General features: G+C 40.1%; 1 protein-coding gene and 2 pseudogenes across 1 annotated transcript; 1 reads left to right on the top strand and 2 right to left on the bottom strand.

The window, feature by feature from the left end:
- The first annotated feature begins 16,715 nt into the window (after window positions 1–16,715).
- Window positions 16,716–60,954, top strand: LOC124509890 (ankyrin repeat domain-containing protein 26-like). Its single transcript, XM_047076481.1, is given in 14 exon segments — window positions 16,716–16,867; window positions 18,831–18,864; window positions 19,435–19,570; window positions 29,955–30,020; window positions 30,023–30,167; window positions 32,240–32,411; window positions 35,277–35,423; window positions 38,994–39,064; window positions 39,332–39,341; window positions 39,402–39,488; window positions 54,446–54,736; window positions 55,264–55,481; window positions 56,722–56,950; window positions 60,816–60,954. Coding segments are annotated over 14 exon segments (1,821 nt in total). The 3' UTR covers window positions 60,879–60,954.
- On the bottom strand, window positions 20,680–21,061 carry LOC124510330 (40S ribosomal protein S15a-like; annotated as a pseudogene).
- On the bottom strand, window positions 23,470–26,410 carry LOC124510329 (dnaJ homolog subfamily C member 10-like; annotated as a pseudogene).
- Window positions 60,955–72,089: the final 11,135 nt, after the last annotated feature.

Here is a 72,089-nt window from a genome sequence, read left to right as displayed (position 1 = left end):
GCTTTCCACTCACAGAGTCGCCCCTTAGGATCTCCTGCAGGGCTGGTTTAGTGGTCATGAACTCCATTAGGTTTGTTTGTCTGGGAAAGCCTTTCTCTCTCTTTCTATTCATATGACAGCCTTGCTGGGGAAAGGATTCTTTGCTGCATATGTTCCCATTCAGCACATTGACAGTTTCCTACCCCTCCCTTCTGCCCTGCCAAGTTTCATTGACAGGTCTGCTGCTACCCTTATGTGTCTTCCCTTGTCAAATAAGACCCGTTTGTCCCTAGCTGCTTTCAGAATTCTCTCTTGATCTTTGTATTTTTCCGGTTTCACTTTGACATGTTGTGTTGACCTGGTTCTGTTGATTTGGAAGGGAATTCTCTGTGCTGCCAGGACTTGGATGCCTGTTTCCTCCCCCAGATGAGGGAAGCTCTCAGCTATAAGTTGTTCAAATAAACCTTCTGCCCCTTTCTCTCACTCTTCTTCTTCAGGGACTCCTATGATGTAGCTATTATTTCGTCTTACTGAATCAATTAGATCTCTGGTACCTGCCTCGTGGTCTAGTAATTTCCTTTCTTTCCTTTCTCTGCTTCATCTTTGTCCGTATCTTCTGTTTCACCGATTCTGTCTGCTTCTTCTCCCATCCTTGCTGTCACTGCATCTAGTTTATTTTGTATCTCCTTTACAACATTTCTTTTACAGCATTTAACGTGACGATTCCAAAAACTTGATCAGATATATTGTTTCTGTCTTTTGAGCACTTCTCTGGCTGTCCTTTCGTCCTGGAATTGTTTTTGAGGAGAATTCTTCCGTTTTGTCATTTTGGCTAGTTTCCTGTCCTTTATGTGTTGTAATAGCTTGTTCTGTGTCCCACACCTGTGAGTACTACTATATTAAAAAGGGGTCACACACTGTCCAGAGCCTGGCAGTCGATCGAGTGTTTTTGGAGTGTGTTGTGTGCACTCTTTTGGTGCATCTTTGCTTGCTTCTCACACTACTTGGAGTGGTAGTTTGGGCCTTCCACCCGGTGTGCTTTGATTTGTTTGTTGATGTAATCTTGGGGAAAAAGGAGAAGAGGGTGGTGAAGAATCCTTAGCCCAAACAAAGAGAGAAGTGACAGGAGTGGAAAAAAAGACCAGGCAGTGACTCAAAGGAGCTATAGGGCTTAATGTAGAAAGAGAGGGAGGCAAATGAAGGAGATCTGGAAAAGTATAGAGAAAATGCCCGATCAAACAAACAAAGAACCAGAACAGAGGAACAAAGAGCAAATACACACACACACACACACACACACATATACATGTATATACATGTATATATGTGTATATATGTATATATATATATTTATTTACATATATATATATATATATATATATATATATATATATATATTTCCTCTTCTCCCTGATTCCAAAGGGAGAAGAGGAAAGAGGAGAGTAGAAAGAGAAAAAAGGGAAAAGACAAGAAAGGGAAAGAAAAGGAAAGAAAAGATGGGCGCCTGGGTGGCTCAGTTGGTGAAGCATCTGACTCTTGAATTTGGGTCAGGTCATGTTCTCGCTGTTGGTGGGTTCGATACCCCCACCAGGCTCTGCAGTGAGAGCATGGATCCTCCTCGGATTCTCTCTCTCTCTCCCTCTCTCTGTACCTCTCCTGCTTGATCACTCACTCTCTCTCAAAATACAGAAATAAACATTAAAAAAGAAAAGGAAAGATAAAAAGAACTATAATTCAAATGAAAACAAAAAAACTGAGAAAACCAGAGGAGAGTTGTCTGTTGGTGCCTGGGACTGGTGGCTGTGCTGGTCTAGGGGAGGGGCTGTCTGGTCCCATCAGTGTCAGTCTCACTCCCATAGAGAAGCAGTTACCAGGCACAGAGAGGCAGGGTTTGGTGTAATGGGCTGCCTCCACTGAGGCTCACTGTCCGTTCCCTGAAGCCCCACGATGTAGGTCATGGGGAGAGAAATGGCGACATCCCAATCTCTCCTGCCCACACGAGGGGTCTCAAAACTCACTGTTTAGGCCATCCTCACAGAATAGCCTGGGGGGCCGGCTTGCCCTGCTGCACAGTCTCTTGTGCTCCCTGAGCACTGAGCTGGGATTCAAAACCTTGTAGGATCCCACTTTGCTCGGACCTGGTAGTGGAGTTGCACCACTGTGTGCAGTGGACAGAGGGCCTCTGGCTCGTGCCTGCAGGGTCTTTTTCCCTTGGGCAGGGCAATACCTCCTCTTTCCACCATACTCAAGGTGTTCTCTCCCAGTGTAGCCCTGAGATTGCTACCAAGCCTAGGGGCGGCTCCCTCCCCACCAGGCATGGGAGGTGGCAGCTCTGGTCTAGAGAAAGTCTGGAAACCTTGAAAATTCTGTTTTTTTGGCTTCTAAGGCTGTTTTACAAAGTAGAAACTGGCTCTCTGGACCTCTCCTTGGTCTGTGGTGTGGACAGGTTTTCTCTTATCCAAATACACTTCCCACAGCCTCTCTCTCTATCTTCCTTTCATTTCTCCACCAAAGGGCTTCCCCCACTCTATGCCTGTGCTGCCCATTTTATTTCTTCCAATTCACATACACACACTTCTGTCCCGCCAAGCTGTCTGTTTGCACTTGTGGATATTTTTCTGTCCTTCTGCAGCCTGTATTCCTGGTATTCCAAGTGTTGTGATCTCAATACTGCTGTGTTTGAGGGACAAGGGAAATTCTGATCCCCCTCCTCGGCCATCTTAAGTCCTCCCGCCTCCTTTTACTTTCCTTTTCACAACTTCAGAGTTCTGTATAGGTTTGTATTATTATATCAGTTTAATATGTTTTATAGATATTTATGATGGGCTTTTTTCTTACTTGTATTGATCTGAATTTTCTGTCTTTTTGGTTTTTTTAAGTTTATTCATTTATTAATTGGAGAGAGAGACAGAGAGAGCACAAGTGGGGAGGGGCAGAGAGACAGAGGGAGAGAGAGAAAATCCCAAGCAGACCCTGCACTGTCAGTGCAGAACCAGATGGGGGGCTTGAACCCATGAACTGTGAGATCATGCCCGGAGCCAAAATCAAGAGTCAGGTGCTAACTGACTGAGGCATCCAGGCGGCCCTAACATTTTCTTCCTACGTCCACTGGGTACTTTAAATTTAATATGCCCTAGTTTAAAGACATTGTTTCTGACGCTTTCCCTTTCCTCTTTCCTGACTCTTTGTAATCTGCTCTGTCATTTGTGTTCCCTAGTCTAATAAATAGCATTCCTGAAACAGGAAAAGTCCTGGACTCCGAACTTCCCTGAAATGACCGCATGCTGTCACTCACCACATTCGATAGTTTGTACCTGCTTACCATTTTTCATATGTTATTCCTGTAATTCACTCTCTCACCTATAATTTTGCAGTACTCTTCTGGTTTTGCTGTCTTTACCTTCGTCCTACGTTGCTGCCAGAGTGACCTTTCTAAAATATACTTGTGACCATGTCACTCCTCTGCTTATTTAATGGATCCCCATTACCTGAAGGAGAAAATTCATGTTCTAGCATAACACTGCTCTTTTTTTTTTTTTGGTTTTGTCCTGATGTTCCAGTAATATCTGTCTGTCTATCCCATTCCCAATAACTCTGTTCCAGGTTTGCCATATTGCATAGGTGTTGTCACTTACTATGTTATTTCATACTTGATCCTTTTGCTCCTTCTAGAATGCCCTTCACACCCTCCCCATGCACTTTGTCTTTTAAGATACAGCCCTATCTTCCCAACGTTTGCTGAGCTTCCCAAATGTAAGTGTTTCCTCCTTTGTGCGTTCACTGTATGTTATTCACTTCCCTTGTAGAACTAGAGGATGGTATTTTTCTGTCCTTACCTGTTTTCATGCATCTCTACCGCTACTAGCATATAGAACAGACTCTGTCTTTTATTTCTATTTCCAGCTCTTCCCCGGATCGTGGCTGTGACTTGACAGATACAGTATGTGCTTGTCTTTTTGAGTGGGTGAGTGCATGACCAAATGAATTAATGTGATGTTTTTCTGAAGTTGGGTTTTTGTTTTGTGCTGTTTTTCTAGGAAGGAACAGCAAAGTCAGCAATGGAAGCAAAGGAAGATGGTGTTGGTATTATTGAAAATGTGCCACCAGGGGCGCCTGGGTGGCGCAGTCGGTTAAGCGTCCGACTTCAGCCAGGTCACGATCTCGCGGCCCGTGAGTTCGAGCCCCGCGTCGGGCTCTGGGCTGATGGCTCAGAGCCTGGAGCCTGTTTCCGATTCTGTGTCTCCCTCTCTCTCTGCCCCTCCCCTGTTCATGCTCTGTCTCTCTCTGTCCCCCCAAAAATAAATAAACGTTGAAAAAAAAATTAAAAAAAAAAAAAAAAGAAAATGTGCCACCAGAGCAAACAGTTAATGACAGTGTGACTTCTGCTGGTGGAGTGCATAAAAATTACAGAAGTGGTAAGCTAGTGAATCTCTGTGAGTTGTTTTCCTATGATTAAATGCTAGTATGAGAAAAATCTAAAAGTATGTAGATCCAAATATATTATCCTTTTTTTCGTGAAGATATTTTTCTGTTGCTATCTTTCTTTATAAGTATCCCAAGTACGACCCCCTTTTACTTCTGGAAAATCTTGAACCCCCTGAACATCTTTTCTGCTATTGCTTTTATTTTATTGAAATATTCATGAATGGAGACAGACTTGTGTATGTGTTTAAAGTTCATAGTTACACATGTTTTCATTAATTTATCTGTGACTGTATTCTCTAGATATGATGTTAGCATTAGAATTAGGAGAAGAGGAAGATGTAGAATCAGCTTCTCTTCCTGAGGTACTGTCTTCTTCTTATTTTTAAGTATAAGCATGGAGTGATGTTAAAACGTCCAAGAGATGCTTTGACTTCACTCTCTCATCTCTGCATATGCCCACAGAAACGATTTCCTTCTATGTTTTCCTACATGTGATAAAACAATTACGTGTTAATTATGAGCATACAGCATAGTAGAGTTCTGCTAATTTGCAGACGTAATGAAAGTTGTGTAGTATTAGTGCAGAAAACGAAGGCTTGGAGGGAATGAGTTTGGGTTTTGAAGTTAAGTTATCTGAAACACTAAAGAATTACTCTAGGTCAACCTATGGCCAAGTGTATGATCCTGTGGTGTATACGGCCTCATGTGTCAGACTCCTACTGACATCCAGAAAGAGTTTGGATTATGGTGTTTACAACTTGAACCTTCCAAAGATAAGGCCTGGGACTTGATGATAATATATTTGGATTGTCAAGTAGATCTACAAGGAGCATTAGGATTATGATGACCACAGTTTGGTTTAGTGGTGCTTCAGTAAGTAAAACCCATTTTGGATAATTAAAATAACTTCGCAGTCCTACTTGTGGTAATGTAAGTAAAGTAATGATGACCTATTCTAAGGTGACAACTAGGGAAGGAGGTGAAAAGGTCCTGATCTCTTAGGCTCAGGCAGCTGCTGCATAATGCTACAAGCACTGTATTTGAAATCAAAAGACATGCTAGCATCTTGGTTCCGTCACTTCCTAGCTGTGGGATCTTGGAAAAACTTGCTTGAATGTCAATGACCTCGTTCCTAAAAATGGCACTAATACCCACCTCTTGGTTATGTGGAATGAACCAATGTGGCAACGTTTTGTAAACTGTAAAGCGTGCTATAGAAATAGAAGACAAAATGATCACAGTGGCTTTTAGTGACTTACTATATATTGAGGATACTTTGTTTGGTGAATGTTTGTTTATTGTTGAGAGCGGGGTGGGGGAACAGAAGATCCGAAGCAGGCTCTGCACTGAGAGCAAGGAGCCCAATGCAGGACTCGAACTCATGAAATTGAGAACATGACCTGAGCCAAAGTTGGGCGCCTAATCGACTAAGTCACCCAGGCCCCCCAAGAAAATACTTGTTTGAAATGTGAAGATGTCTGAAGGCCAATAAAATGGCCATAGTGTCCAGAAAAGAATGGGAAAGTAGGAACGGGGTTTTGATTTTCTAATTTGGCTCTATGTTAAGTTCCGGTAATCTCTTAGTGGAGACATCATACAGGTATGCAGTTGACCCTTGAACCAGGTGGGTTTGTACCGTGGGAGTCCACTTACACACAGATATTTTTCAATAGAGTACTATCCTGTAAATGTATTTTCTGTTCCTTATGATTTCTTTCTCTTTTAATTATTTCTTTTGACAGAGAGAGGACAGAGCACGTGGGTCAGTGAGGGCAGGGGAGAGAGAGAATCTTAAGCCAATTCACACTGCCAGCGCATTTCTTTCTCTTTGATATTAATTGATTTGGCTGCTAATAGTTTAAAGTTTTCCAATTCTCTAGTTATTAATCTTTAAAAAGTACTCAAATGCACTTTAGTGCTCGTTATAAGGGATGGTAAGCTAAATAGTTTTTAAGGTTTGTAACATTAAAAATCATCTAACTTATTTTTTGGTCGATTTAACACATAATGAATTTTTTAGTTCCAAAAACTGACAAGGTTAAGTTTATGAGTTCATATTTTTCTTCTGCCTTAGGCTAAGGCAAGTTAGTTTTCACTTCTTACAGGAAGTTACAATCCAGTGACTTGGGAACAGCTAAACATAGGTTAAGAAAGTTAACAGTTAAATTGTAATTATTTTCTCATTTTTCTTTGTCCATACTTGATTACTTAAGGATAAGGTGTTTTTACAAACATGTATCCTGGCAGAAAAGACATGTGAAAATCAAAACAAGGAAATTAACCATCCGTTTTTGCAACTGCAAAAAATGACTCAAGAACCAGCAATGAATAAGGAATGTGATAGGGAGCATGATATATCTGTATATTTAAGACATGCTTCTATGCAAAACTTTGAGGAAATTTGAGGATCAAATAAGACAAATTAGACTGGAAAAATAGCTTCAAACTCATCACCAGTGAATGAAAGCTGAAGTTGTTGAAATTTGTTAATAATACAGCATTCCTACTCATCTTGAAGAACCACCACGGGGTCACTCTAAGAAGGAACCAACTGAAAGGAAATACCTTTGAATTGGACAGATACTGTAGTTGATTGTGAGGAAGAAGATGCATTTGGAGTGTCTGTCTCGGTCGTATTTCAGGCATTTCCTGAACAAAATGAGCCTAGTCTTGAAAATGTCATTCTCTCTCATTCATACTCTGGGTCCCCAGAATATGCTCGCCAGTCATCTTCTAAGCTTTCTTTAAAAGAAAGCAAATCATCAGGGACATATAAATCAAAACCACACTGAGATACCACCTCACACCAGTCAAGAGTGGCTAAATGATCAAATCAGGAGACTATGGATGCTGGGGAGGATGTGGAGAAACAAGAACCCTCTTGCACTCTTGGTGGGAATGCAAACTGGTGCAGCCACTCTGGAAAACAGTGTGGAGGTTCCTCGAAAAATGAAAAATAGACCTACCCTATGACCCAGCAATAGCACTGCTAGGAATTTACCCAAGGGATACAGGAGTGCTGATGCGTAGGGGCACTTGTACCCCAATGTTTATAGCAGCACTTTCAACAATCGCCAAATGTATGGAAAGAGTCTAAATGTCCATCACCTGACAAATGGATAAAGAAATTGTGCTTTATATACATGAGAAAGAATGAAATATGGCCTTTTGTAGCAATGTGGATGGAACTGGAGAGTGTGATGCTAAGTGAAATAAGCCATACAGAGAAAGACAGATACCATATGTTTTCACTCTTTTGTGGATCCTGAGAAACTTAACAGAAGACCATGGGGGAGGGGAAGTGAAAACAAAACAAAACAAAAAAAACCTTAGAGAGGGAGAGAGCCAAACCATAAGAGACTCTTACAAACTGAGAATAAATTGAGGATTGATGGGGGATGGGAGGGAGGGGAGGCTGGGTGATGGGCATTGAGGAGGGCACCTGTTGGGATGAACACTGGGTGTTGTATGGAAACCAATTTGACAATAAATTTCATATTACAGAAAGAAAGAAAGTAAATCAGACTATGAAAATGAGAACAAACCAGACATTGAGCATCTTTTTAACAACAATGAGGATTTTTTAAATGATATAGAAAATAAAAAAGCAAGGAAACCACTAGTTACATTTAAAGTGAAGGAAGGCCAAGAGTTTGACATGCAAATGGCAAAAAATACGGACCAAAATACCACCAATTGTAAATTAGACCTCAGTCTAGTGATTCAGAGAGCCTTTTTCATTTGTGGCTTGCCTACTGCGATGTGATGAAACACATGGTTCAAACAAAAAGGCATGATATTTCTGCTGTCACAAACACGAGAAAACAAAATCAGTACAAGACTTTTTTCCAGAAGCCTTTATATGCAGATAATGACAGTACTCCTAACTATAAAAGTATTGATTCTGAATTAGAAATTGTGAGTTCTTCTTCAGCATCTAGTTTTCCAGCATCTGAAGTACATCTAAGTGAAGAATTACATCAAGATATGCAGAGGTTTAAGAATGAGATAGGCATGTCTCAAGTAGAGTTCCTGTCTTTGGAAAGAGAGAAAGTTCAACTTCCAAAAGAGATAGAGGTCTGCCTTGCTGTTACCCTTGTTTTTTCTCTTTAGCAATTATCTAATCCATTCTGATTTTCCACTTAAGAGAACAAGAGTTGCATAAAATGGAATTGTCTAAATAAGTAATTGTGTCTGGAAATAGATTATTTCTGCTATCTAACAAATAGGAGTTCAGGAAAACATTCGTATGATTTGTTTTCCTTAAAGTTTCTGTGTCAGTCTTCCAAGTAGTATATGAACTGGGAAACTAACTTAGCTATATAAGTGCCATGTGACCTCATGAACCAGAATAACCATAAGGAAACTGCTTAAAAAACATAATAATCTCCAGGTTTTTTAAACATATATTGACTTAAATATAAATTGCATTTCCATAAACAATAAAATGGGAAAGAAGCAATAACTAAGAGAAGGAATATAAACACATGTTCCCAGCTAAAGCAATCTATGCATTGCTTCAGTATGTGTCTGTAGACTCTGGGTCTAGGGTTCTTGCTTGTCTAGCAAGACAGCAGCGGGTTGCAGGATTACAATGGGAGAGACAGCTAATGTCCCAGAGAACACATGAGCCCCGATTAAGGGTCCTTGCTCTGTTTTTAATAGGATCAGAAGGCTTCCAAACATGGTGATGGACGTGCACAAAGAGACAATCAATCTGTGAACATGAACTCATGGGCATGAGGGAAAGGGGGTTTCAAGATATAGGGTGTTAGGGGTTAGGGTCAATGTAAAACAAAATCCTGGCGCCTGGCAGATGGTTGTTAACAGCTGACCTGAGGCAGCTTCTCTGTTTATCTTAGCTAGTCTAGGGGAGAAGACAGATGCTACCTCAGGATCCACAAGGCACCTTTCTTTTGCTAATTAGCTCCCCTCTGGGCATCTTCACCCTGCAGCCTACAGCCTATAGCCCTATTTACCTGTTTACCTCACTTGGTCCTTCCTTCCTGTGAAAGCAGCTTTCTGCCATAGGACTAAATTGGGGAGTGTGTCCTCCTGAATATCTAATCTTGTTTACCTCTCACACCTTGGTCTTGGAGCCTTTGCCCCGCCCTCTCTATACCTAGATTCCTAATATTGTTTACCCAAACTTGGGTGTGAGCATAACTATGGCTTTGTAATTTTCTATGCCTGGTTAACCCATCAGTGCAGGCTCAGGGAATTCCTAAGCTTATTGCCCACAAATATAGGCAGTCTTGTCTGCTTTACTCACAATCTTGGAACTTAGAATTTCAACATGACCCCCTTTGAGATAGGCTTAATAACAGTAATTTGTATGGTCACCCCCTTTTTTTTTTTTAATTTTTTTTCAACGTTTTTATTTTTATTTTTGGGACAGAGAGAGACAGAGCATGAACGGGGGAGGGGCAGAGAGAGAGGGAGACACAGAATCGGAAACAGGCTCCAGGCTCTGAGCCATCAGCCCAGAGCCCGACGCGGGGCTCGAACTCACGGACCGCGAGATCGTGACCTGGCTGAAGTCGGACGCTTAACCGACTGCGCCACCCAGGCGCCCCTGGTCACCCCTTTTTTCACATTTTTTAATCTCATTCTCAGATGTTTCTGTTGAGTCAAACCTTCACTTTATGTTCAATAAAGTATGATACCTCTTGGCCTGTATGATTTTTACCATGTAGGTAGCATAAACCTTCAGCAAACCTTCAGTATTTAACTCCAAGGGAGAAAACTGAGTTTTGAGATGTGTGGACTTTAGAAATAGACAAAATCTAGAGATACCCTCCTTTAGAAGAATAAGTAGCTAATCTCCTCGTTCCCTATCAAGGTATTAATTTACTGTACCAAAGTCACACTTTTCATGCATCTGATTAAATAATGAATTTGTGGTCATTTCTCTGATTCAGCATTCAAGAATCGTATCATCTCTTTTGGTGCCATAAAATGCTAGGGAATGCCACTTTAGGAACTTGGGACAAATCATTTAACCTTTTTGAGTTTTACTCGTGTTATCAGTAGCAAATGGGATTAAAGGTGATCATTACTTTTATACCCTCTCCCTATAAAGTTTTATGGTTATTGAAGGTGAGATTCGGAGAGCGTTACTAATTTCCCAGAATTCCACCCTAACGTCCATTTCACTTTGTTCCTTTTGTGTTGTGGCAAACTTTGGTTCATAAATTTAGGGGACACTGTCACTTTTTTTGAGAACCTTAGGATCCAAAAGAAAAAGAACTGTAAAAGGCAGTCAGGGAAAGAATAGCTCCGTGCAGAAAGAGGAAAGCTTCCTGTTTTTGTTACTGGAGCACCTCCATGTCCCATGTTTTAAATCTGGCTGTTGTGTAAATCCCAGGTGGTAAGGATAGAAAAGGACAAATTTTGTCTTTTGTCTTTTTATGTCTTTGTATCTCTCGGTCAGATGGGGAAGCGTAGGTGGGTAATTCTCGGTAGCAAAGTGTGGATATGAATAAGAGTACAAAATTAAGAAATCCCTTTTAGAAATTTTGGTAACTTCTGCTTTTTTAAATTCCAACAGAAATGAAGCAGAGTTTATAAAAATTACAATTACTTGTAATGATAAAGTAAACACAAAATATTTTCCTCCATTGAATTTACGACAAACTAAGTGTCAACTGATAAAGTTAATGAAAAAAACTTCTTTTTATTGACTAAAGTAACAATTACCTTTAGTATCAAGTTCCATTAAAGGTTGAAGAAAAAAAGAAGCACAGAGGAAGTGACATGGAAGTATCAGAAAACATACATGATGCTGCGGCTGCTGGATTAATTCCACAAAGACAGAATGGAAAAACTGATAACCATCAATTGCCTATTACAGAAAATAAACATTCTGATAGGTAAGCCTATAGCAATATTTAAATAGTAGGTAATTGTTATTTTCCTATGCAACAAACTTTTCTAGTTTGAGCTAATGTTCATGATGAACAAATTTTGTATTTTTCGTGGAGATATTTCATCCTACGTGCTAATGAGAAAAATGTAAATACCAATGAGATACCATTTTTTGCAGTTATAGTGATAAATATTTTATTAAATAAAATAACCAAAGTTAGGAAATGTGAGGAAAATGACATTCTTAGACACTGTGGCTGGATGAAATTGGTAACTCCTTTCTGAAAGGTGATTTAGCAGTGTATTTCAATATTTCAAATATGTCGGGGCACCTGGGTGGCTCAGTTGGGTAAGCATCCAACTTCGGCTCAGGTCATGATCTTGCACTTCACGAGCTTGAGCCTTGCGTCAGGCTTTGTGCTAACAGCTCAGAGCCTGGAGCCTGCTTCAGATTCTGTGTCTCCCTCTCTCTCTGCCCCTCCCCTGCTTGTGCTCTGTCTCTGTCACTGTGAAAAATAAATAGTATAACATGAGAAAAATATGTCAGGTAGGTCATCCCTTTATTCCAATGGGTTCATTGCCAGGACTGGGTCCGTCTGAAATACGGAGCTTTTATTGTATGTTTTCTTCTAGGACTTTTATGATTTAAGATTTTATATAGAAGTCTTTATTTGAGTTTGGGTTGACTTTTGTGAGTGGTGTAAGGTAGAGGCACAGTTTTCTTCTTTTGCATGTTAATATCCAGTTTTCTCAGCATCATGTATTGAAGAGATTACCTTTTCTCTTTTGAGTATTCTTGGGTCTCTTAACAAAGAGACTTTATGCATGGGTTTTTAGTTGACTTTCTGCATGGGTTTATTTCTGGGTTCTTGATTCTGTTTCATTCATCTTTGTGTTTGTTTTTGTGCAACTTCATATGGTTTTTATTACCATAACTTTGTAATAGTTTGACACCAGCAAGTGTGATGCTTCCAGCTTTGTTCTTCTTTCTTAGGATTGCTTTGGCTATTTGGGGTCTTTCTTGTTCCTTACACATTTGAGGAATGCTTTTCCTATTTCTGTGAAAAAGGTCATTGCAATTTTGACAAGGATTGCATTGACTCTGTGGGTGGTTTCAGGTAATGTGGATATTTAATGATACTAATTTTTCGAATCCATGAACAACGGGGTATCTTCCCATTTGTTTGTGTCTCTGCTGTTTCTTTTACCAATGTCTTGTAGTTTTTACTGTACCTATCTTTCAGAAATTCCTTGATTAAATTTATTCCAAAGTATTTTGTTCTTTTTGGTGTTTTGGGGAAGGGGATTTTTTCCTTATATTTCTTTTTCAGCTATTTCATTGTTATTGTTTAGAAATGCAACTGATCTCTTGATGATGCTGATTTTGTAATTTTTTTTTTAATTTTTTTTTTTCAACGTTTATTTATTTTGGGGACAGAGAGAGACAGAGCATGAACGGGGGAGGGGCAGAGAGAGAGGGAGACACAGAATCGGAAACAGGCTCCAGGCTCCGAGCCATCAGCCCAGAGCCTGACGCAGGGCGCGAACTCACAGACCGCAAGATCGTGACCTGGCTGAAGTCGGACGCTTAACCGACTGCGCCACCCAGGCGCCCCTGTAATTTTTTTAACTAAATATAATCTATTGTCAAATTGGTTTCCATACAACACCCAGTGCTCATCCCAACAGGTGCCCCTCTCAATGCCCATCCCCCACTTTCCCCTCTCCCCCACCTCCTATCAACCCTTAGTTTATTCTCAGTGTTTATGAGTCTCTTATTGTTTGCCTCCCTCCCTCTCTGTAACTTATTTTCCCCCGTCCCCCCCCCCATGGTCTCCTGTCAAGTTTCTCAGGATCCACATATAAGTGAAAACATACGGTATCTTTCTCTGCCTGACTTATTTTCACTTCGCATAATACCCTCCAGTTCCATCCACGTTGTTGCAAATGACCAGATTTCACTCTTTCTCATTGCCAAGTAGTATTCTACTGTATATATAAACTACATCTTCTTTCTCCATTCGTCGGGTGATGGACATTTAGGCTCTTTCCATAATTTGGCGATTGTTGAAAGTGCTACTGTATACATTGGGGTACATGTGCCCCTATGCATCAGCACTCCTGTATCCCTTGGGTAAATTCCCAGCAGTGCTATTGCTGGGTCATAGGGTTGTTCTATTTTTAATTAATTGAGGAACCTCCACGCTGTTTTTCAGAGTGGCTGCACCAGTTTGCATTCCCACCAACAGTGCAAGAGGGTTCCCGTTTCTCCACATCCTCGCCCGCATCTGTAGTCTCCGGATTTGTTCATTTTAGCCACTCTTAGCAGCATGAGGTGGTATCTCAGTGTGGTTTTGATTTGTATTTCGCTGATGAGGAGTGACGTTGAGCATCTTTCCATGTGTCTGTTGTCCATTTGGATGTCTTCTTTGGAAAAGTGTTTATTCATGTCTTCTGCCCATTTCTTCCCTGGATTATTTGTTTTGTGGGTGTAGATTTTGGTGAGTTCTTTACAGGTTCTGGATATTAGCCCTTCCTTTATCCGATATGTCATTTGCAAATATCTTCTCCCATTCTGTCGGTTGCCTTTTGGTTTTGTTGATTGATTCTTTTGCAGTGCAGAAGATTTTATCTTGATTAAGTCCCAATAGTTCACTTTTGCTTTTAATTCCCTTGCCTTTGGAGATGTGTCAAGTCAGAAATTGCTGTGGCGGAGGTCAAAGAGGTTTTTTTTCCTGCTTTCTCCTCTAGGGTTTTGATGGTTTCCTGTCTTACATTCAGGTCCTTCATCCATTTTGAGTTTATTTGTGTGTATGGTATAAGAAAAGTCGTCTAGTTTCATTCTTCTGCATGTTGCTGTCCAGTTCTCCCAGAAGAAAGAGACTGTCTTTTTTTTCCATGGGATACTGTTTCCTGCTTTGTCAATGTTTAGTTGGCCATACATTTGTGGGTTCACCTCTGGGGTTTCTATTCTATTCCATTGGTCTGTGTGTCTGTTTTTGTGCCAACACCATACTGTCTTGATGATCACAGCTTTGTAGTAGAGGCTGAAGAGACAGAGTGTGAACAGGGGAGGGGCAGAGAGAAAGAGAGAGAGAGAGAGAGAGAGAGAGAATCCAAAGCAGGCTCCAGGCTCTGAACTGTCAGCACAGAGCCCAATAGGGGGCTTGAACCACAAACCACAAGATCATGAGCTTAGCCAAAGTCAGAACCTTAACTGACTGAGCCACCCAGGCACCCCTGCATCTTTATGTTGATTTTGTATGCTTCATCCTTGGGAACAGCTTTTTGGTGGTATCTTCAGGATTTTGTATATATAAGAACGTATCATCTGCAAACAAAGACAGTTTTATTTCTTCTTTTCTGATTTGGATGCCTTTTATTTCCTTTTCTTGCCTGACTGCTTTGACTAGGACTTCCTCTATCCTGTTGAATAGGAGTGGTCAAGTGGGAAATTTTGCCTTGTTCTTGAACTTAGAGTAAAAGTTTTCAGTTTTTTACCACTGCATATGATGTTGGCTATGGGCTTATCATATTGGACTTCATTATGTCCAGGTGTGACAATTCAGTACCCACTTTGTTGAGAGTTTTTATCCTGAAAAGATGAATTAGGTCAAATGCTTTTTCCTCACATGCTGGGATGATGATATAATTTTTTTTTATCCTGTTAATGCGGTGTATCAAATGTATTTATTTGATTTGATATCTGAAGGATAATTTTGCTGAGTAAAGTATTCTTGATTTGTAGTCTTTTTTCTCTTAGCACTTTGAATATGTAATCCCACTGCCTCCTGGCATGGAAGGTTTCTGCTGAGAAGTTGCGAATAGCCTTATGAGGGTTCGCTTGTAGTCACATAGTCTTTCCTCACTCTTTTTCATTATTTTTACTTTGTTCTCTGCTGACTGGATACTTTGATAGTTCCTGTCTTTCAATTCACATTTTTTTTTTGGTTGTTCCATTTCCTGTCAGTGATCACTCTTGCTTTTTTCATCTCCTTCATTATACTCTTCAGCTCCAGGATTTTTGTTTAGTTAGTTTTTACTATTTCCAGCTCTTTGTTAAGCTTCTCATTTTATTCATAGAGTGTTTTTCTGATTTTACTGAATTGGCTTTTTGTGTTTTTCTACTGTAACTCACTGAGTTTCCTTAAAATTGCTATTTTTGAATTCTCTTTTGAATAAATTACAGATCTCCATGTGTTTCCGATTGATTACTGGAAGATTATTGTGATCCTTTGATGGTATCATATTTCCTTGATATTTTATATTCTTTGCAATTTTGCATTGCTGTCTTTGCATTTGAAGTAGCAGTCACCTCCTCCAGTCTTTAATGACTACCTCTTCAGTGTGTCCAAACCTGATTTTGTTGCTCCAGTGGTATGCTGGAAATTCTCTGCAGGACACCTGGTTTTCCAAAAAGGCTCTCTCATCCGCGGGCTATTATCCTAGACAGTGTTTTCTAGGGAGGGACTCCCAGATGTGGCTGAGAGGGAGGAGCTGGAGGCACTTTATGGGCTATTGCTAGGTCCACAGATTAGACTGTAGTATGTCTGCCTGTTCCCTGATGCACGGGTAGGCAAGACTTTTCCTCGGTCCCTTGGAATATAGTGCTAGATTCTCACAGCTCCTGCAAAGGCAGTTTTGCCCGTGGGTGGATAAGATGCCAGTTTGTTGTAGGTGGGGAGACGCAACAAGGTACATCTTATTCAGCTATGATACTGATATCGCTCTGACATATGGGTATTTTAAAAGTAGTTTTCCCCTAAGATATTTCCCTGATTTCTTCTTTCATGTTATATGGACCTCATGCTACTTTAAAACTTTGTTGAAATTAAGCATTCTTATATTTCAAAGCAAAGCCAAAAATAGAGCACACATCTAGTTATTACTCCCATGTCTAAGAGTCACTGCCTTTAGGCAATGAACTCTAACTTTTTAGTGTAACCTTCAAGGTTCTTCAGAGTTTCTTTCCTGACTGATCTCTTACTACTTGCTTCCATGTATTTTATGCTTTTTTCCAAGTTCCTAAAAGCTTATACTTTTTCCTTTCAAGGCACCTAGATGCCATCTGTGTAATCTTTGTGCTCACATTCTAATCTCTAAGAAAACGGTTTTCTCCCATTTCTTTCCCTGGTGACCTCTGCTGATTATTTTCCCTCTTCAGTAAAGCCTTTCTTGTCCTCACTTGCAGCTTTTCACATGTCCATTCTTATAAATCACATTGTATTGTAATTGTATATTTATCTGTGTTTGAAGCAACAGATGAGTATTTCCTTGTGTATGGTTGGTACTTCAGCATCGTTCTCTGAATTAATCAACTTAAGTCAGATGGGTAAAATTAAGAACTTGATGAAAATTGTCTTTTTATTCTTTATCAGTAAAATTATTAGAAAACATTGGCTTTTTTATGGCTTTCTTTTTTAAGGAGGGAACCTGGTTTACATATGAAGAAGATAAAGAAAGGTGAAAATGAAAAAGGGACATCAGAAGAATCTGTGATCACACCAGTGTTGCAGAAGGCAGATTCCCTAACTGGTGGTCCACTACAAAAGAATGATGGCAGCCATTTCAGTGAAAAGGATCAGCATGAAAGCAGGTAAAATCTATAAATTCTTTATGTGCCTGTGAGGAATTTTAGCAGTGATTACCTTTTGTGGAAATAAAATGCTGTAGTGTTGGTAGGTCCAAGCTAAGCAAGAAATACTCAACATATCAAACACACTGCTTGAAAAGTTGTGATGAGGGTAAGTGACTTTGTCAAGGAGCAGTTTCAGTAGTCACCATGGAAGCATGGAAGGTGAGTAAGTGTAAACAACTCCTTAGAGCATTTTAATTGGGAAAGGTAATAGAGAAATGGATGATAACTGAAAAAGAATGTGAATTGCAAAGGCATTTTCTTTCTCTTTTTATTTTAAGATGGGAGCTTTTAGAGTATGTGTAGTGTTGGAAATGCTCAATAGAGATAGACACGGTTAGTTAATTTAATTTTGTTTGCGTTTCCAAACATTAGGAAGTTTGTTGATTGTATTACATTCTCTTTTACAGATTATAGTAATTGTCTTTAGTACTCTTATTCATGTAATTTTGTGGAAGAAGTTGGTTTATTCTGAATTGGTTCCACAATGGGGTATTCTCATAGAATTGAATGTGCAGATTTAAAAATATATATGTATGTATGCAAGTATATATACACATATATACATATACATATACATATATATGGCTGTGTAAGTTCTATATGTATATATAAGTATATGTGTATGAGTTCTATATGTATATATAAGTGTATACACACACACACACACACACACTTATCATAAATGTATGCAAACACTGAGGCCATTCTGAATAAAGCTAATCCTTCCTTGATGATTTTAGATATCCAGTGCCTTTGATAGTATCATAAATAGCTATGATTTTGTTAGGGACTTTAAAGTATCTGGTTCTATTAAGTTAATATTTATTTAGATTCTTGGGAAAGGGGAAGATTTTGTTTATTTACAATTGGAAAAGAAACTAGTAATCCATAAAAGATTATTCCTTTTGGACTAGAGAGCTCCAAATTACAAAAACCATGCTTCCTGTACCAACAGTGCCATTGACACAGATTGTATGCTCAATAAGTATGTGTTGAATGTGGGAATAAACAGTGGAATGAATGAATGAATGAATGAATGAATGAATGCCTGTTGAGGAACTTCTCTAGAAGAAGCAAATCTTTAGTTTATTGAAAGTAGATTTCCCATCTTGCCAAGTATAAAGTCTCTTTAAAAATGTGTAAGATTCAGAAATTGTTATGTATCACTATAGCTAGAAATCGAATCATAATATAAATTCATTTGCTGTCATATTAGTTAGAAACACTGGAGTATTACTTTAACCACATAGTATAAAACACATGCTTTGAAGGCACATTCCTGGGTTTGAATTCAGGTTCTGTTCTTGGCCAGCGATTAGGGCTTCTTGGGCAAGTCACTTCGACTTTCTGTGCCTCATTTTCTTCCTGTGTAAAATACCTAATATAATAACCTACTTCATAGGATTGTTGTGGGGCTTCAAATACCTTGAAGACATGTAAAGTGCTCATAGTAATGCCTAGAGAGTAGTTGCATAGTGAGTCTTCAACACGTTAATATCGTGATTGTTAAAAAGGGGTTCTTTCATATAGGGACTTGACTTGCACTTTCCAAGTAGGTTTTAGTGCCAGTAAAAGCTTATTTTTAGCAAAATGACAACAACAGAAACAATGGTATCATTCCTATCAAATAATGCAAGTAGCATTAGGATTTTCCTTTGCTTTTGTTAGTTTTTATCTAACTTTAGTACTTTGTGCTGCTCGCTTCAGCAGCACATATACTACAACTGGATACACCTAATCCTTTGTTAATATTAGCAGTAGTATGTTTTCTATGTTGTTTAATGTTACTCTGTTGTTTAATCCCCTTTGTAGAAAATTAGTTTCAAGTGCAGAGATTTTATATCAGAAACAATAGGTTTAGATACGCTTTGTATTTTAAGTATTTAATATTTGCCTGAAAAGAATTGTTGGGTTTTTTCAGACCTGCGAAGAAAATTTCTAAGAAAAAGAACAAGTTAAGCAAAAGAGACAATGTAATTTTATTTTATTATTTATTTTATTTTTATTTTATTATTTTGATACATATTTGTTAGGAATATTGTTCAGTGGCAAAAAAATACTTTATGAAAGATGTAGTGAAAAAATAGAAAATCTTCCTTTGTTGTAGAGTCATTTGCTGTGAAAAAGTTACTTAGAAATACTAGCTATGGATAACAGTGTCTTTTTGATAAAAATCCGTTCTTTTAAAAAGTCTCTGTGGTTTCACTTTTAAATGTTCATTCACTTATTTTTAAAATGTATTTTGAGAGAGAGCACGCACAAGTGGGGGAGGGGCCGAGGGAGAGGAGGAGAGAGAATCCCAAGCAGGCTCCATGCTGTCATTGTGGAGGTCAACGTGGGACTCAAACTCAGGAACCCTGAGGTCATGACCTGAGCCAAAATGGAGTCGGATGCTCAACCGACTGAGCCAGTGAGGTGCCCCTGTTTTTGCTTTTATAAAAAGATGGCTATTTATCACTTCTCTACACCTAGTACAGTTTATAAATATTTGGGGGACATTTTGAAATGGTATTATTCATTGGTAGGTCAAAAAGCAAATTACCTCTATGGATGACCTTGTCGACTTCATTCAGTCATCTGAAACAGCTTCAGAGCATTGTGAGTTGCCTTACTCTAAGAATTTCATGTTGCTGATTGAACAACTTGGCATGGATTGTAAAGGTAGGAAGTCTTTTTACGTATATTGCTGTAGTAATATGTGCACACCTTGCCTACTACTGCACCATAGAGCACTGCTGTATTATAGAGCTGCTCATCTCAGAAATAAGGTTTATATTAAAATAAAAGGAGAACTATTGTATCCTCCCAGCCAAAGAGTCATCATTTCTACTGTACCTTTCTTAGTGGGAATGGCACATCTAATGTGTTTGTTAACTCTGCTTCTCTTCTGTGCCTTCACCCAGGTCAGGTCATTATTTTTCTCCTAGATGACTGAAATAACCTCAGGACTGTTTTCCCTGCCGTTCTACCTCCCAGGACCTTGGTCTACACTGCAACCATAATTAGTATATGTTTTAAAAAATGTGTCTTTCATCATGGTACCCCTTGCTTAAAACGTAGCTATTACTTCTCATTGCTATTAGGTTGAAGGCCACAATCCTCTGGCTTCATCTTGTATGGTTTTACATCCTTCTTTCCGTCTGTGTCTTATCCACTGTTTTAGACGTTCTTCCTGTGAAAGAGCTTTTTGTTTCCCACAGCTTTAGTTAGGTAAACTGCACATATATGAAGTGTGTCATTTGATAGTTTTGACATATGTTTACACGTATGAAACGATAACCATAATCCAGACAGTTAACATATTCATCACCCTTAAAAATCTCATGTCCCTTCATATTCCCTTATTATGAAGCTGCCAAATTGTTTTCTAAAGGAGTTGTACGGTTTTCCATTCCCACCAGCAGTCTGTGAGAGCACCAATTCCTGCATACATATTCATGAACACTTAGTATTGTCAGCTTTTTAAATCCTAGCCATTCGGATGGATATTTAGTATGTACCTCATTATGGTTTCAATATACATTTCCCTAATAACGGATGATGGTGAGCATATTTTCATGTGCTTGTTTGCCATCTGTGTATCTTCTTTGAATTGTCCAAGTCATTGGTTGTTTTAAAAATTTGTTTGTTTTCCTAGTTGTTGAGTTTTCAGAATTCTTTGTATATTCTAGACACAGTTCCTTCTTTGTTTTCTTTTTTTTTTTTTTGTGGTTGTTGTTGTTGTTGTTGTTTCCACTGAGGCATTTTATTTGCACATATGTATTACATCCCTAGAAAAAGAATCCCAGGATTTCTCCTTCTGTGTGTTTTCATCTTCCTTCTTCATGGTCCATGACTGTAGCTGAGGTGGTCAGTATAATGAAACCAAACTGAGCAGATTATTCTGCCATTTTTCTAGATCTTTGCATTGTCCATCAATTCTGGGGCCAGTCACTCCATGCTTGCTTAACCTGCCTGTGAGTTTCACAACAATTTTCCCAACTCTGTGATCATCAATGATTTTAAATTCACCACTGTAACCATGCTTCATCATCACAGTTAGAAAGTGGACAATGTCTTTGGAGCATGGCCTAGTAACAACCTGGAGTTTGCTTCTCTCTTCAGTATTGTTATGCTTTGGGGAGCATCTGCCACGACATTCACATGCATCATGATGGTGGCACAGAAAGATGGTGGAAAGAGCTCACTGCTCTTTTTTTGCAAGGTTTTTCTTCTCCCACTCTGTGACTTTTCCTTCTCTCAACAGTGTTTTTGAAGAGCAGTTTTTCTTTTTGGTGAAGTCCAGTTTACACATTCGTTTGTTCTTGTATGATTGTTGCTTTTGGTTTTCATATCTAAGAAATATTTGCATAGCACAAGGTCACAAAGCTTTTATCTCATGCTTTCTTTTAGAAGTTTTATAGTTTTAGGTCTTACATTTAGATCTATGACCCATTTTATATTCTTTTTTATTTGTGATACAGAGTATGGATACAAGTTCATTCTTTTGCATATGGATATCTAGTTGTTCCAGCACCATTTATTGAAAAGGCTGTGTTTTCTCCACTTTATGCCATTGTTCCTTTGTCATAATCAGTTGGCCACATATGTGTGGGTTTATGTCCCACACATAGATGACTTCTTGACAATATTGAATCTTTTAACCCCTGAACAGAGTATATATCTCTCCCTTGATATAGGTCTTTCAAAATTTTCTCAGTAGTTTTTGTAGTTTTTAATGTATAGGTCTTTCTGTCTTTTATGATATTAACTGTGATTATTTTTTATTTTCAGTGCAGTTGTAAATAATATATCTTAAATTTAAATTTTTTGGTAATGTTTACCCTGGAGAGAGAGACAGCATGAGTTGGGGAGGGGCGGAGAGAGAGGGAGACAGAATCTGAAGCAGGCTCCAGGCTCCAAGCTGTCAGTACAGAGCCCGAAGTGGGGGTTGAACTCACAATCCAGAGATCAAGAGTCACAAGCTTTACCCACTGAGCCAGCCAGGCACCCCTTATTCTTGATTGAGCTTTGATAATTTCTGTCTTTCATGGGATCTACCCACTGCATCTGAGTTGTCAAATTAATTATATAAAGTTCATAATATTACTTTGTTCCTTTTTTAGTATCTGTGAATCTCCAGTAATGTTACATTTACTAATTTCTGATATATTGTTAATACTTCCCTTGCTTCTCTTCATTTTGGGATCAGTCTTGGTAGAAATTGATCCCTTTTTTTCACCTCCAGAAAGCATTTGGTCTCACTGATTATTCTCTATCGTTTTTCTGCTTTCTTTCATGTGATTTTTGTCTTTGAGTTCCTTTCTTCTGCTTGGTTTGGGTTTAATTTGTTTTCGTTTTCTAGTTTCAAAAGGTGAAACCCAATGTCATAGATTTCAGACCTTTCTTCTTACTCATCCCCTTCTTCCTCTTCTTCCTCTTTTTCCTCTCATCTTCCTCCTCTCCTTCTTCGTTCTCCCCCCCCTCCTCCCCTTCTTCTTCTTCTTCTTCTTCTTCTTCTTCTTCTTCTTCTTCTTCTTCTCCCTTTCCCGCTCTGTCTCCCTCTCCCTCTCCTCCTTCTCTCCTCTTCCCCTTCCTGTTTCCTCCTCCTCCTCCTCCTCTTCTTCTCTTCTTCTTCTTCATCATCTTCTTCTCCCTTTCCCTCTCCATCTCCCTCTCCTCCTTCCCTCCTCTTCCTCTTCTTCCTCCTCCTCCTCTTTCCTCCTCCTCCTCTTCTGCTGCTCCTCCTCTTTCCCTCCTCCTCCTTCTTCTTCTTCTTCTTCTCCTCCTCCTCCTCCTCCTCCTCGTCCTCCTCCCTTTTCCTCTCCCTCTCCTCCTTCCCTCCTCTTCCTCCTCCTCTTTCCTCCTCCTCCTCTTCCTCCTCCTCCTCCTCTCCTGCTGCTGCTGCTTCTTCTTCTCCTTCTAGATGCTGTAGAAATCTATTGGCATTATTTTACCAAAATTTTTCTCAATTGTGAAAAATTAAAATCAGTTCTTCAACCTTTAGAAAGAAAAAAGAAGACAATCTCTTCACTATAATACACCATGAAAATAAGGTATCTGCTTGCCACATTCTGTGTGTGTGTGTGTGTGTGTGTGTTTGTGGGTTTTTTTAATGAAACTATGGCCACAATCCATTTCACACAATTTTTGAGACAGGTAACTAAATACCAAGTTATTTCGTTTCAGGCCAGCCACAAAACTTTAAGGAATAGACCCTAGACATGTATGTACATGACAAAGCAGGCTCCTGTTTGAGCCAGGCAGTTTTAGTATCATTTCCAATCTATGGCCCATGGACTGAATGTGGCTTGGCTTGTTTGTGTATGGCCCTGAGCTAAGAAAAGTTTTAGATTTTGTAAAGGGTTGTACACAAAGCAAAAACAAAGTACTATGTGACAAAAGTACATGGTCTACAAAGGTTAAAATATTTACAGTTTGGCCTTTTACAGAAAAAGCTTGCAGACCCTTCATTTATACCAATGTTGTACAGAATTCAGACGGTGCAATTACAATTCCGAGATAATGTTCCTTTAGTGTGACCCAGAATGTAGCAACATCCTACAAAGATGTTCCTCTGATGTCATGGGTTAGAATTCCTTTTCTCTTTTTTCTTCATCTTCATATCATTAAACTTCATCCTCATCTCTCTCTCCATGAGTGTGGAGATTTTTCAATTTTTCATTTAGTAAGACAGCGATTGCTTTTGCATCTCTGGCATCTATTTGCTCTCCCCAAATGTTTCTCTTTGCTTTTTCATAGGGATAACATTTAACAGTCGGATAGGCTCTGATGCCAGCTTTCTGGCATGTCTGAGCCTAAGCCTGACAGTCTATTTTTCCAGCTTTCGCTTTTCCTTTCATCGTCTTAGCCAAGAGCCTAAACTCTGGAGCAAAATTTTGGCAAGGTCCACACCAAGGAGCATAGAATTCAATCACCTGGTGATTTTTCCCTTGTATAACTTTTTCATCGAAAGTCTGAGGCATTAGATTTGTGGATGCTTGAGGTAGAAATCCCGGACCCCAAATCTCTCTTCTAGCCATTGTACCTGTGATACTGAAAAGCTTTATTTGGTTTTGTGGGGGGAAATCTTATCTCAGGGTATCTCTGAACATTTTCTTGGGCACAAAAAGAATGATACTGTTGGCAGTCTATACTGCCCACGGTAACTGTCCAGTTAGTGTCGGGGCCATTCTTTTTTTTAAAAAATTTTTTTTTTCAACGTTTATTTATTTTTGGGACAGAAAGAGACAGAGCATGAACGGGGGAGGGGCAGAGAGAGAGGGAGACACAGAATCGGAAACAGGCTCCAGGCTCCGAGCAGTCAGCACAGAGCCCGACGCGGGGCTCGAACTCCCGGACCGCGAGATCGTGACCTGGCTGAAGTCGGACGCTTAACCGACTGCGCCACCCAGGCGCCCCCGGGCCATTCTTTTCCATTCTGGCATTAGGACTTGACATGGATGACACCATGGGAGTAGAAGTCAACCATCCAGACTTCATCATGGTTCCTTTGTGTAGCTAGTTCATTGAAAGTGGTGGGTGTCCGGGAGGTCACTGAAGGTTCCTAGGATCCTCTATGAATTCCGAGATCTGTTGTTCAGCAGAGTGATGTCCATCTTATTCATGAACCTCGGATTGGTTGAATACCACTGTTGTTGGATCCGCCTGAATGTTATACATGTCACAGGGTCCCTCGTGAACCGTACCATCTAGTGTACCAAACTTAAGCTGACCACACCGATGCTTTGATGCTTTTTGTAACTCTGGCAATAAAGCTTGACATGGTGGACACCATGGCACAAACAAATCAACAAGCCACGGTTCCTGTCATCGGCAGGAACATTTTGAGGTCCAAGTGTGGCAACATGAGAATTACCACTTTCTTTGGCAAAGGCTAGTATATCATATAGAATCTTCTTTCCATGATGAATTTCATATTCTTTGGTTCCTTGTCCTTTAAATACTGCTAGACATGGCTGAAATACAGAGAGATTACTACAGATGTCTGGCGCAGAGGGACAGTCAGCCTTGCCAACTTGAATATGTTCACTTTTGAGTAGAGTTTTTAGTTCCCTCAACTCAGGATCATTTGGATTTTCATGTTTTCCGAAACTAAACGATAAGAGCCACCGATGGTGAGCCAATCGATCCGTTAGTGTATTTGCCAAAAGTAGCTCAAAATCTGGAAGACTATGCATGATTTCCAAATATATTTCTCGAGCATCCAGTGAATTAAGGAACAAAACGCTGCTTTTCTCTCTGGTATTTAATGGGGCGCCAGAGGAAAATAGGCAGTAGTACTTGTGATAATATCCAGACTTTTACAAAGTTTGTCCTGGGTGGCACAGTCCATCCATCCTACATTAACCAGACCATCCAACATGCCCCTGAGCCTGAGTCGTGTCTATGAAGTTAAACAATCTCCTCCTTTGCAACAAAAAGTGATCAGCTGGCCAATACCAGCAGCAAAAGCAGTTTCTATGGAGTGAACACAATTTCCTGTCCATAATTCCATCACTGGGTTTCTAACGTGCTGCATGGCGAAACTCACCAAACTTTCCTTTGATCTGTCCCCGTGATATTTCACCGTGGACGTTCCAGACCTAAAAACGAAGAGGCTGGGAGATCCGTTGACTCCTTTCATTCGGCAAAGCATTCTATCATCACCACAGTTAACAGCACCAATTTGAAGCAATCCATCTACTTCTTTAGCACAGTCTCTCCATGTGGGAGCTAATTCATGGCAGTGTGAACATCCTGGGGAGTAAAAGTTCACAAACCACAGTTCTCCACAATGAACAGCAGCATCCACTTCTCCTCTATCCAATGTCATGCTTTCAAGATCATCATCATAAATACCAAAATCATAACGATCATAATCCCAGCTTTCATACGGGCCCACCTTCTGGATCATCTGCAAGTCCCTTGTCTCCGTATTTGTCATACTTTTCCCACAGATCTTCATCTTTGAGCACTTCATATGCTCTATTTATTTTTGAAAATCACTCTGTACGTTAGGATTATTCATTTGGTTGGTAGGTTGGTTGGTTGGTTGGTTATTTATTTATTTATTTATTTATTTAGTGTTTATTTACTATTGAGAGAGACAGAGACGGAATGCAAGTGGGTTAGGGGCAGAGAGAGTGGGAGACACAGAATCCAAAGAAGACCCCTGGCTCCGAGCCATCAGCACAGAGCCCAACGCGGGGCTCTAACCCATGACCTGTGAGATCATGACCTCAGTGACCGGAAGTTGGACGCTCAACTGACTGAGCCACCCAGGCGCCCCTGGTTATTCATTTTTGTTTTTTGTTTTTTTGTTTTTTATCAGGATGTAGCTTCAATGCCAACTTCGTGAAAGCTTCTCTTCTCTCTCTACTGCTTGCGGTCCTGGATACTCCAAGTAAACTGTAAAAATCCTGATCTGTGCCCACTAAAACGGCCATATACACTATTAGGAAACAGAATGACCCTTTTCACGTCCCGGACGTAGTCATTTTTGTTGAACCAGACTCCCATTCTTTCTCTGATACAAGTTCTGATGGAAGTGAACATTCAGATATACAGCTGGTTCCAACTGAGAGAATATGCAGGTTTGATAACTTGTGTTTACATTACTCCAAGAGCGAATCAAGCATCATGAAATTTTCTCCCAAAATGTCAATCTGTGTAGGCTCGGTAATCTCCACTTCCTCAGATCACAAAAGATATCAAAATACTTTGAGGAATCTAACCTTAACATTCTGTTTCTCCTTTCTTCCTTTAATCCTAAATGTCTAAATCTTCTCCTTACCTGCGAATGGTCTCTGGCTCATTTCTAACTCCTTGTCATGCAACCAAAACATACGTTTGTAAAGTATAGCGGTGGAGAGTAACAAATATTCAGACTAAAATGAGCAACCAGAGGAAAATCGAGAACATATTGTCCATACCACCATGGGACAAGTGGTTCTCCTAGGGGTCGTTCTCAGCGTGGGTGTGGTGGACTTGATCTGCGCCAAGCTTCAGGGCCAGGTGGAAACTGCCGGTAAACGCAGTAGGAAGGATTTCTGGCTGCCATCAGCCCAGAATAGGATGTGGGGAGAGGGGAAGGATGGGGACATCCCATGAAAGAGACTGCTGGCATATGAAGTCTCCGGCAGGACTAGGGTGAAAAGAGCCTGAGTAACTGAAGCTTAAGTGAGAGAAAGGGTCGCAAGAAGCTGGGAAGCGAAGTCGGAAGAAGGGTGATGATGTAGGTAGTGAGAAAAAGATGGGGAGCTAGAACACAAAACCCATGGCAGGGGCAGAGAGGAAGGGAGGGGAGACAGGTGCACAGGCATTGGGCTCTCCCTTCCAGAAGGACCATGCCTCTGCCACCGCCGCCGCCTCCCGCTCCAGCAGAACCCGGGGCCCGGCCCATGCCCACCGCAGTCTAGGGGGGGTCTCCTCCTACAGCTACTCCCCCACCTTCAATTCCCGGCATTGGCGGACCCCGCCCCCACCCACCCAAGTGCCTGCTGTGCGCTTGTGAACAAAGCACCTGCTCTCCAGCCACTGCCAGGGTGGGGCGGGGCAGGGCGGGGCGCTCGGGAAGCTGGGGGAGGAGCCACAAAGGCAGCAAGGAGCACCGCACTTCCCTCTTCTTTTTTAATGTATACATTCAGTGCTATCAGTCTTCATGTGAGTGCTACTAAAGCAGGACTCTACAAATTCTATGTTTTCATTTTCATTCTGTTCAGAATCCTTTCTAATTTTTTTTTTCATTACTTCTTTGACCCAGGGGATATTTCGATGTGTTCTGTAGTTCACAAATAGTTGAGTATTTTCCAGAGATATTTTTGTGCTTGATTTCTGATTTGATTGCTTTGTGGTCAGGGAACACACTATCTTGACTTCAGGCCTCTTGACTTCTTCCTTTTATTAAGATTTATTTTTGACCCAGAACATAGTCTTTTTTGGTAAATGTTCCATAGATCCTTGAGAAGAATAGTGGCGGCCAAGTCTACTATGCCTTTGCCGATGTTGAGCCTATTGAAAATCAGACTATAATCGTGAATTTGCCTATTTCTCTTTTCAGTTCTGTCAGTTTTTGCTTCATGTACTTTGGAGCTATTAACAGATACGTGAACATTTAAGATTGCTCTTAATTGACCCTTTTATGATTATACAATGACCTGTTGTTTATTGCTGGTAATAATTTTTTGCTTGAAACTGTTTTGTCTGGTATTCGTATAGCCACTCTAGCTCAGCCTTCTTTGGTCAAGTGTTAGTGTGGTATGTCATATTTCTGTCTTTTGAATAAATTTCTCTCTTGACACTTAACGTGCATTTTTTATAGGTGGCATATAGTTGAGTCTTTTTTATCCATTCTGACAGTCTGCATTTTAGTTGAGGCTTTTAGACCGTTTTCATTTACTGTGATTTTTGAGATAGTTGGTTTGAATCTGTCATCACACTGTTTGACTTGCTTTTGTCCTATCTGCTCCTTGTTCCCGTTCTCTTCTTTTTCCGCTTTCTTTTAATCGAGTAATTTTTATGATTCAGATTTATTTATTCATTCATTCATTCATTCATTCATTTATTCACTTATTTATTTAGGCTTCCTAGCTAAAACTTTTCAGTTTTGCTGCTTTAGTGGTTGGTTTAGGGTTTATAGTCTATGGCTTCAGCATCACAGTCTCCCTTCCAGTAATGTTATACCACATCGTATAGAGTTTAGGCAAATTACAAGAGTTGACTTCCATTTCTTCTTTCCTAAACAGATCCTTTCTGGGTCAGTGGGATTATAGTTTTCATGAAGTTTAGGAAGATTCGGGCCATTTTTTTTCCTGTCCCTTTCCCCTGCCTCTTTGGGCAACTGTGTATTTCCCAGTTGAAGTTTTCTCCCAGGTTTCCAATGTTAAACTTCAGTCTTTTGTTTTGTGATGTCTAATATGTGTTTATTCCTACCCATCGTATTATTCATGGCTAACATAATTTACGTCTCTGTAAGTGCTATTTGGTTTTGAAAACAATAGCTTCTATGCCTCTAGTTATCTTTTCATGCTTTGTTTGGAGATATAGTTAAGTTACTTACAAACAGTTGGATCCTTTAGTCTTGCTCTTATGAATTATTGGATGAATCCGGAGTGGTGATCAGCCTAAGGCAAATTATGAGTTTTTCGATCTTAGCTAATGTGAATAGATACTGTCCCTCGTGCTGTGGGAGCACCAGGCAGTGTTTCCTCTACTCTTTTCAGATTTTTTTCCCTTGATGACTTCCTTCCATGTATGCACTGGTTGTTCCTCTGCTGAATAGCCAAAGGGGACCCTGTGCAGATGCCCAGGGTTCTTTCTGTGTTCTGCTTTCTCCTCTCCTGGATGCTGACCTGTCGTCTCAATCTGCCTTGACTTCACCAGACTCTCAGTTTTGCCACCTTGACTCAAGGAGTCTGGTGAAATCTACTTAAATAATTTATGTCTCCTGTGTCGTAGCCTGAAAACTCTCTCAAGGCAGTGAGCTTGGGCATACGTGTTAGGCTAACGTGTTTTGTTTTCAGGGATCATTGTCCTTCATTGTCTGAAGTTCTGTGTCTTGAAAATCATGTTAAAATTGTATTTTGTCTGTTTTGTTTTTGCTTGCTTCAGGTAGGAAGATCAATCAGTACGTGTTACCCCACCTTGGCCAGAAGCAGATTACAGTGGAACTTCGGCACATGCTCTAGACTGTCGAGAGTGCTTGTCTTCCTCCTTTGCTTAATTGCCTCCTGCTCATCCTTCATTCCTCAGTATAGTTATCTCTTCCTCAGGGAAATCTGTCTTCCTTGGGCCCAGTCTGGATCAAGTTATGATCACAGAACTCTGTCTTCTAATAGGAACTATCTGAATTTAGAATTACCATTTGAGTTGTCTTTCTCCTTCACTAGACTTTAGGCTAATCGAGAGCCAAGGGTCTTCTCTATTGTATCTGTAGAGCTGAGTATAACATCTTCCATTGAAGGTATATATTTACTCAATGTGTGAATGAGTGAATTGAAGATGCACAGTCCTGTATATGCAAAAAGTACTCATCTATTTTATTTCTGTTTCTTCTCCGATGCAGATTCTGCTGGCTTCTTGAAAATCCAAGATATACGTGTTTCCTATGAGAAATTACGGAAACTTAACAAAATCACTGTAAACTTCTTACGGGAAAAATGACAAAAATGGACAAAATGGTTAGTGCACTACAAAACGAGCTACGAGAAGCCAAAGACATGATATCACGGTTAGAGCATCAAAAAGTGGAATGGGAACGTGAATTCTACAGTTTGAGGTATAGCATCTTGGCTTTAAGGAAATATTTCAGCTCTTTCCTTTTATACTACAGATGTGTAGGGGCAGTTTTGTAATTGCTGACTTACCTTATGGGATTTTCCCGGAAAGAATACTTGTTTAGTGTTGTGAGGTGTGCGGTTCTTGGAAATAACACAGCAAGTTCTTAACAGTGAATACTTCTAATAATTTAACGTATATTCCAAATCACAATTTTAATGGCCATATAAAAGTCCACCATAGTCCAAGAAACATCGTTATTTAAGAGATTGAATTCTGCTTGTTTTTCATCTTTCTGTATTTTAATTAATGCTGTCAGGAATGTCTTTTTATTTAAATTTTTTTTTCAACGTTTTTTATTTATTTTTGGGACAGAGAGAGACAGAGCATGAACGGGGGAGGGGCAGAGAGAGAGGGAGTCACAGAGTCGGAAACAGGCTCCAGGCTCTGAGCCATCAGCCCAGAGCCTGACGCGGGGCTCGAACTCACGGACCGCGAGATCGTGACCTGGCTGAAGTCGGACGCTTAACCGACTGCGCCACCCAGGCGCCCCAGGAATGTCTTTTATATAAATGTTTCTACATGTCTGGTTACTTACTTGGAATCAATTCTTAAATATAATATAATCTGGTTAAAGTATAAAAATTTTACAAAAGGTCTTTGATCCATATTTTTAAATTATTCTCAGGAAAGTTTATATTACTTTCTGTACCTACCAACAGAGTATAAAATGGTCATTTTTCTCAAGACAGTAAAATTCCCCAAAATTGATTCTGTTTGCTTCTTAACATGCAGGGGTTAAAAGGTAAAGTGGGGGTGCCTGGGTGGCTCAGTTGGTTAATCATCTGGCTTCGGCTCAGGTGATGATCTCGTGAGTTTGAGCCTTGCTTTGGGTGGGCTCGAGCCCTGCTTTGGGTGGGCTCGAGCCCTGCTTTGGGTGAGCACGAGCCCCGCTTCGGGTGAGCTCCTCTTCTCACACTCTGTCTCTCCCTCTCTGTCTGCCCCTCGTGGGATTCTGTCCCTCTTGCTCTCTCTCCACCCTCGCTCACTTGCGTCATCTCTGTCTCAATAAAAAATTTAAACAAAGTAAAAGGGGGGCGCCTGGGTGGCTCAGTCAGTCAAGCGTCCGACTTTGGCTCAGGTCATGATCTCAGGGTTCGTGAGTTCGAGCCCCACATCGAGCTGTGTTGTCAGTGCAGAGCCCACTTCCGATTTTCTGCCTCCCTCTCTCTCTCTCTCCCCCTCCTTTGTTTGCATGGGCTCTCCCTTTCTCTCTCAAAAATGAATAAACGTTAAAAAAAAGTAATACAGAAAGTGATTACTGAGAAGTTTTTTCAACATCTCTGTCATAGGTAGATAAAATTATTTCAAAAGTGTATGCTGAAAGGTCATATTACTCTTTATTGTTTACTTAATACGTATCCTGTGTTGTTCTAGAAGGGATGTTTAAGTGATTCCTAAAGTAGGTAATCATCAACAAGGTAAGTTGCAAGTGTTGTGGAAGAAGAAACAAAAAAAAGCATAGGCAACAGATATTAGACTCGTCAGCCTAGTCTTGGATGACAGTAATCTGCACGCGTATGTTGTGGAAACAACATCCACAGATGCTGTCTTTCACTGCACATCATTTTTGGAGGTATCTGTAAGGTTTCGTCAAGTGGAAATTTTATTTCCAGTGAATTGATAAACTTGCTTGTAGACAGCAACTTCTCTTTTTAATGAGTAACTGAATTATCTATCCTATGGAGGAATAGTTATACCTGTGGGAAAAGGGGTAATTTTCAACTCTAATTCCTGAATAATTTCAAACTTCCTTCCCTACAACATCTATCAGAGTTATTACTGACTAAAACTAAGTTGCATAATGCTTTCTCCTGGCTTCTTTTCAACTGTATATATGGTGTGGAAGAGATTGAACTGAGAAATTAAAAACATGAGCCCTACAAGGAAAACAATTGGAGAACATAGAAATTTTTCATTTGGATAATAAGCCAACTTATGTGGAACCAGATCATAAAATGAACTTTTTATGTCTAACAAAGCAAATTTTAAAAGAAGCATATGTAATTGCAGATGTACCTTAAAACAAGAAGAAGAAAGAAGAAATGCTGATATGTTATATGAAAAAATTAGGGAAAAGTTAAGAAGAAAAGAAGACGAATATAAGAAAGAAGTTGAAACAAAACAACAAGTTGAACTCGCTCTGAGAACGCTAAACATGGAATTGAAGGCCGCAAAAAATCAGGTAAATCAGTTTTTGATAAAAACTGTATTTCCATCAATATTACATAGTTTGGTATATTATACATATATATTTTATAGTATCCCTATGACTCAATATATATTATTTAGGTTTAAAATAAATTAAAACATGGGATCATGTTCCTTTGAACATTTTTTTAAAGTTCTCCTCCTCAGCTTTTGACCTTTTTTTTTTTTTTAACGGTATGAGACCAGAATCATAATGAAATGTGTCTCCAGGTTGTAGAAGAGCGCAGTGACACTCAGTGGCAACTTTCTCCAGAACAGAAGGCCAGAGTCTTCAAGATGGAAGTCTAAATAATCACCTTTGCAAGCAAAAGGAGCTAGAAATGACTCATAAGAAAACTAATTCTAAAATATCTTCTTTAGTTATTTTGAAGTACATGTGTGTATGTATTTGTATGCATTCTATTTTTTAGTTATTATTTTTATCTCCGTGTGTGTGTCTATATATGTATATATGTATGTATATATGAAACTGAACTCTGTTCATCATGGAAACTATAGAGGATTTTAAAAGCACATATATTTTGTGGAGGGGCATGGGGGACGGTGGCATTTTTGCTTCACTGGATAAAATAATATTCTTAATTAAATGCATTTGTCTGCAACAACTAGTGACATTCATAATGTCCTCATCCAAGGGAGAGGCTTGTATTACTTTCTGTAGGAATTGATGAGCTTTCCCTAATCTCAAAACTATTGCTATTAGCAACATGTGTTTTGGTTTTGAACAGTTACTTCACTGCCTTGATATATTAATAGGTTAGTTGAACACTTCCGCTAATGGACAGGAGGACGAGTGTAGCCAGTTCACTGATCATATTTTCGGTATCAAGTCTCCTACTTTTGAGAAAAGTAACAGTTTTGCTTCAAGTAGCATCCTATCTCATTACAAGGAACGTTTGATAACAATGGTATGCTGTGGTATATACTTAATGATAATTTATTGCTAGGTATTTTATTCCTAATAAAATAGTTGAGTGTACTTCCCCTCTTTTATATTTATTACTGTTTTCAACATGAAGAGGAAATACAAGTCATTGCAGCGGTAAATAATCTCATGATTTTCTAAGAGATGTATAAATGTCACCTTATTTCCTATCAGTGTTTTGAAATACAAGACTTCTTTCGTACTTGTGTATTTACACTAGAGAAGTGGCAGTGGTTGGTGCAAGAGCACTAGTTGTGGAGTGAGAAGACCTGGGGAGAGTCCTGCAGCTCACCGTTTTAATCTCTCCATTCTAGAATTGTGATAACCAAATGAGTTCATTGATGTATGTAGAAGTGTCTCTATTATAGTACAGTGCCTAGATTTGTCAGTTATCAATAGATATAATTCTTATAACTGACTATAGAAATGGTAGCAAAGTAGATATCTATGAAATATTCTCAGGAAAGAAGAATTTTAGGAAATTTGATCTGTCCTAGTATATGCAGAGCTAAGGATTTTACTGTGAGGTAGCTGTATTCGATATCTACTGTAAACTCAATTTTTAAGTGTAGTCAGATTTATTAATCTTTTATTTCAGGCCTTCGGGTTTGTTGTAAATCAGAGAAAGGCTTTTCCAATTCTGAGATTCTGAACACTTTTCTCACAAATTCTTTTTTACTTTCATGCCTTCATTATCTTCAGTTAAAGTTCTGAACTTTTGGGAACTTATGCTTGTCTAAAATGTGAGATTTGGTAGGGGCACCTGGGTGGCGCAGTCGGTTAAGCGTCCGACTTCAGCCAGGTCACGATCTCGCGGTCCGTGAGTTCGAGCCCCGCGTCGGGCTCTGGGCTGATGGCTCAGAGCCTGGAGCCTGTTTCCGACTCTGTGACTCCCTCTCTCTCTGCCCCTCCCCCGTTCATGCTCTGTCTCTCTCTGTCCCAAAAATAAATAAACGTTGAAAAAAAAAATAAAATAAAATAAAATGTGAGATTTGGAGCCAACTTTATTTTTTTCCAGTTGGATATTCACTTACTGTAACCTTCCTTCCTACCTTTCCTTCTTTTTATGTTTCTTTATTCATTAGAGAGAGAGAGAGAAAGAGAGAGAGAATGCAAGCAGGGGAGGGGCAGGGAGAGCGAGAGCGAGAATCCTGAGCAGGCTCCTGACTGTCAGCACAGAGCCTGATGCGAGGCTTGAACCCACAGAATGTGAGATCATTCCCTGAGCCAAAATCAAGAGTCAGACACTTACCCAACCGAACCACCCTGGCACCCCCTGCAACCTTTTCATTGTTTAAACATAGATTATATTCTCATTTCAAAGAAAATCATGGGGCGCCTGGGTGGCGCAGTCGGTTAAGCGTCCGACTTCAGCCAGGTCACGATCTCGCAGTCTGTGAGTTCGAGCCCCGCGTCGGGCTCTGGGCTGATGGCTCGGAGCCTGGAGCCTGTTTCCGATTCTGTGTCTCCCTCTCTCTCTGCCCCTCCCCCGTTCATGCTCTGTCTCTCTCTGTCCCAAAAATAAATAAACGTTGAAAAAAAAATTTTTTTAAAGAAAATCATGATAATGCCATTTTATTGAGTGCTATCTGAAAATGTGCTTTGTTTTACTTAGCTTTCTGATAATCATGAGAAAACACAAGATCGGTTGCATAAAAACCACATGTTGCAGGATGAAATTGTCGTGCTAAGACTGGAAAGAGACACCATAAAAAATCAGAACTAGGCAGGGAGATAACACCTTTTGTGTCTTTAACTGAATTCAGTGAACAGGAATGTGTATGTGTTACAAAAAGACGGTGAATTGATGTATGTGTTGATATTTCTCAAAGTACGTATGTGAGAGTTGTCTATTATTAACATAATTTAATAATAAGATGATTTAGAAAAGCAGTAACAGAAATGTCTTATTAGGTAGTTGCGAGACAACTGCAACAAGAACTGGCGGATACTCTGAAGAAAAAGTCTATGTCAGAGGCTTCCCCAGAGGTTACGTCATATCTTCGTCTGGAAGATGAAACACGGGATCTCAAGAAGAAATTAGGTCAAATCAGAAGTCAGGTATGTAGCAAATGTAACCTGTCAACAGCTAACTTATAGCTGGTTAAATAATATAAAGTGCTTTAGGATACTAATGTCCATGGACCGCTTTCTTTGGTATTTTCGTCATAATTAATTTATTATGATTTTAGTATCTTTACAATGCATTTATTTCGTAAACTCTGCCTTCCCTTCTACTATTTGTGTTATACATTGTTTTCTTATGATACTCTTAGGAAAGTTGAGGCTTTTGTATCCTTCCTCACAGAAATTGAGAGACTTCTTCCGTTCTTTAAAATTTTTTTCAGTTTTTTAATTTATTTTGAGAGAGAAAGAGAGAGTGTGTGCGTGCGTGTTAACAGGGGAGGGGCAGAGAGAGGAGAGAGAGAGAATGCCAAGCAGGCTCCATGCTGTCAGTGTAGAGCCAATGTGATGCTCAGTCTCATGAACCGTGAGATCATGACCTGAGCTGAAAGCCAGAATTGGATGCTTAACTGACGTAGCCGCCCAGGTGCCCCAAGAGACTTTTGTCCCCTACTAAACAATGTTTTTTAACGATGTCTCTATTACCATGATGAGGCGAGCTGGATCAAATCAGAAGATAATGTTTAATGGAATGTTTCAGATAATTGTCTTAGTTCTCATCTTCCCTTTTGGGAAGAATGTGTATTGATTTCAGGATGACTTGTACAGAAAGATCACTTAACAAACCACTTGAACTTAGGCATTTCCTTCATTTTCTTTGCCTTTTAGACATATTGTCAAAGCACGGAAATATTCAGATCATGTATAGTATGGACGCCCAAAAGCGAGAATTAAGAACACTCTCTGTGTCCTGCCATTGGGTTTTTTTTAAAGCTATTTTGAGGTACAATACACATACCATAAAAGTCACCCATTCGCCACGCACAGTTCACTGTCTCTGTGTACACTCGTGCAACCATCACTGCCATCAAGTAGAATGTTTTCCTCACCCTGAAAGGAAACCCTTACCCGTTGCCCCCAGCCTCGGGCAACCACCAGTCTACTACTTGGTCTCTCAATGGAGTTGCCTCTTGTGAATATTTCATATAAATGGAGTCACACAACGTGTGGTCCCTTGGGACTAGCTAGCTTCACTTAATGTTTTCTGGGTTCATCTGTGTTGGTTACAGCTTATATCCTGCCTCATTTCTTTTTATTGTCAAACAGTACTCCATTGTGGGCTAAGGTCCTTGTTCATTCATCAGTTGATGGACCTTTGGGTTGTGTCCACTTCTTGCCTATTAATACTGCTGCTTATGAACATTTACGTAGTTCTTGTGTGGATATCCGTTTTTAATGTCTCTGCCATCAGATTTTATCCTCTGAGTTAATTGGGTTGATGTCACCATCTCTCAGCCATTACTCATGCTGTCCTTACTGTCTTTTTAGTTTCTGTTCCTCTTGAGTAAACCTATGTTATTCAGACTTGGCTCACAGTCTCCTTTCCAATGAACTTCCTCTGACTGTTCTAACTCCCATTAGCTTTAACTCTCTTGACTCTTGTCATCTAGCCTGTGCAGAACAATTTAGTCCTTTATTTGACATTGTTTTTATTTTTTTCATGACAGGTAATTTCGTCTTCCTAAGTATAAATTTAAGGGATAATAATATTTGATACGTGTGGTACTTATCCTTGTATAAATTGAAAATATTTGAACTTAACAGTTTTTCCAATAAAATTAAGTACTTTATACCGTATCAATAAATTCTTCTTGGAAACATTGGTATAGCAAAGCTTTTATTCTAAATGTATGCTAAGAAATGAAATAGTAAATTGAGGGGTGCCTGGCTGGCTCCAGTCCGATCAGAGTCTGCCTTGGCTCAGGTCATGATCTCCATGTTCTTGAGATGGAGCCCTGCATCGGGTTTTCTGCTGTCAGCAGAGCCTGCGTTTGATCCATTGGGTCCCTCACGTTCTGCGCCACTCAGACTCGTGCTCTGTATCAAAAAATAAATGTTAAAAAGATGTGTGTATATCTCTACACACACACACACACACACACACACACTTATATAAGTAAAACAATTAATGAAAGCACTTAATCAAATAGAGGAGAAATGTTCGATCAAATGTCTAGTTTATTTTTCCCTCTCACTATGAAAAAGTATGCTAAATTTGTCTTTCTTCATTACACAGCCAGGACTGGGATTTACACATTTATAGCACTTTACCAACTGCAAATATCTGGGGACAGCTTTTCTGCTATGCTGTTACCACAAAGCCTTAATCTCTTCATCGGAGTACATGCTAAAGCAGCCTAACGTAAAGAGTATGGACATGAAATGATTGAGGAACTTTAGCAAGACTCGATTATTTCCATGTCAGTGGCTTTCCCTTGCCTCTGATGGTCATGTAAAGGATCTACTACTCAGTCAAGGAGGTGCTATTTGTACCGTAGTCTGTGAGCATTGCCCACAGACAATGTGGACCTGTCCACAGGTCCTTTGTTTTGAGAGAGAGAGAGAGAGAGAGAGAGAGAGAGAGAGAGATTGTTGGGAAGGGCATGTAGGGAGAGAGAGAAAAAGGGAGAGAGAGAGAGAGAGAGAGAGAGAGAGACGGAGAGAGAATCCCAAGGAGGCTCCTCGCTGTCCATGCAGAGCTCAATGTAGGGCTCAATCACATGACCCTGAGATCATGTCCTGAGCCGAAATCAAGAGCCAGACGCTGACCCCACTGAGCCACTCAGGTACCCCAGTAGGTGCTGTTATTACCTTCATTTTACAGATACAGAGACTGAGACACGGAAGTTTTAGGTAGTGTGCTCAAGGTCTTACAGCTCATAACCAGCAGAATTGGGAATTCAGACCCAGGCTTTCTGGCTCCTACTAGTATACTGCTTGTCAAACTCTTCCATGAAATATCTCGTAGTCACTGAAAACCGCATGTTCAGTTTTATAATCACGAGAATAGCAATGTCATTCACCTATGTGAATATTTAAAATCATAGTTGATATGGTGCTTGGAATATGAAAACAGAAATGTTTACCATAAGGTAAATTCCTATATTTCCTCCATTTGACCAGTAGATATATTTTTATGTTTATCTGATCATATGTAATTTAAAAACATTAACCACGTTATGTTTTTGTAGGAGAGTAAGATTGGTAAACTATTCTGTACCAGTATTGAAATGTTTTCGGCTTTGTAGGCCATAGCCTCTGTTGTAGAAGCTGAACTCTTTTGTTATGACCTCAAAGTAGCCGTCAATCAGCATGTAGAGGAGGGTGTGGCTGGGCCCAATAAGATTTTAGTTACAGGGGCGCTTGGGCGGCTTAGTTGGTTGAGCGTCCTCTTAATTTCCACTCAGGTCATGATCCCAAACCCCACATCATGAGACCGGTCATGAGACCGAGCCCCACATCAGGCTTCACCCTGAGCTTGGAGCCTGCTTACGATTTTCTCTGTCTCTTCCTCTGACTCCCTTCCCACCTGTGTGTGCTCTCTCCCTCTCTATCTCTCTTTCAAGTCAAAAAAACACAAAAAACAAAAACATTTAGTTACAGAAACAGGTGATGGTGTTCTACTAGATTGTCGGCATTTAAAATTATTTTTTTTCTTTATTTTAGTTGCAAGAAGCACAGGAACGACATGCAGAGGCCGTAAGATATGCTGAGAAGATGAAAGATCATATGCTAAAGTAGAATTTAAACCTAACAGAAAATAGCTTGATTATTTATAAAGCAGATAAGCAGTTTACTATGAGAAATGTATTAGTTATGCCAGTATATCATTGTTAAACTGGATACAAATTCCAGCTTTGAGCTATTTTGAAATGCAAAATTTTCGCATCTTACCTCTCAATTTTACACCATTACCACAAAACACAACGAGAAGATTGGTACAATTCCCAAATCTTCCTCTTGATACAATTTTAAGAATTTCTGTAATACCCTCATTTGTTCAGAAATTACACGGTACTGTTTTAAAATTATGTGTGAGAATAATTATCTTAAGATCTGCATTTTGGGCTAAAGGTTAAAAATGCCTGGCAAGAAGAAACCATCAAACATCAAGTGGCCCAAATTCAAGATCTTCAGAGCAACTTGCTAAAGGCAAGTATGGTAAGTCGATCTCTTAATGCCTGTCCTACTGAAAGGAATCCTTATTTCACTGATCATATGGAAAATCTCCCTGATCAAAATATTTGGTTGATATTGTTCCTGCTTGCTACTAGTGATGTAATTCTTCTATTATAGATGAAGTTGATTGAATTCATAAAGCATTGATGTTTGTAGTGAGATTTAAATAAAAATATTGTGAGAATCTAAGAAAAGCAACATTTTATATATACCACAGTGAGCATTTGGTTTAGTCCTCCTTTTGGCCATTGTATATAATTCTGCTGTGAACGTTGGCATACAGTTGTGAGTCCCTGCTAATATTTTTCAGCGTGTTTCAAACTTCCGCACACTTTGAGTGATCGTTTCATCTTGAATTTTGACTTTCTCTTGTAGTCTCAACCCTTCAGTGAGAGTTTGAGAACGGGTTATGTTAATGGTGATTAGTTGTAATTTGTAATTACAAGTTTGCAATTTATGTCTTCATCAAGAATGACTAGCAGGTCGTTATGCAAACGTCCTTTTCAAAGGAATGGACTTTTTGTTGGATTTGTAAAGGAAAAGAAATGCCAGTAAAAAAGTAGAAATGTGTGCTCAGTCAGGGCCTTACCTAGTAACATTGTGCTCCTACCATTGCAAGTTCAGAAACTCATTTTCTTTTTCCACTCACTTGAGTTAATCAGCCTTTCAGAGATTTCACAATTCAATCTCAGAGAAGACTAATGTGCCATTCAGGATTCTAACTTACTGATATTTAGTGAAACCCCAATTGTTTTTCAAGCAGAACAGTTAATGTCATCCCACTCTCACCCTCCTTTGTAGGACTCACATTGTAAATCCTAAGTGGGAGCAATGAGGTAGATACACTGACCAACTCGTTTCTGTCAGTCACACAAGCTATATAATATACATGCAAGTTTCATTAGACAGCTATACCCATCAGGGAAACTAGAACATTCTGTTGACTGGTCCTTTTTGTGGCTGAAGAGACATTGAAAATTATTTTCTTTTCTAGACCTCTTATAAATGAGTCACATTGTATTAGGGAACTTTTCATGCGAGTAACATGACACTCTGTTGATCAGTCTTCTATGAAGGAGAGTGCTAGGCGTTGTCCTGCTACTATGTCCTAAAGAAATCATTAAGGTCTCAAAAACTAAAATTTGTAAGAATATCTAAAACTGATGAAGTTTATTAAAGAATAACGAGGGATTTTCTGTAGATCCCTATAGAAAGGAATTAAGGTTATGGCATGAAATTAGCTGCCACTTTAAGGTCTTCCCTGTGAAAAGCTTAGCTTTCAGCCAACTCAGTCCATAGCTCTGACTTCTCTAGAAGGTCCTTATCTCCTGAATCCCCAAACCAGAGGCTTCCTGGGTTGAGAAATTTTTTGGTGGTGCACGGGGCGTTATTCTTTTTGTTGTATCTTTAGTTTTTATTTTTTAAAATTTGCATCCAAATTAGTTAGCATTTAGTGAAGCAATGATTTCAGGAGTAGATTCCTTAATGCCCCTTACCCATTTAGCACATCCCCCCTCCCACAACCCCTCCAGCAACCCTCAGTTTGTTCTCCATATTTATGAGTCTCCTGTGTTTGTCCTCCTCCCTGTTTTTGTATTATTTTTGTTTCCCTTCCCTTTTGTTCATCTGTTTTGTCTCTTACCTCATACAAGGGAAGTCATATGATTTTTGTCTTTCTCCGACTAATTTCACTTAGCATAATACGCTCCAGTTCCATCCACGTAGTTGCAAATGACAAGATTTCATTCTTTTTGATTGCCGAGTAATACTCCGTGGAATGAATATATATACCACATCTATTTTTTAAATTTTTTTTAACGTTTTACTCATTTTTGAGACAGGAAGAGACAGAGCGTCAACAGGGGAGGGTCAGAGAGAGGGAGACACAGAATCTGAAACAGGTCCAGGCTCTGAGCTGTCAGCACACAGCCCGATGCGGGGCTCGAACTCACGGACTGCGAGATCATGACGTGAGCCAAAGTCGGCCGCTTAACCGACTGAGCCACCCAGGCGCCCCATACCACATCTTCTTTATCCATGCATCCATCGGTGGACAGTTGGGCTCTTTGCATACTGTGGCTATTGTTGAGAGTGCTGCTATAAACATGGCAGTGCACGTGTCCCTTCGAAACAGCACATCTGTATCCCTTGCATAAATGCCTAGTAGTGCAATTGCTGGGTCGTAGGGTAGGTCTATGTTTAGTTTTTTGAGGAAACTCCATACTGTTTTCCAGAGTGGCTGCACCAGCTTGCATTGCCACCATCAATGGAAAAGAGATCCTCTTCTCTGCATCCTCACCAACATCTGTTGTTGCCTGAGTTGTTAATGTGAGCCTTTCTGACAGGCGCAAAGTGGTATCTCAGTGTGGTTTTGATTTGTATGGCCATCTGGATGTCTTCTTTGGAGCAGTGTCTATTCATGTCTTTTGCCCATTACTTCACTGGATTACTTGTGTTCCAGGTGTTGAGTTTGAGAAGTTCTTTGTAGATTTTAGATACTAACCCTTTATCTGATATGTCATTTGCAAATACCTTCTCCCATTCTGTCAGTTGCCTTTTAGTTTTGGTGATTGTTTCCTTCACTGTGCAGAAGCTTTTTATTTTGATGAGGTCCCCCTAGTTCATTTTTGCCTTTGTTTCTCTTGCCTCTGGAGACGTTTTGAATAAGAAGTTGCTGTAGGCAAGATCAAAGAGGGTTTTGCCTGCTTTCTCCTCGAGGATTTTGATGGCTTCCTGTCTTCCATTGAGGTCTTTCATCCATTTTGAGGTTATTTTTTGTGTGATGAACACCTTTTTATGTGAACATGTTTTGATTTCTCTTGGGTATATACCTATAAATACAGTTGCTAGTTCATATGGTAACTCTGTTAAATAAACCTTTTTTGTTTGTTTGTTTTTGTTTTGTTTTTTCAACCTTTTGAGGAGGGGCAGGCACCTGGGTGGCTCAGCCAGTTGAGTGGCCGGCTCTTGATTTCAGCTCAGGTCATTATCTCAGGGTTGTGGAATCGAGTCCTACATTGGGCTCTGCTCTGAGCATGGAGCCTGCTTGGGATTCTCTCCCTCCCTCTCCTCTGTCCCTCTACCCCACTTGTGCACTCTCTCTCAAATAAGTTTAGAACAATTGTTTTTCTAGTTTAACCTTTTGAGGAACTGCCAGACTGTTTCCAAAGTGGCAGCAACATTACATTTTCATCAGCAGTTTTTGAGAGTTCCATTTTCCTATTCTTGCCAATGTTTGTCATTATCTGTTGCTTTTATGATAGCAATTCTAGTGGGTATGAAATGGCATCTTGTGGTTTTTGGTTTGCATTTTCTTAGAACTAATGATGTTGAACATGTCTCTTTTATTTTTGAGAGAGACAGTGTGAGCAGGGGAGGGGCAGAGAGAGAGGGAGACACAGAATCTGAAACAGGCTCCAGGCTCCCAGCTGTCAACATGGAGCCTGATGCGGGGCTCGAACCCACGAACTGTGAGATCGTAACCTGAGCCCAAGTCAGAAGCTTAACTGACTGAACCACCCAGGCACCCCGAACATCTCCCTTTGAACGTGATTATTATCCATTTCTGTATCATCTTTAAAGAACTAATCCATTCTTTTGCCCGTTTTTATATTGGATTGTCTTTTCATTATTGGAAGAGTTATTTAAATATCCTACATACAAATCCCTTAGCAGATATGGGATTTTCAGGTATTTTCTCCTATTTAGTCACTTGCTTTTTCACTTTCTTGATGGTGATATTTGAAGCATAGTAGTTTTTAATTTTGGTGAAGTAAACTTAATCTGCTTTTGTCTTTTGGTGTCACGTCTAAGAAATCCTTGCCAAATCCAGTCACAAACATATACACGGAAGCTTTTTTCTAAGAGTTTTATCATTTTAGCTCTTAGATTTTAAGTTAATTTTGTGTATATGCTATGGGGTAGAGGTCTGATTTTATTACTTTGCATGTGGATATCCATTTGTCCCAGTACCGTTTGCTACAAAGACTATTCTTATTCCATTTAATTGTCTGGCACCCTTGTGGAAAATCAGTTCACTATAATGTGAGAGTTTATTTTTATATTCTCAATGTTAATACATCGATCTATATGTCTGTCCTTATGCCAGCACCATATCAAATTTTATGAAAACTTTTTCCTAGTTATCTTGCAAATTACCAGTCACTTGTGTAATAATGAAAAGTCAATGTAGTAGAACTTAACTTTGCTCCTATAGAGATTTTTGCTTCTTGAAGGACCCTTTCGCCAGCCTATGCCTTGCTGACCCCATGACTCGATGTGAAGTCAGGCTCAAAAAGATAAAATACTCTTTCTTTAGTGTATTCAGACTTTTATTTACTTACTTACTTACTTACTTACTTACTTATATATCTTTTTAGAGCATGCACAAACAGGACGAGGGGGTGTGTGTGGGGAGAGAGAGAGAGAGAGGGGGAGAGAGAGAGGAGAGAGAATTTTTAGCAGGCTTCACACTTAGTGTGGAGGCTGACAGGGGTCTTGATCCCATGACCCTGGGATCATGACCTGAGAGGTTGAGGCTCAACTGACTGAGCCACCCAGGTTCCCCGCCTGTGCAAACTTTTAGTGTCTCAGTCAGTGCTGCCCACTTTCATTTCCATCAAATCTTGGCCATCGGATCTCTTGACTCAGTCTACCGTTTACTTCATTATATTTTATTATCTCATTATAATGCATAGACTCATCCATAGTTTTCACCATCTAGGAAGGAAAAGATTAACTCTGGGCTATTCCTCATTCCTGTTAAGCAATCTTGCTAACCCATCGTCTTGCAATTCACAATGAGATCCTCTTCTGACCTGGTTCTTGTGTGTAACACTGGTGTTAATCCTGTTCTTGGCACAGATCCTACATTCTTGGAAAACACAGTAGCCTGTATCCCCTTTTTTCACTTAAATAGAAAGATATGCATAGCTAGACGTTATAGCTCAGCATATAATTAATGGAATAAACATTACATCATTCAAATAATACAGCTGTACAAAGTGAGGTAGTATTAAGTTGATTTATCAGAAACAAATAGTAGATTGGTAATTTGAATGACAAATTTTTGAAGCCAACTTGTATGACATGGAGAAGCATTGTGGGACAACACAAAGATGAAATGGTCTTACCTCCCCACACAAACAAGGTTGGAGTAAGGTAAAGGAGAATGTGCAGTTAATTTAAGTAGTGCTAAAGGACAGTACATTTGTTTTGCTACTGAAAAGATGAAAAATGATTCCATAACAGTCTCTTTATTTCCTCACTGAGGAAAGGAGAATGAAGATTGAGTATTCAATGGATTAAAAAATACTCAAAGCTGCCTATTTCCTTTCATTGAAATCAGACCAAAGGCCCAATTTTGGTTATCAAATTGACTCTTTCTAGTTTTTCAACTATTGTGCTTCAAATCGTATGTCTCTGTGCTTCTACCTTAACTTGAGGGGACATTCTAAAGAGGCATTCCTGCCTACTTGTAAGAATTGTTGGAATTGAAGGGAATCTTAGAAAAAGATCTTAGAGACAGGAAGAAGGCAGAGGAGTAGGAGGACTCTAGGCTTGCCTCATCCCACGAATAGAACTAGATAACAGTCAGCTCACCCTAAATACCCCAGAAATCGACCTGAAGACTGACAGAACAAACTCCACAACAAAAGGGAGAAAAGAGGCCACATCAAAGAAGGCCCTTGATTCAGAAGTATCGCCTAGAAGAGAAACATATCCTGGCTGCTGCAGAGGGGAGGGAGTCGAGGTTGTGGGTAAGGGTGAGAGAGAGGAACACACAGGGGAATGCACAAAGAGAACATATCCCCATACCCACTGGCTTGGAAAACAAGAGGGGCTGCATTTCGTGAGTTCTTGCAACCAGTAGTGCTTAAAGTCTGGAGTTTTAAAGGGCATCCGGTTTAGATGGGTTAGAGCCCTGAGGTACTGCACTGCTCATGGACAGAGGGCAGGCAAACAACGTGGGAGCATACAGCATGGATACAGTGGTCTGAAGAGTGCCTGGGGCACACAGTGGGGAGATTATTTGCTCTTCTCAGAGCACATCCCTCAGAGGCAAAGTTCAGAGAGACCTGTCTGTAGGAACAAAGCCACTGGGTGGCACCATCTCCTTCTCCTGCCCCTCACCACAAACATAAAGCCACCTGCAGGAAGCAGTGCATTGCTAACACTGGCTACCTAACTTGCTTACACCAAGCACCACCCCCTTGCACTCTGGTGGAACTACCTTTTTCAATCACTCTTGCTTGAGTTCCAGCACAGCAGACCCGTCCCCCAGACCAAGACAAATGTCTGCCCACACCACATCTCCCAACCAGAGAGTTTCCCTTGGCCTCAGTTCCAGTAAAGGTGGTAACAGGTCTCATTTCATAAGCAGACCAGAGCACACCTAGTTAAAACTTGCTACATTCAGGCCAGGGACCAAACACTCACCAGACCAGGCAAGGAGAGCCTCTGCAGACGACTGGCCTGAAGGATAGCATAGCCAGAACACAACAGCAGAATACATGCAGCACACACTGGTGACACTCCCTGAAGTGCTAGACCCTGGGCATTACATGGCGTCTTTTTCCTAAGTCCATTACTTTCGGGAGCAGGTGACATAATTGGCTTCTCTAACACACAGAAGCTGGCAGATACTTAGACAAAATGAAAAGACAGAGGCATTTATCCCAGATGAAAGGACAGGATAAGGCCATGGCCAGAGACCTAAATGGGACAGATGTAAATAACACGCCTAATGGAGAATTTAAAACCATGATCATAAGGATTTCACTGGGCTTGAGAAAAGAATGGAAGACATCCGAAAGACCCTTACCACAGACATAAAAGAGTTCAAGAATCAGAGATGAAGAGTGCAGTAAAAATGAACAGCAAGCTGGAAGAAGCAGAGGAACAAATTAATGACCTAGAAGTAATGGAAAGCAGTGAAGCTGAAGAAGACAAAGAATTATCCAATGCAAGAATAGACTTAAGGCACTCGGTGACTCCGTCAAATGTAAAAACACTAATATGATAGGAGTCCCAGAAGAAGAAGACAGAGAGAAGGGGACAGATAATTGATTTGAAGACACAATAACTGAAAAATTCCCTAATGTGGAGAAGAAAACAGACATCCAGATCCAGGAGGCACAGAGAACTTCCATCAAAATCAACACCCAAGACATGTTGTAATTAAATTTGCAAAATATACTGCTAACATCTTTTTTTTTAGTGTTTTGTTTTTTGCTTTTTTTTTTTCCGTGACAGAACGCAGACACAAGCAGGGGAGGGGCAGAGAGAGAGAGAGAGAGAGAGAGAGAATCCCAAGCACTCTCTGTGCTGTCAGTGCAGAGCCCACTGGAGGGCTTAAACCCATGAACTGCGAGGTCACGACTTGAGCTAAGATCAAGTCATGCTTCACCGACTGAGCCACACAGGCGCCCCACTGCTACAAGTCTTAAAAGCAGCAAAACAAGTCATTCACTTCCAAGGGAAAACCCACAAGGCTAGCAGGAGATTTTTCAACAGAAACTTTGCAAAGCACAAGGATATAGCATGATATATTCAAAGTGTTGAATGAGAAAAATCTGCAGCCAAATATACTCTATCCAGTAAGGCTATCATTCATAATAGAAGGAGAGATAAAGAATTTCTCAGACAAACAAAAATGGAAGGAGTTTGTGACCACTAAATCAGCCTGTAAGAAACATTATCGGGGACTCTGAGCGGAAAGGAGAGATCAAAAGTGACAGTATAAAGGCAGGAAATGTAAAAGCAGTAAAAATGTATATTTCTGTAAAAAAAAAATCATCAAGGAATGCCCCCAAAAAGGATATACAATATAATAGCTTATCAAAACATGGGGAGGAGAAAAAAAATGAGCTCTAACTTAAGTGACCATCAACTTAATATAGACTGCTACACACAGAAGAGGTGATATACAAATTAATGCTTATCATATACCAAAACCCACTAATAAACATGCAAAGAATAAAGAGAAAGAAATCCAAATCTATCCTTAAAGCAAATTGGAAAGACATCAACGAGAGAAAAACAATAAAGGATTTGAGAAAATCTCCAGAAACAACCACAAAACAAGTAGTAAAATGACAATAAATACATACCTGTCAATAATTGCTTTGGATATTAATGGAATAAACACTCCAACCAAAAGACCTAGGGTGACAGGATGGATTAAAAAACAAGACTCATCTGTATGCTGCCTATAGAAACCTCATTTTAGACATAAAGACACCTGCAGATTGAAAGTGAGGGGATGCTTGCACTGTTGGTGGTAATGCAAACTGGTGCAGCCGCTCTGGAAAACAGTGCGTAGGTTCCTCAAAACAATTGAAAATCGAACTACCCTACGACCCCTCAATAGCACTACTGGGAATTTATGCAAAGGATACAGGAGTGCTGATTCATAGGGGCACATGTACTCCAATGTCTATAGCAGTGCTTTCAACAATAGCCAAATTGTGGAAAGAGCCTAAATGCCCATCAACTGATGAATGGATAAAGCGATGTGGTTTATATATACACTGGAATACTACCTTGCAAGGAGAAAGAGTGAAATCGTGCTATCTCTTGCAATGTGGATGGAACTGGAAGGTATTATGCTACATGAAATAAGTCACAGAAAGACATATATCATATGTTTTTGCTCCTATGTGGAACTTGAGAAACTTAACAGAAGACCGTGGGGGAAGGGAAGGGGAAAAATAGTTACAAACAGAGAAGGAGAGGGGCAAGCCATGGGAGACTCTTGAATGCAGAGAACAAATAGAGGGTTGATGGGGGGTGGGGCGGTGGATGAGAAGGGAAAGTGGGTGGTGGGCATTGAGGAGGGTACTTGTTGGGATGAGCCCTGGGTGTTGTTTATAAGTGATGAACCACGGGAATCTACCCCAAAAACCAAGAGCACACTGTACACACTGTATGTTAGCCAAGTTGACAATAAATTCTATTAAAAAAAATGAAAGCGAGGGGATGGAGAAAATTTTATCACATTAAAAGAAAAAATAGCGATACTTTTGTTAGACAAGAGTCCTTAAAACAAAGACTGTGGGGCACCTGGGTGCCTCAGTCATTTGAGCGACCGACTAGGTCTTGGCTCAGGTCATGATCTTATGGCTGGTGGCTTTGTGCCCCATGTTGGGCTCCAGGCTGACAGCATGGAGGCTGCTTGAAATTTTCTCTCCCCCTTTCTATGTCCCTTCCCAACTCTGTCTCTCTCAAAATAAATAAGCAACCAAAAACAAAGACTGTGGCAAGAGCCAAAGAATGCTACTGTATCATAATAAAGGGTGCAATCCAATAGGAAGATCTAACAATTGTAAATATTTATGCACCCACCGTGAGAACACTCAAGTACATAAAACAATAACCAACATAAAGGAACTAATTGATAATAAGACAGTAATAGGGTACTTTAACACCCCATTTACATCAATAGATCTTAACAAAAAAATCACCAAAAAATACATCTTAACAGAAAATCACCAAAGAAACAGTGGCTTTGAGCCATACAGAGAAAGGCTCATACCATATGTGTTCCCTTTTATGTGGATCCTGAGAAACTTAACAGGAACCCACAGGGGAGGGGAAGGAAAAAAAAAAAAAAGAGGTCAGAGTGGGAGAGAGCCAAAGCATAAGACACTCTTAAAAACTGAGAACAACCTGAGGGCTGATGGGGGGTGGGAGGGAGTGGAGGGTGGGTGATGGGTATTGAGGAGGGCACCTTTTGGGATGAGCACTGGGTGTTGTATGAAAACCAATTTGACAATAAATTTCATATATTAAAAAAAAAAAAAGAAACAATGGCTTTGAATGACAGAGCAGACCAGATTGGACTTAAGAGATTTTTTCAGAACGTTCCATCCTAAAACAGAATACACGTTGTTTTCAAGAGTACATGGAATATTCTCAAGAATGGATCACAAACAAAAAACAGGCCTTAATTATTAAAAACAATACCTGCAGGTTAAAGAACGTGCTACTACACTGGAATGAGTTAAGCAGGAAATACAAGAAGAAATTAAAAAAAAAAATACGTGTATACAAATGGAAATGAAAAAATGGTCTGAAACCTTTGAGATGCTGCAAAAGTGGTCCTAAGAGGGAAGTACATAGCAATATAAGCCTACTTCAAGAAGCAAGAAAAATTTCAAACAACCTAACCTTACACCTAAAGGAACTAGAAAAAGAACAAGAAATGAAGCCTGAAGCCAGCAGAAGAAAGCAAGTAATAATGATCAGAGCAGGGGGCCCTTGGGTGGCTTAACTGGTTAAGTGTCTGACTCTCGATTTTGGCTCAGGTCATGATCTCACAGTTGTGAGATCGAGCCCCGTGTTAGTCTCTCTGCTGGCAGCATGGAACCTGTCTGGGATTCTCTCTCTCTCTCCCTCTCTCTCTCTCTCTCTGTCTCTTTCTGCCCATTCCCCACTCATGTGTGGTCTCTCTCAAAATAAAATTAAAAACGATTAAAGCAGAAATGAATGATAGACAAACAAAAACAGATAAAACTAGAACAGATCAATGAAACTTAGAGCTGGTTCTTTGTAAAAATTAAACTGATAAGGCGTTAGCGAGAGTAATCAACAAGAAAATAGAAAAGACCAAAATAAATAAAACCACAAATGTGAAAGTAGAAATAAGAACCAACACCACAGAAATACAAACATTTATGAGAGAATATTGTGAAAAAATGTATGCCAGCAAGTTGGACAACTTAGAAGAAATGAATAAATTCCTAGAAATATATAACTTACCAAACTAAAACAAGAAGAAATAGAAAATTTCAAAAAAGTCAATAACCAGCAAGGAAACTGAATCAGGAATCAAAAAACTCTAAACAAACACAAGTCTAGGACCAGATGACTTCAGATGTAAATTTTAACATGTAAAGAACAGCTAATACAAAAAAAAAAAAAAAAAAGAAAAAAAGTTCAACCTGTCCTTTTCAAATTGTTCCAGAAAAACATAAAAGGGAAACTTCCAAATTCATTCTATGCCAGCTTTACCCTGCTACCAAAACCAGATAAAGACACCACAAAGAGAATTACAGGCCAGCATCTCTGATGAACATGCAAAAATCTTCAACAAAATAAGCAAACTGAATCCAACAATACATTAAAAAATCATTCACCGGGGGCAGCTGGGTGGCTTAGTCAGGTAAGCATCCAACTTCAGCTCAGGTTACGATCTCATGGTCCGTCGGTTTGAGCCCAGTGTCAGGCTCTGTTGACAGCTTGGACCCTGGAGCCTATTTCAGATTCTGTGTTTCCCTCCCTCTCTGTCCCTCCCCTGCTTGTGCTCCTTCTCAAAAATCAATAAACATTAAAAAAATCATTCACTATAACCAAATAGGATTTATCCCTGGTTTGCAGGGGTGGTTCAATATTTGCAAATCAATGAATGTGATACCTCATTAATTTTCAAAAAAGCATAAAATCATATCATTGCAATAGATGCAGAAAAAGAATTTGACAAACTATAACATCCATTCATGATACAAACCTCAGCAAAGTAGGCTTAGAGGAACCATACCTCAACATAATAAAGGCCATATATGGAAAATGAGCAGCTAATATGATCCTAACTGGGGAAAAACTGAGAGAAAAACTTCTTAGATCTTGCTTCTAGTTATCTGCTTCTTCTCATTAGCACCATTGGTTGTTAATAAATTAATCTTAACATTCATTACATCCTACTTTAATGGAGACCAATTTCTCCTATACAGGTTTATGTGTCTTATCTCTTTTTTTTTCATCCACTTTTCAATTTATCATTTTTGTTTTTTTTTTTTTTCTTAACAAACTCCCCAAAGGTTAGATTTCTTTTGTTCACATATCTGTTAGGAAAAGTGTGGCCAGGACAGCTAGTCTCTGCCCTGCTCAGCTTCAGGTGGGGCAGCTGAAAGGTTTGGGGTTGGATCCATTTGAAGATTTGTTCACTAACGTCTGGTGGTTGATGCTGGCTGTTGCCTGGGACTTCAGTTCAGGAGGCAGCAGAAACACTTAAACTGACACACCTAGACCCTCTTTGTGGCCTAGGCTTCCTCACTAGATGGGGAGCTAGATTCCAAGTTAGCAGCCTGAGATACAGAGCAAGGCAGAATCGCCTTTTGTCACCTAGACTTGGAATACACACAGGATCATAGTCACATATTCTGTTAATTAGGAGCAAGTCACTAAGGTTGTTCCATGGTCTTTTTTTTAGTGGAATTAATATTTAAAACCTATGGACACCTTTAAAAAGCAGTATACTTTACCCACTGGCCACAAATGTTTGTATTCCTCCCACCTGAAAAATACATTCACTCCTCTCTCCCTCCAATACCTCCTGCAAGTCGCAGTTATCATGGCATCAGGTTCAGGGCTTGAGTCCAAGATCTTACCATCTTAATCGGGTGCAGTGGGGATAAGCTGCCTGGGTTATGGTATCTCAAGTATAGCCCCTTGAGTGCAAGTGTTCTCAATATGAGGACTTGAGAATGAAAGAGACAGTTATTTACCACTCACAAATGCAACATTCTAGTCAACTGCTGAGGACTCACCCATTCAGAAAAAGAAGATGGGAAGCACCCTAGTCCATAAGAGTTTTGAAATATAGCCTGATGCATGCTGTCAGTTCTTAAGTTAGGACTTAGTCCTAACCACGGGAATACTTTCTCCATGTCTCTTCCCTTTCTTTACTCCTTGAGCTCTTAGTTCCTTCCTTTTCATAAGGAATGACCTGTATTTGCAGCTGTTTTTTCATCCTGCTTCCTCCCTGTGGGACTTCTAAGACCCAAAGGCCTCTTTTCATTTTGCACTATTTGGCCCCTTTTAGTCCAAGGTAGCAAATAGTATGTTTGCTACTATATATCTCTTACCTTTTTTAGTTTTCTGTAAATATTACTGGATTTCATGCCGTGTTTTAGCAAAGCGACCCTCCCAAGTCCTTTTGAGATAAGCTTTTCGCTTCAGGTTTCCTGTGAAGCTCTTACAGGACAACGCCTTTAAAATTCGTCTACTTTTGGGGCTCCTGGCTGGCTCAGTTGGTAGAGCATGTGACACTTGATCTCTGGGTGCTGAGTTTAAGCCCCATGTCGGGTGTGGAACCCACTTTAAAAAAAATCTTATAGTCTTAAGATCCTTAAAGAAATTGGAGGCATACCTTAAATCTTTCTGTTTTCCTGGTAGCACCCTGGAGTTTCCCTGAACCCAAAAGCCATTTCTTTATTTTAGCATTATTTGACAGTTCAACGTGGAGAGAGGCTGTAAATGAGAAACAGATACTTGAACCCAGTAAGTCCTGGTTCCTTTCAGTTGCATAGTCTTTCTTTAGTTTCTCTTTCCTATCCGTTTTACTTTCAGGTATTTTGTAGCACGACTTCCCTTTCGTCCAGTGTCATTTTCTTCACTTGCTTAGAAACCCTTGCTGTCAGCCTCTTCACAGGCCATCAGGTTTCCACTAAGAGTCTTGTGGAGGCCCTTTTTGGGTCTCATTCTTACACTTTTCTACATCTTTCCAGGTTCGACCTACCTCCTGGTTCAAAGGAAGTTTAGTTTTAGGTTTTTTTCAATAGCAGCACACCATTTTTAGTATCAGTATCTGTGGTAGTAATTTACTGCTGCATAATAAGCCACCTCAAAACCTAGTAGTTCAAAACAGCATTTCTCTTGTTCACCAATCTTTAGTTTAGGCAAAGCAGAGTAGGGCAACTCATTTCTTCTTCATTTGGCATCAGCTGGCATAACTGGAAGCTGGAGACTAGAATCATCTAAAGGCTTGTTCACGCACGTGTTTGGCTGTTGAGGCTGGCCTTTGGCTAGGACGTTGGCTAGTCTCAGCTGGAGTATCTACATGAAGACTCACTAGGTAGCCTGGGATTCCTCACCACGTGGTGGCTGCATTCTAAGGGTGAGCTTCCCTAGAGAAAGAAAGTCAGATGGAAGCTGTATCACATTTTCTAAGCTGGCCTTAAAAATCACAGCAGTTCTGCATATTCTGTTCACGAGAAACCAGTTACTGAAGCCAGCATATATTTAAGGGGAGGGATTTTCACAGAAGTATCAATGAATTTATAAAACCACCACATCCACTCATCTTGTCTTACCAATCATATATAATGGATGGAAGTCCTTCCCAACTCAGCATCACTGAAACTCCAGCCAGTTTTGTTGTTGTTGTTGTTGTTTAGTATTCTTATTTTCTAGAAGGTAACAAAGGATTACAAGATAACAGTATTGAATTAATTTTTTTTTTTTTTTTTTGCTCAAAAAAATATGTGGATCATCCAATTAAAGTTTTATACCGGGAGATGTGATTTCTTAACACATCCCGGAGAATCATTTCTCCTGGGAATGCAGCTCAAATTAGCATAAAACATTTGCAGTTCAGAAACAGGCCGTGCCATTAGAATCATTACTTCTAGATTCATGAATTAGAGTCTTATTTCCAGAGTCTTATCTTGGGACGTATTTTTTTGACTTGGGCATACATAAGTCAATATGATATTGGTAAAACTTCTTTAAAAATTATGGAGTGTTAAGATGGGGGAAGGGCTAAGAGACTTTCTCCTAAGAGGGGACTTATTTTATGAAAGAAAGATATGAAAAAATCATAGAAAAATAAAAGTATAGAATCAAGTGCAAATGTTGTGTACTAAAGAGAATGATAGCAAAGATCTATTTCAGTAACACCTGATGACTATAACTTGGCTCTTGATTTTCTGAGTTGTTTAAGGTTCTACATTCTAACACAGGTAAAATTTTGTTGCAAATGAGTTTATTTAAAAAGTTGAGTGCCTGGCTGGCTCAGTTACTCTTGATCTTGAGATTGTGAGTTCAAGCCTCACACTGGGCGTAGAGATTGCTTAAAATCTGGAAACAAAATTTTGATAGTAGTTTTGAGTTAGACTCTTTTCACTCCACTTCCAAACTATAGTGTTTTATTCATGCAGGCTGATGTCCTTACAACAGAACTGGAAACTACATCTTCAAAATGTCTACACCTGGATGCAAAAAATCAAGTTCTTCAACAAGAGTTGTTATCAATGAAAGCTTTCGAAGAAGAACGTGAAAAACTGGAGAGCAATAACAAGAAGTTACAGCAAGAATTAGTAAAATTGAAACAATTTATGGAAATGAATATGGTAGAACGCAGTCAAGTGGAGCAGTATAAACGGGAGATTGAAGAAAGAGCACGACTGGACATAGAAGAAAAATTACACGAAGTCAACCTGTTTTTACAGGTTAATTGATCTGTAATGTGCTTTAATTCACTGCAAATTACATTTTGGTTAGATGTATTGTAGGGGTTTCCTCTACTTGCTTTATGGTAATTTGTAGATTTCTGGAGGTATTTGTTCCTCCCTTTAAAGATTTCAGTTTTCATCATTATTCCTACTAAATCGAGAGGATAAGAAAAAATGATGATTTAAACAACTAGCCTCACTATTAAGAGGAAAAGAAAAATTATGATTTAAAAACTGCACTGTACTTGGATTATTCTTAAGTTTATTGTTGACTTTTAAATTTTTGTCATTGATTCTATTATTTGAATTATCAGATTGCATGAATACTAATACAAGAATGATTGAACTTTAATTTTATAAATCATGTTTAATTTGGTTGACATTGATGATAAATATTTTATACTTGAGCTTTTTTTTTCATTTAAAATTGCTCTCTGAATCATTGACTCAGAACTAAAGGAAACAGGTATAATTAATTATTCAGATTATAGCTATTTTAAAACTATCCTGTTAATTTGCTTTAGGCACAAGCAGCAGCTCGAGAAAACTTGGACCAGTTAAGAGAAAATGCTCATGCTTCAACGAGAAGTCAAATGGAACTTAGAATTAAAGATCTGGAATCTCAGGTCTCTACAATGAAGACTTCTCAAGAAGATTCTACTAAAACAGAGTTGGAAACCTACAGGCAACTCTACCTAGAAGAATTAAAAGTTAGAAAGTCCTTGAGAAATAAGCTGAACAGGTAAGTCAAAAGAGAATCATAGACAAGAAATTTAGCTTATTAATTTGCCTCCACAGCATAATTTCTGTGGAGCCAAGATCATGAGATGAGTAGGAAGTGAAAGCCAACTAGATCGTGTCATTTTGGAAAATGAGGTTTCTAAGTGAACTTACCTTTGAAATGTTAGTCCAGGACAGTTTGCATCCCTCTTTTTTTCGCTTTTACAGGACCTCTTCCCCCACCCCACCCCCGCACCCCCCGCCCTGTATATTTTCCATTGATCGGATCTGCTAGTCTTTAAGTGCATTGTTCGAAGCTTTCTCATTTAGAAGCATATTATTATAAAATTGCTTGTCAGAATTACCCTAAATAGAAATGTCGATGAGTTTCTTTTTGGAAGATTACATCTTTAACTTAAAAGGTCAAGTACTACTACTACTCATCCTGGCAGCTTGGTACATTTATTCTCTTGATTGTGACCTTTGGTATGATTCCTAGAGTGGGCCTTGAGACAAACTATCCTTTATGCTTTTTCTACTTTACATAAAGGCATCCGGGTGAAATACAGAAAGACTCACACAGGGCTGAAGGGTAGTATAATTCCCAAAGTGGCTAAAAAGAGCACCATGGTGGGAGGGAGGCCTGTGGAAGACTGAAGACAGAAAGGGCAGATTCTGCCTCCAGTGCCTTGGTAACTGTTATAAGCTAATTGCCTCTGTAGCTGTTTTAGTTCTTTCTGATCACACCTCTGCCATCTACTATCTCCCCTAGAGATTGTTGTTCTCAATGATTCCTCAGTGTCAAATGCTCAGTTTCTTTGAGATAATAAGTGAAATGTACAAGAGTGGTGAAAGCAAACGCTTGAAAATGTCTTTGAGGGGTGGTTTAGTTTTACATCTGTAAACAGGTTTACTAAATATAAGTAGGTATATATAATGGCATCCTGAAGGATCCTGTCAGTACAGCCATTCCAGAAGACAGCAAGTATTATTTGTTAACCCATGTACATCACTGATAGCCACTTCTCTCCCTTCCCTAACTTGAATTGTTAGTTAGGAATCCCCCTGGAAACATAAGTATTTCTTTAGAGCAATTTTAAAAGTATAATTTTAGAGAGTAGGTGTGCTCCGTCACATGTTCAGTGCTAAATCACTGTTCAATGGCAAATACTATTTACTATTATGGAAACGTAAAAAATGTAGGTCATTTAGGAATGATTTAGGGAAAAAGAAAATGTATTTGTGTTTTTTAATCTTCACAGGACTAATGAGAGACTGTCAGAGAGCAATACAAAACTTCTTGAGGAGAGACAGCAGCACCAAACTTTACTCAGGACTCTTACTATGAGCCCAGGCCTGGAACCACCTTATTGTGGACATTTTGAAAATAATTTAGTGCTCAATGGAAACCTTACTCCAAGAGGAAACTTAGTGATTCCTACCTTAAACCCACGGCCGTCATATGACTACAGGGAGACTTCCTTGTGGAAGGTTAGTTATATTATCTGTTTTACGTTGGGTTTCAGATATCTGATATAGTTGTTGCTTTTAATTTGGTGAAATTATGAGTTGTTTAAGTAACCAATACATACGAAGTAAAAGTCATAATTATACATGCTAAGAAAGAACTGAGCTTAATTTTATATATATTAGTCCCTTGATCTCTCATTTCTAAGAGATACTTATTTTTATTTTATTTTAGCGAGAGAATGAGTGAGTGCATGCAGGGGAGGGGCAAAAGGAGAGGGAGAAAGAGAATCCCAAGCAGGTTTCATGCTCAGCACAGAGCCGAATGTGGGGCTCAGTCTCAAAACCATGAGATCATGACCTGAGTCAAAATCAAGATTTGGACACTTAAAACAACTGAGCCACCCAGGTGTGCCACAAGAGACACCTAGCATTAACTGTATTCAGTAAATATAACTAAACTTACCCATGTTAAATTTCTTGAAAAGCTTTCATTTAAATTTGATTTTAGAAAATAAATGTTATTGCCTGCTAACCACAGGTACACTTAGATGCTTGGACTTATTTTCAGTTGGCAGTGGTTCATAAACATTTGAGAGTTTTGCTATAATCCAGTTTTTGCACCCCTGTATGTCAGTGAATGATCGTCCTCCAAACACTTAATGACATATGAATGTTTACTATTTAAAAGAATCCATGGGGGTGCCTGGGTGGCTCAGTCAGTTCAGCGTCTAACTCTTGATCTCAGCTCAGGTTTTGATCTCAGGGTCATGAGTTCAAGTCCTGCATTGGGCTCTATGCTAAGCATGGAGGCTACTCTAAAAAAAAAAAAAAAAAAAGAATCCATGGTAAGTCCTTTTTATGAATTAAATCAACTTGTAACACCAAAAAGGTTAATTTCTATTTTCAGTTAAAGTTTTGCTATTTTCTTACACGAGAATACATCTTTAATTGCTTTCTTAATTATGGCACTCTTTTTTCTTTTTCCTTTTTTTTTTTTTTTACTTACAGCACCTTTGTTTCAATTTTTATAAACTATCTTGCTGAGCGATTGTAGAGCATTTTATAAATAGCTAAATCAAGCAAATATTTGAATTTTTAAAATGAAGCTTTTATTTCTTCAAATGAGTTCTTTGCTCCTTTCTCTTTTCTTTTTCTGGAACCCCTTGAATGCAAGTATTATAACACTGAATGTTGTCCCACAGGTCCCTTAACCTAGCCTCATTTTTAAAATTCTTTTTTTCTTTTTGTTTTTCGGCTTGGATGATTTCTACTACCCTGTCTTGCAAATTGTTGATCTGTTCTTCTGCATCTTCTTATCTGCTGTTGATTCCCTCTAGTGTATTTGTCATTTCTGTTATTGTATCCTTCAGCTCTGATTGGTTCTTTTTTATATTTTCTATCTCTTTCTGATGTTATCACTGGATCCATTCATTCTTCTCCCGAGTTCACTGAGCATCTTTATGACCGTTACCTTGAACTCTTTATGAGGTACATTACTTATCTCTGTTTCACTTAGTTTTTTTTCTTAGGTTTTGTCATGTTCTTTCATTTGGAATGTATTCCTCTGTGTCCTCGGTTTGTCTGACTTTCTATGTTTGTTCTTAAAACGGTTCCTTTCAACTTTTTCTCTCTTTCGAGTGAGCGATGCTTTTGAACAATGTACGTTAATTATGAAGTCAAGGAAGAAGAGAATGTTTCTGTAAGTGTCGTCTAGTCATTTTTCTTGGTGGAGCTGTGACAGGTGACACTGGGTAGGCGGCAAGTAACCCTGCTCTTCTCTTTCTAAATTCAGAACACAGGAGACAGGGAGATGGAGAGAAACTTAGTAGCTTTATTACTAATAAACACTAACAAATTGGAGGATACGATTTAGGTTATGTTAGCCACTTTGGGCTTCCTCCCAAATCGGGCACTTCCCCACACAGTTGTAAATTGAGGAAACAAATGCTTGACCCCCACCCCGGGGGCCGGGTGCTTACCACAGAGCTGAGAGCAGACCCAAATTCATGTTACTGTGGGCAGGCACATCTTTTCAAAGAGGAGATCCAGAAACACATAAGCACTGCTTAGCTCCGTCTCCCAAATTCACCCGTTAGGTGAGTCTCCCTTCCCGTCGGGAGGGAGACAGAGATAAGTCCACATGTGAGAAGTGAAGGTTCACCTATAATTTCCGACTGGATTTAAATTATAAATAAAGTGAATTGTGTCTTTTGTACATACCAACGAATGATGAGAGGTTAGACAGAAGCATGCTAGAAGGGAAGGAGAAATCTGTGTTGGGTTTTAAATTTTGCTGTAAATAACCACACCATGGGTTCACTCATTTGTTGATCGATTTTGATAAAACAAATTTTCTTTGGAAGGAATAAATAATGCTTTCAGGAAGAATTTCCTCAGTTTCAGCTTACTTGCTTCACCTAAAGATTTTCTCTTTCAAGTTCTCTGTCCTGTGGTTTAAAAAAGTTGTTCTTGGGGCGCCTGGGTGGCTCAGTCGGTTAAGCGGCCGACTTCGGCTCAGGTCATGATCTCGCGGTCCGTGAGTTCGAGCCCCGCATCGGGCTCTGTGCTGACAGCTAACAGCCTGGAGCCTGTTTCAGATTCTGTGTCTCCCTCTCTCTGACCCTCCCCCATTCATGCTTTGTCTCTCTCTGTCTCAAAAATAAATAAACGTTAAAAAAAATTTAAAAAAAATAAAAAAGTTGTGCTTAAAAATTGACTGCTACTAAAAGGAGTTAACATAATTTCTGTTCCTTTATTTTTATTCATGACTTTAAAATTTGTAATTTAGTTAGAGAGCTACTATTGTGGGCCTCATACCTAAACATTATTGAGCCACATGACAAAGTTTTATGTATTCATTTTCTCTGAGTTATACTTAAAATACACGTATGTTTCCTGACTATGAGGAAGTAACTGGCATAGAACTCTAGGCTTGGTAAGACCACAAGTGTATTCCTGGTCTGCATCTAGTTGGTTTCATGACCTCAGGCAAAGTACACTCTCTCTGAGCTAAACAGTGAGTTTTGAGACACCTCATGTGGGCAGGAGAGATTGGGGTGTCGCCATTTCTCTCCCCATGACCAACATCGTGGGGCTTCAGGGAACGGACAGTGAGCCTCAGTGGAGGCAGCCCATTACACCAAACCCTGCCTCTCTGTGCCTGGTAACTGCTTCTTTATGGGAGTGAGACTGACACTGATGGGACCAGACAGTCCCTCCCCTAGACCAGCACAGCCACCAGTCCCAGGCACCAATAGACAACTCTCCTGTGGTTTTGTCTGAGTTTGTTTGTTTTCATTTGAATTATTATTCTTTTTTTCTTTTCTTTTCTTTTTTAATGTTTATTTCTTTATTTTGAGAGAGAGAGTGAGTGATCAAGCAGGAGAGGTGCAGAGAGAGGGAGAGAGAGAGAGAATCCGAGCAGGATCAATGCTCTCACTGCAGAGCCTGATGGGGGTTTTGAACCCACCAACAGCGACATGACCTGAGCCAAATTCAAGAGTTGGATGCTTCATCAAATGAGCCGCCCAGGCGCCCATCTTTTCTTTCCTTTTCTGTCCCTTTCTCCTCTTTTTCTCTTTTTTGTCTTTCTACTCTCCTCTTTCCTCTTCTCCCGTTAGAATCAGCCTAGTAGTCTCGAGTTGATTTTCAGTCAAAGCTAATTATATATATATATTTTTCTCTTTGTTCCTCTGTTCTGATTGTTTGTTTGATCGGGCATTTTCTCTATACTTTTCCAGATCTCCTTCTTCCTTTTCCTCCTTCTCTTTCTGGATTAAGCCCTATAGCTCCTTTGAGTCACTGCCTGGTCTTTTTTTCCACTCCTGTCATTTCTTTCTTTGTTTGGCCTAAGGAATCTTCACCACCCTCTTCTCCTTTTTTCCAGGATTACTTCAACAAACAAATCAAAGCACACCTGGTGGAAGGCGCAAGCCACCACTCCAAGTAGCAAGAAAAGCAGCCAAAGACGCACCAAAAGAGTGCACACAGGGGCGCCTGGGTGGCGCAGTCGGTAAAGCGTCCGACTTCAGCCAGGTCACGATCTCGCGGTCCGTGAGTTCGAGCCCTGCGTCGGGCTCTGGGCTGATGGCTCGGAGCCTGGAGCCTGTTTCCGATTCTGTGTCTCCCTCTCTCTCTGCCCCTCCCCCGTTCATGCTCTGTCTCTCTCTGTCCCAAAAATAAATAAAAAGCGTTGAAAAAAAAATTAAAAAAAAAAAAAAAAGAGTGCACACAACACACTCCAAAAACATTTGTTCAACTGCCAGGCCCTGGACCTGTAGGACCCCTTTTTAATATAGTAGAACTCGCAGGTGTGGGACACAGAACAAGCTATTAAAACACATAAAGGGCAGGAATCAGGCCAAAACAACAAAATCGAAGAATTCTCCTCAAAAAAATTCCAGGAAGAAAGGACAGCCAGAGAAGTGCTCAAAAGAGACAGAAACAATATATCTGAGCACGTTTTTGGAATAACACTCATAAGATGCATAGCTGGGCTTGAAACCAAGCATAGAAGACAGCAGACAATCTACTGCTTCAGAGATCAAGGACCTAAGGAATCATCATGATGAATGCTGAAAATAAAATGTAAACGAGATACAAAATAAATTGGATGCAGTGACAGCAAGGATGGGAGAAGCAGCAGACAGAGTCGGTGAAACAGAAGATAAAATTATGGACAAAGATGAAGCAGAGAAAAGAAAGAAAGGAAATTACTAGACCACGAGGCAGGTACTAGAGATCTAATTGATTCGGTGAGATGAAATATTAGCCACATAATAGGAGTCCCAGAAGAAGAAGAGTGAGAGAAAGGGCAGAAGGTTAATTTGAACAACGTATAGCTGAGAACTTCCCTCATCTGGGGAAGGAAACAGGCATCCAAGTCCTGGCGGCACATTGAATTCCCTTCCAAATCAACAAAACCAGGTCAGCACCACAACATGTCATAGCGAAACCAGAAAAATACAAAGATAAAGAGAGAATTCTGAAACCAGCTAGGGACAAACGGGTCTTAATCTACAAGGGAAGACACATAAGGGTATCAGCAGACCTGTCCAAAGAAACTTGTCAGGGCAGAAGGGAGGGGTAGGAAACTGTCAATGTGCTGAATGGGAACATATGCAGCAAAGAATCCTTTCCCCAGCAGGGCTGTCATATGAATAGAAAGAGAGAGAAAGGCTTCCCCAGACAAACAAACCTAATGGAGTTCATGACCACTAAACCAGCCCTGCAGGAGACCCTAAGGGGCGACTCTGTGAGTGGAAAGCAGCAGAGACTACAAAGGACCAGAGGCCTCACCAAAAGCATGAAACCTTCAGATAACACAATGACACTAAATCCATATCTTTAATCACTCTGAATGTCAATGGACTCAATGCCCCAATCAAAAGACACAGGGAATCCGAATGGGTAAAACACAAAGCAAAACCAAAGAACAAGATCCATCTATATGCTGTCAACAAGACACTGATTTTAGACCCCAGGACACCTCCAGAGTCAAAGTGAAGGTATGGGGAACCACCTATCATGCTACTAGAAGTCAAAAGAAAGCTGGAGTCGCCATACTTCCACCAGACAGACTAGATTTTAACCCAAACACTGTAGTAACAGATTCAGAAGGGCGTTTTATCACAATTAAGGGGTCTATCCATCAAGAGGAGCTAACAATTGCAAATGTTTATGCCACCAAAGTGAAACGCCCACATATATGAATCGATGAATCACAAACATGAATAAATATATACATACAAATACCATGATTGTAGACGACTTTAAGACTCCACGCATGGCAATAGGCAGATCGTCAAGGCAGAAAATCAGTAAGGAAACACAGATCCAATGTGTCATTGGACCAGATGTATTCAGATATACATACATATATATTGCCCTTCATATATACATTTATATACCTGGATATGAATACCGATATATTGAGATCTTTGCATCCAACAGCAGTAGAATGCACATTCTTTTTAAGTGCACAAAGAACATTTTCCAATATAAGTGACATCCTGGGTCACAAAACAGCCCTCCACAAATATAAAAGGACTGAGATCATACCTTGCATAGTTTCAGATCACAACAACGAGCACTTGCTCATTCTTTCTCTCTCTCCCTCCCTTTCCAAGAGAAATACAAACATTACAAAAACATTTAGCTCAGCTCCTTCCAAGAAAGAGAAGAAAAGAATAATAAACCTTGAGGGGCAATGAGTCATGGATGAAAACCACACATAGACAGTAGAATTCCATAACCAATATGTTGACAATGGAGTTGACAGAAAGTGATGTACTAAAAGAACAGACACTAAAGAAATGTTTTCTGCAAAGAAAAATTAGGGTAGGGGTAAACCATTAAAAAAGAGCACGGTGGGGGGGGGGGACACGTCGGTGGCTCAGTCAGTTCAGCCTCCAACTTAAGCTCATGAGTCATGATCTCACGGTTTGTGGGTTTGAGAACTTCATTGAGCTCTGTGTTGACAGCTCGGAGCCTGGAGCCTGCTTTGGATTCTGTGTCTCCCTCTGCCTCTGCCTCTACCCCACTTGCACTCTGTCTGTCTCTCTCTCTCTCCAAAATAAATAAACTTAAAAAAAATACCTTAAAAAGCATGGGGGGAGAAGAAAAAAAAAGGAAAAAAAAAATAAGACATGACCAATCAATCAAGCATGAGCTTAAGACAAGGAAGAAAAGGAAAAATGTGAGCAAATTAAGGTAAGTGGAAACAACATACATTTTTCAACAGGTACACAAGTAGGATTGGGAATATACTATGAACAATAGTCTCTTTTAAACCTTTTAAACGTACATATATAATCTATACGTAAAACAGAGGTTTTGATTCACAGTATATCCCTAATAATACTGACTTTTATCACTCTACAGTTATCTGGTTATAAATACTGTAATAAAGAATTTAAGTTTTTTCACTATAAAATAAATTGTTCAATTACTGGCAGCGATCGCTTCCTAAAAGCTATAAATTCTTATTAGACTAACAAAAGAACAGAAAAAGAGAGGTTCCTAACACAACAACTTTCACTATGGAGAAAGAATTGGGAATGAGAATTCTGGGAAGAAATGTGAACCTTCAAAGGACGCATATAATGGGACACAGATGGGGTTGAAAAAACAAAGGCTGAGGAGTTTTTCTCTGCAATTCTAAGCTCAAAATGGGAGGATACTAAAAATATACGTAACCTTCTTTCATATGTAACTCCTGATTTCCTCAATATAATTCATTTGCGTTTATACGTATTAAACACTAAACGGAATATAAACTGAAGCCTTACTTTTTAAATTCACATATTTAATTGTGATATATCATGCATATTTCATTACTTTTCAAATTCCATTCTACGGAATTCCATTTCCCTACCCATTTATTCACATTCAAAAAATATGACATTGCTTCTTCCAAGCAAGACTTTATTCTAGGAGCTCCAGAAGTCAAACAAGTAACCTCCAGTAGCTTATAATGATTTAGAGGCTTTGAAATGAATATTTAAATAAATATCAGATGTCTGAAACTTTAAATTTTAGAATCTGACACAAGGATTAGGAGGAGATATTTTTAAAAGCTAGAATATGAAAGATTTCTGAAATTAGGCTATGTCAGATTTCTGACAACTTGGCTATGAAGAGCCTCTGCTCATAGAGCTACTCTTTTCAGCAAAATATGTATTCTTCAGGGAGATGCACAATTTTAACTTACTCTTCATGGAGTTATTTCAAAAATACAGGGAAACACCTTTGTAAGGTAAATGTTGAGAAATAATGTAAACATCTAAATTTCTACATTTTCTAATATTATTTTAGTCTAAATGTAGAACAAAAGACAGAGACAAAGGAAAATCCTGTATCTCACCAAAATAAAAACTGCCCGGGGCGGGGCGCAACCTACAATAGATAATTGGATCCAATAAAATTTCATTTAGGCATGAGTATTATCAGTCATGTTAGTATCACAGTAAGAATCCTTATCCTTAACCAAATGTCATATTTCCTCCATTATGGGAAAGCTTTTCCCAATATAATTTGACGGTCATTATATATTTTCCAGCCCATTCTTTTATCAGCCTCCACCTGTAGGGTTTACCAAAGTAAAACAAAACAACACAAAACAAAAAATTCAATGTGACCTGTATCTGTTAAATGGTTTGTTCTGGCTAACTTTCCATTACACACATAAAATGATGATACACAGGCTACTGTTAAATTTTAAAAGTAAGGGAGAAAACTAAATTCAGAGCAGGAAAGTGAGTTTCACAGGAGGGTACTTTACCTTGGTACCGAAATCTAAGCCTTGGCTAGGTGATGTAGGCCATGAATCATCAGGACCAGGTTTGTCGGAAAGCCTTTAGAGCAAAAATATACAACAAAAACATGTTAATTTATTTAAAAACAAAATTTCAAAAATTAAGGGAAAGGTCAGCTGTTTATTCAGTGAAGTTTCTTGGTATAATTAAAAGTTGGCCTCTGGTTTTTTCATTTTTTATTTTAATTCTAGTAATAGTAACATCCAGTGTCTTATTAGTTTAAGTTGTACAATATAGTGATTCACCAACTCCATACTCACCCCGTGCTCATCATGACAAGGACACTCCTTCATCCCCATCACCTCTTTCACCCCTCCCACCATTCACCTCCTCTCTGGGAACCATCTGTTTGTTCTCTGCAGTTAAGAGCCTATTTCTTGGTTTGTCTCTCCTTTTTTTCTCCCTTTGCTCATTCGTTTCTTAAGTGCTACATGAGTAAAATCATATGGTACTTGTCTTTCCCTGACTTTTCTTAACCTACTACTCTCAGGCTCCAGGTCATTGCAAATGGCAAGGTTTCAAATTTTTTATGGTTCAGTAATATTCCAGTGTGTGTGTGTGTGTGTGGATATACATATACACACAAACATATATATAAGACTTCTTCGTTCACTCATTTGTCAAAGGACGCTTGCGCTGGCTATTGGAAATAATGCTGCAATAAACACAGGGGTGCGTGTGTCCCATGGAATTCGTGTTTTTGTATTCTTTTGGGTAGTATCCAGTAGTGCAATTACTGGATCATAGGAGAGTTCTGTTTTTAATTTTTTTGAGGAACCTCCATACTGTTTTCCACAGGGGCTGCACCCATTTGCATTTCCACCAACAGTGCAAGAGGGTTCCTTTGTCTCCACATCCTCGCAAACACTCGCTTCTTGTGTCCTGGAGTTTAGCCATTCTGACAGGTATGATGTGGTATCTCATTGTAGTTTTGGGGAGCATCTTTTCATGTGTCTGTTGATCATCTGTATGTTGTCTTTGGAAAAGTGTCTGGTCATGTCTTCTGCTCATTTTTAAACTGGGCTTTTTTGGAGGGGGGGATGTTGACTTGTATCAATGTTTTATACATTGTGGATACTAACCCTTTACTGGATTTGCAAAACATTTGCAAATATGTTCTCCCATCCCAGAGGTTGCCTTTTAGTTTTACGGTTTCCTTCACTATACAAAATCTTTGTAGTTTGATGTAGTCCCCATAGTTTATTCTTGCTTTATTTCCCTTGGCTCAGGAGACATAATGAGTAAAATGTTGCTATAGCCAAATTGAGAGAAATGATGGCCTGTGGTCTCTTCAAGGATATTTTATGGTTTCAGGTCTCACACTTAGGTCTTTAATTCATTTTGAGTTTATTTGTGTGTATGGTAAAGAAATTGGTCCACGTTCATTCTTTGGCATGTGGCTTGTCCAGTCTTCCCAACACCATTTGGTGAGGAGACTGCCTTTTCCCCACTGCATAGTCTTTCCTGTTTGTGGAAGATGAACTGACCATACAGTTATGGATTTATTTCGGGGTTTTCGGTTCTATTCCAAGAGCTATGTGACTATTTTTTACGCCAGTACCCACCATACTGTTTGGATTACTACAGCTTTGGAATAAAATTTGAAATCTGAGATTGCGATACCTCCAGTTTTCCTCTTTCGCAATATTGCTTTGGCCATTCAAGGTCTTTGTGGTTGTATACAGCGTTTAGGATTGGTTGTCTAGCTCTGTGACAAATGCTGTTGGTATGTTGACAGGGATTGCATTACATCTGTAGATTGCTTTGGGTAGTGTAGACACTTTCAAAATAAGTATTCTTCCCATCTATGAGCATCGGATGTCTTTCTCTTTCCGTCACCTTCAATTTCTTTCATGAGTGAATGAATGAAAAACATCTGCAGCCAAAGAGTCTATCCAGAACACTATCATTCAGATGGAAGGAGAGATGAAGAGGTTCCCAAATAAATACCAAGTGAGCTCAAAACCAACAAATCACCCCTGCAAGAAATGTTAAAGGGACTCTTTAAGTGGAAAAGAAACACCTAAAGTGACAGCATTAAAGTGAGAAACGCAAAAGCAATGAAAATGAGTATCTGTAAAACATCAGCCAAAGTATTCACTATATCACTATATCACTCAAATCAAAGGCACTGGGTGACAGATAGGGGCACCTGGATGGCTCAATCGCTTGAGATTTCCACTCTTGATTTCAGCTCAGGATATGATGCCAGGATCACGGTATTGAGCCCTGGTTGGGCTCTGCACTGAGCATGGAACTTGCCTAACATACATCCTCATTATCATTCTCTCTCTTTCTCTCTCTCTATCTTCCCCCATTCCCCCCACCCCACCCTCCCGTGCCTGTGCTCTCTCTCCTCATAATAAAAGGCACTGGGTGATAGGATGAATAAAATATATGACCCATCTATCTTCTACCTAAAAGAGACTAATTATAGAACTAAAGTATCAAAAGAAAACTGCAGTCGCCATACCTATATCAGACAAATAGATTTCAAAATAAAACTGTAACAAGAGACAAAGAAGGACATTATAATAATAAAAGGTATAATACAACAAAAAGACCAAATGTAAACAAATATGCACTTAACCTGAGAGCATCGAACACAAAACAGTAAAAACCTAAAGTAAAGAATTGATACTCATACAAACACAGTAGGGCACTTTAACACCCCAATGACATCAATGGCGATATCATTCCACAGAAAATATACATTTGTATATTTTCTAACAACAGCATGCACATGGGTTCGAGAATCGGTGAAGAAATACTCGACATGGAATGTGGGATATCACCATGTCATTTCCAAAGAACGCCTGCAGCTGCACGAGAGGATTCCTGAGGCCTACCCAAAGGGTGGCACATACATTTGTCTAGACTTGGAAGCCAGAGAATAATCCTGACTGACCCCCACCCTTGTGTACTCCACTCAGCCATTTGGGGAGACAACTGATCTGCTGTGGGGTAACTGCCTGGAGCCTCCTGGGACCTAACCCTAAACCTAACGGTAACCCTAACCAGAACCCTCACCCTACACGTAACCCTATATATCACACTAACTTTACAACAGATCCACATCCAAGCATGTGCCCTCACTTCAGCCTTCCATGCAATTCGGAACACTGATGTCGCTTTGACCCTGGCGATGTCCCTGGACCCAACCTTAAACCTAGCTAAGGCCCTCTCCTCATGGGGACCCAATTCCAACGTCTGACAACAGCACGCACACGGGTTCAAAAATCGGTGCAGAAATACTCGGCATGGAAGATGGAACATTACCATGTCATTTCCAACACTTGACTGCAGCTACAGAGAGGATTTCTGAGGCCTACCCAAAGAGCGTCCCTATGGTGGACGCCTTGGAACCCATTGACTAATCCTGACTGTCAACCTACCTTGTGCATTCCACTCAGCCCTTTGTGGAGAAAACTGCACTGCTGTGTTCCGTGCATAGAGCCTCCTGTGACCTAACCCTAACCCTAACTGTAACCCTAACCATAACCCTCAACCTACACCTAACCCTATCTATCACAATAACTCTACATGAGACCCACAGTCGCCCATGTGCCCTCATGTCAGCCCTCCATGGAATTCACAATACTGGTGGCGCGTCAGCCCTGGCGAAGTCCCTGGACTGAACCTAACACTACCTAAGGCTCTCTCGCCATGAAGACCCAAAGCCAACTTTGACAATAGCACGACCACAGGTTGGAGAATTGGTGCAGAAATACTTGGCATGGAGCCTGGAACATCACCATGTCATTTGCAAAGCCGATTGAAGCTAAAAGAGAGGATTTCTGAGGCCTAGCCAAAGAGCATACGATACACTTGCCTGGCCTTGGAACCCAAAGACCATTCCTGACTGGACCCCTCCCTTGTGCACTCCCCTCATCCCTTCATGGAGACAAATGAATTGTTGTGAGTTCAGTGCCTGGAGCCTCCTGGGAAGAAACCCTAACCCTAACCATAACCCTGAACCTACACATAACCCTATCTCTAAATCTAACCCTACACTTGACTCCCACCCTCGCATGGGCCCTCAACAGAGCCCTTGAGGGATATCATGGGACTGGAGTCACATCAGCCTAGGTGACTTCCCTGCACTGAACCCAAACCCTAGCTAAGGCTCTCTCCAGTTGGGGAACAATTCCAAAGTCTGACAACAGCACGAACACCTATTTGAGAATCAGTGCAGAATTACTCGGCAAGGAAAGTGAAACATCACCATGTCATTTCCAAAGCGTGAAAGCAGCTACAGGAGAGGATTTCTGAGGTCTACCCGAAGGGTGGCCCATAGAGTGTCTGGCCTTGGAACCCAGAGTATAATCCTGACTGGCACCCTCCCTTGTGTACTCCACTGAGACCTTCATGGAAACAAATGCTCTTCTGTGGGGTCAGTGCCTGGAGCCTCCTGAGACCTAATCTTAACCCTACCCATAACCCTAACCATACCCCTCACCCTACACCTAACCCTATCTATCGCACTAACTCTACACCAGACCCACAGCTGCACATGTGCCCAATCTTAAGCCCTCCATGGAATTCACAAAACTGGTGTCGCATAGGCCCTGGCAAAGTCCCTGGACCGAACCCAAGCCCTAGCTAAGGCTCTCTCCCCATGGGGACACAATCCCAAAGTCTGACAACAGCACACACATGAGTTCGAGAATCCTTGCAGAAATATCAGCATGGAACATGGAATATTACCATGTCATTTCGAAAGTGTGACTGCAGCTAAAAGAGAGGATTTCTGAGACTTAATTGAAGAGCATACCATAAAGTTGTCTGGCCTTGGAACCCAAGGACTAATCCTGAATGGCACCCTTCCTTATGCACTCCATTCAGCCCTTTGTGGAGACAATTGAACTGTTGTGAGTTCAGGTCCTGAAGCCTGCTGGGACCTAACCCTAACCCTAACCTTAACCCTGTCCATTACCCTCAACATACACCTAACTATAACTCAAACCATAACCCTACACTTGACCATGCACCCTCACATGGGCCCTCAATTCAGCCCTTGAGGCAGATCATGAAACTGGAGTCGCATCAGCCTTGGCAACATCCCTGGACCAATTCCTAACCCTAGGTAAGGCTCTCTCCTCATGGGGACCCAATTCCAAAGTCTGACAACAGCACGCACACGGGTTGGAGAATCGGTGCAGAAATACTCGGCATGGAACCTTGAACATCACCATGTCATTTCCAAAGTGCCACTGCAGCTGCACAAGAGGATTCCTGAGGTCTACCCGAAGGGTGGCCCACACATTGGTCTGGCCTTGGACCCCAAACACTACTCCTGACCGGCACCGTCACTTGTGTACTCAACTCAGCCCTTTGCAGAGACAAGTAGGGTCAGTGCCTGGGCCCCCTGGGACCTAACCCTAACGCTAACCATAACCCTCAACCTACACATAACCCTATCTATCTCACTAAGTCTACACCAGACCCACAGCTGCGCATGTGCCCTCACTTTAGCCCTTAATGAAATTTATAACACTGGTGTCGTTTCAACACTGGAGCCTTCCCTGGACTGATCCCTAACACTAGTAAGGCCCTCTCCCCAAGACCCAATTCCAAAGTGTGACAACAGCATGCACGCAGGTTCCAGAATCGGTGCAGAAGTATTCGGCATAGAAGCTGGAACATCACCATGTCATTTCCACAGCGTGACTGCAGGTGCATGAGAGGATTCCTGAGACCTACCCGAAGTGTGGCCCATAAATTTGTCTAGCCTTGGAACGCAAAGAGTAATCCTGACTGGAAACCTCCCTTGTGTACTCCACTCAGCCCTTCAGGAAGACAACTGCTCAGCTGTGGGGTCAGTGTCTGGAGCCACCTGGGACATAACCCTAACCGTAACCCTATCTATAACCCTCAACCTACACCTAACCCTATCTATCTCACTAAGTCTACACTAGACCAACGGCTGCCCATATGCCCTCACTTAAGCCCTCCATGGAATTCACAAAAGTGTGGCTTTAGACATGCTGACGTCTTTGGAACAAACCCTTACCCTAGCGAAGGCTCTCTCCCCATTAAGACCCAATTTCAAAGTGTGACAATAGCACGCACATGGATTCAAGAATCGGTGCAGAAATACTCAGCATGGAACCTGGAACATCACCATGTCATTTGCAAAGCAAGACTGCAGCTGCACTAGAGGATTCCTGAGGCCTAAACGAAGAGTGGCCCATATATTTGTCGGGCCTTGGAACCCAAAGACTAATCCTGACTGGCACCCTCCCATGTGTACTCCACTCAGCTGTTGGGGGAGACCACTGCTCAGCTGTGGGTTCAGGTCCTGGAGTCTCCTGGACTCCATAACCCTAAAGTATAACCCTCAACCTACACCTAACCCTATCTATCTCACTAAGTCTACACCAGACCCACAGCCGCGCATGAGTCCTCACTTCAGCCCTCGATGGAATTCACAACACTGGTGTCACTTCAGCCCTGGCAACTTCCCTGGACCGAACCCTAAACCTAGCTAAGGCTCTCTCCCCATGGGGACCCAATTCCACAGTGTGACAACAACATGCACATGGGTTGGAAATCAGTGCAGAAATACTGGGCATGGAACATGGAACATCACCATGTCATTTCCAAGACACGAATACAGCTGCATGAGAGGATTCCTGAGGCCTACACGAAGGGTGACCCATACATTTGTCTTGTGTTAGAACCCAAAGACTAATCTGAACTGGCACCCTCCCTTGTGTGCTTAACTCAGCCCTTAGGGGACACAACTGCACTGTTGTGGGTTCAGTGTCTGGAACCTCCTGAGACCTAAACCTAACCCTAGCCATAACCCTAACCATAACCCACAATGTAAACCTAACTATCTC

The sequence above is a fragment of the Lynx rufus genome, unplaced genomic scaffold, assembly GCF_022079265.1.
Source record: "Lynx rufus isolate CCGP_SWC_20201006 ecotype Redwood Valley unplaced genomic scaffold, mLynRuf1.p SCAF_15, whole genome shotgun sequence".
NCBI classification, from domain to species: domain Eukaryota; kingdom Metazoa; phylum Chordata; class Mammalia; order Carnivora; family Felidae; genus Lynx; species Lynx rufus.
This window is presented reverse-complemented; position numbering and strand designations above follow the sequence as displayed.